At 47.3% G+C, this 60,948-nt stretch overlaps 5 protein-coding genes across 11 annotated transcripts; 2 read left to right on the forward strand and 3 right to left on the reverse strand.

The window, feature by feature from the left end:
* Positions 1–5,006: 5,006 nt before the first annotated feature.
* On the forward strand, positions 5,007–7,786 carry TYROBP (transmembrane immune signaling adaptor TYROBP). 2 transcript variants are annotated; one of them, XM_024577678.4, is made up of 5 exons: positions 5,007–5,136; positions 5,568–5,594; positions 5,746–5,880; positions 6,058–6,104; positions 7,556–7,786. In XM_024577678.4, exons 1-5 carry the CDS (start codon positions 5,076–5,078, stop codon positions 7,619–7,621), a joined length of 336 nt encoding a protein of 111 aa, XP_024433446.1. In that variant the 5' UTR covers positions 5,007–5,075; the 3' UTR covers positions 7,622–7,786. The 2 variants fall into 2 exon arrangements, with proteins under 2 accessions (XP_024433446.1, XP_024433447.1); XM_024577679.4 differs by having other exon boundaries at positions 6,061–6,104.
* A 144-nt stretch (positions 7,787–7,930) lies between these two features.
* Positions 7,931–9,496, reverse strand: HCST (hematopoietic cell signal transducer). 2 transcript variants are annotated; one of them, XM_024577746.4, is made up of 4 exons: positions 9,364–9,496; positions 8,914–8,937; positions 8,319–8,450; positions 7,931–8,080 (listed from the first exon to the last, which is right to left on the reverse strand). In XM_024577746.4, the coding sequence occupies exons 1-4, from the start codon at positions 9,404–9,406 to the stop codon at positions 8,043–8,045; spliced, it is 237 nt and encodes a 78-aa protein (XP_024433514.1). In that variant the 5' UTR covers positions 9,407–9,496; the 3' UTR covers positions 7,931–8,042. The 2 variants fall into 2 exon arrangements, with proteins under 2 accessions (XP_024433514.1, XP_024433513.1); XM_024577745.4 differs by having other exon boundaries at positions 7,931–8,083.
* A 3,008-nt stretch (positions 9,497–12,504) lies between these two features.
* On the forward strand, positions 12,505–19,247 carry NFKBID (NFKB inhibitor delta). The gene is made up of 12 exons (XM_024577438.4): positions 12,505–12,797; positions 13,114–13,214; positions 13,409–13,469; positions 13,886–14,103; positions 14,373–14,563; positions 14,672–14,777; positions 14,889–15,035; positions 15,142–15,193; positions 15,287–15,435; positions 17,243–17,359; positions 17,649–17,813; positions 18,472–19,247. Exons 3-12 carry the CDS (start codon positions 13,442–13,444, stop codon positions 18,523–18,525), a joined length of 1,227 nt encoding a protein of 408 aa, XP_024433206.2. The 5' UTR covers positions 12,505–12,797; positions 13,114–13,214; positions 13,409–13,441; the 3' UTR covers positions 18,526–19,247.
* A 22,827-nt stretch (positions 19,248–42,074) lies between these two features.
* APLP1 (amyloid beta precursor like protein 1) lies at positions 42,075–51,057 on the reverse strand. Of its 3 annotated transcripts, none has more exons than XM_024577641.3 (17): positions 50,810–51,057; positions 49,806–49,949; positions 48,813–48,945; positions 48,492–48,601; positions 48,130–48,263; positions 47,835–48,019; positions 47,257–47,387; positions 46,806–46,880; positions 45,766–45,924; positions 45,559–45,687; positions 44,578–44,677; positions 43,717–43,824; positions 43,436–43,462; positions 43,189–43,259; positions 42,890–42,952; positions 42,615–42,758; positions 42,075–42,503 (listed from the first exon to the last, which is right to left on the reverse strand). In XM_024577641.3, the coding sequence occupies exons 1-17, from the start codon at positions 50,954–50,956 to the stop codon at positions 42,405–42,407; spliced, it is 1,959 nt and encodes a 652-aa protein (XP_024433409.1). In that variant the 5' UTR covers positions 50,957–51,057; the 3' UTR covers positions 42,075–42,404. The 3 variants fall into 3 exon arrangements, with proteins under 3 accessions (XP_024433409.1, XP_024433408.1, XP_024433407.1); XM_024577640.3 differs by having other exon boundaries at positions 43,436–43,459; positions 48,492–48,604; positions 50,810–51,056; XM_024577639.3 differs by having other exon boundaries at positions 48,492–48,604; positions 50,810–51,056.
* Positions 51,058–51,643: 586 nt separating this feature from the next.
* On the reverse strand, positions 51,644–60,457 carry KIRREL2 (kirre like nephrin family adhesion molecule 2). Of its 3 annotated transcripts, XM_024577727.4 has the most exons (15): positions 59,837–60,452; positions 59,472–59,621; positions 58,797–58,946; positions 58,473–58,633; positions 57,713–57,863; positions 57,332–57,437; positions 57,079–57,227; positions 56,667–56,794; positions 56,445–56,577; positions 56,104–56,204; positions 55,727–55,946; positions 55,171–55,278; positions 54,697–54,800; positions 54,397–54,462; positions 51,644–53,222 (listed from the first exon to the last, which is right to left on the reverse strand). In XM_024577727.4, exons 1-15 carry the CDS (start codon positions 59,886–59,888, stop codon positions 52,887–52,889), a joined length of 2,115 nt encoding a protein of 704 aa, XP_024433495.1. In that variant the 5' UTR covers positions 59,889–60,452; the 3' UTR covers positions 51,644–52,886. The 3 variants fall into 3 exon arrangements, with proteins under 3 accessions (XP_024433495.1, XP_045041336.1, XP_045041335.1); XM_045185401.3 differs by lacking the exon at positions 59,472–59,621 and having other exon boundaries at positions 59,837–60,457; XM_045185400.3 differs by lacking the exon at positions 54,397–54,462 and having other exon boundaries at positions 59,837–60,456.
* Positions 60,458–60,948: the final 491 nt, after the last annotated feature.

Here is a 60,948-nt window from a genome sequence, read left to right on the forward strand (position 1 = left end):
ATTGGTTAAATCTGTTCGAAAACCAGATGAAAAAATGAAGCCTATGCTAAGAGAAACAAAGGAAAATGTACAGGGAACCAATAGTGAGGCGAAGGAAACTGGGACTCAAATCAACGGTGTGGACCAGAAGGAAGAAAGAAACATCCAACCAGAAAAGAATGAAGAAACAAGAATTCGGAAAAATGAGGAGAGGCTTAGGAACCTCCAGGACATCTTGAAACGTTCCAACATCCGAATTATAGGGGTGCCAGAAGGAGAAGAGGAAGAACAAAAAATTGAAAACTTATTTGAACAAATAATGAAGGAGAACTTCCCCAGTCTGGCAAAGGAAATAGACTTCCAGGAAGTCCAGGAAGCTCAGAGAGTCCCAAGGAAGCTGGACCCAAGGAGGAACACACCAAGGCACATCATAATTACATTACCCAAGATTAAACACAAGGACCTACCTCCAAGATTACTGTATCCAGCAAAGCTAGCATTTAGAATGGAAGGGCAGATAAAGTACTTCTCAGATAAGGTCAAGTTGAAGAAGTTCATCATCACCAAGCCCTTATTATATGAAATGTTAAAGGGAGTTACCTAAGAAAAAGAAGATCAAAAATAGGAACAGTAAAAATGACAGCAAACTCACAGTTATTAATGACCACACCTAAAACAAAAACAAGAGTAAACTAGGCAAACAACTAGAACAGGAACAGAACCATAGAGATGGAGATCACATGGAGGGTTGTCAATAGGGGAGTGGGAGGGGGAGAGGGGGGGAAGATACAGAGAATAAGTAGCATAGATGATAGGTGGAAAATAGACAGGGGGAGGGTAAGAATAGTGTAGGAAATGTAGAAGCCAAAGAACTTATAAGTATGACCTATGGACATGAACTATAGGGGGGGAATGTGGGAGGGAGGGGCTGGGCAGGATGGAGTGGAGTGAGGGGGGGAAATGGGACAACTGTAATAGCATAATCAATAAATATATTTTTTAAAAAAAGAAACAAAAAAAGATTTTATTTATTTAAGGGAAGGGAGGGAGAAAGAGAGGGAAACATCAATGTGTTCTTGCACGCCCCCTACTGGGGACCTGGCCCACAACCCAGGCATGTGCCCTGACTGGGAATTGAGCCAGTGACCCTTTGGTTCACAGGCCGGCACACAATCCACTGAGCCACAACAGCCAGGGCTGCTTTTTTTTTTCAGTCTTTTTAATTTTAGTCTTTCTAGCGGGTGTGTAGTGGTATTTCATTGTGGTTTTAATTTGTATTTCTCTAATGACTGATGACGTTGAGCATTTTTTTTGTGTGCTTATTGGCCATTCATATCTCTTCTTTTGTTATGTGTGCTAAATCTTTTGGCCATTTAAAAAACTGGGTTCTTTGTCTGATTTTTCAGAGAGCTTCCTTTGGTTACCATGGGCAGAATTGGCTGTAGGAGGCAAAAATGAAAGAAGAGAGAGTAAAGATGGCTGTCACTTCCCCAGACATGAGTTTGTCACAGGCTCAACACATTGCTTGCTTTCTGGGAAAGCCAGCTTTGGCCTTCTCCAACTCTTGGGCTGCTGCCAGTAAAGATTGAGACACTTGAAAGATCTCATGGGGAGAGGGGGGATAGACCTGTTCCCTGGAGTCCGGCACTGTGGGGGTGGGGTGACACCCAATCAGCTGAGTGCAATTCCATCTTAGCCTCTTTCTTTACCCAGTGAAATGGAGACCATGGAGATCAGCACAGGCTGACATTCTGTGGTATCCATCAGTACAGTTAAACTGGTTGCTAAAATATTGATATACTTCTCTTTTGGTTGGTAAAAAGTCTCTATCCCTCCTCCCACAGATATCTGTCACCTCCTCAGTTCATTCCCTTGGGACGCCTTGGACTTCCCCCACATCTCAGTAACTAAAGGGGGGTTCAGGATTCTGGTCACACCTGTTCTAACTGGATATGCTGGCTATTAGACTGAATTCTGGGGACAGCCAGACCTGGCTGTGTTACTGTAGGTATTTAGCAAGAAAAGGGAAGCAAAGGGAACTAGACATTGAGCTTAATAAACTGGGAAGCATAGCCTGTTTGCTTCACCAGGAAGCTACAGCTTTTCACACCCCAGGGGAGCACAGCATTTCACCACCATGTAGATTAACACTCCTCCCTTCCCCCCCTCCAGTACCAGATTGTTGGAGGAGTGGAGGGGGAGATGCTGGACCATAGAGGACTGTCAGTCTAACTGGGGGGTATGGACCTATCCAAAACCTGCAAAAGCTTGGGAAATTGATTGGTCATTTTGAAAAGGTACCTGGTCCATCCTAAGCCCTAGCTAATATATTCTCAGGGAAACAAAGAATCTCTCCCTCTCTCTGCCCCTGCCCCATTCAGTATTGCACTTGTTCTCTCCATGGCCACGTGGCCCCAGATGCTGCATGTCCTGTGGCCATGCGGACTCCACACACAGGATCCAGGAGGGAGCCTGAAATGGACTGCAGCTGGAAACACACATTGAGCTATCCGATACTGGACTGGATTGTACTTTGATATGACACAGAATCTCTGGACATTGACTCTGTTTCTGATCCTGATTTTCCATGGAGGGACAGAGGGAGATGGGACATTGGAAACCCAGGGGCAGCTTCTATTTCCACCGAAATAAACCATGCAACACCACAATCTCCTGTGCATCGGACCTTGGAATTCTTTCCTTGTGATCCCATGGAAGAGCCTAGTTTCCAGTGACAACAACAGGAGCTGGGAGGATCAGATCAGGAGGCTGAGGATGAGGATGAGCCTGAGGCTGAGCCTGAGGCTAAGGGATTGAGGGGTGATTTTTATCAAGGTGAGCCCAGAACTGGAGACTTGAAGTACTATAAACAATAACAATAATGATAATAATTAACATTCATTGAGCATATAGAGTGTGCCAGGCAGGCATTATTCTGATAAACACCACAAATCCTCACAATAAACCAGACCATTGCATCACCCTGGCCCCCTGATCTCCTCTCTGCACCCCAAAGCCTGCTCCCCATGCCAAGCCAGAGGAAGCTGATGAACACTGGAGTCAGATCAGGGTCCTTCTAGCTCAGAGCTCCTCTGGTCCCTGATTGTCCCTGGCTGACTCTGCTCTATTCACCTGGAGTGGTCTGAGGGGCCAGTAGAGCCTGAAGGGTCTGTTCTCTTCATGTTCACTCTGGACTTGGTGCTAGTGATGGTGGTGGGAGTGTTGGTTCTTTAGTAAAAGGACTCAGGCAGGCATGGACAATGGCAGCCATTAGCAGTGTTAAACAAAAAAATTTCACAGCCAAAAGCTTTTCTGATAGAAATGGTTTACTGAGCCAAATGCTAGTCAGAAAAGGACCAGGTCCTGGGGCATGCAGTCTAACCCAGAAACAGCAGGCTAGGTAAAGAAGACAACATGTCCACCATCCTAGAATTGGTGGGGCTCTTTTATACAATGAGTCTGGGGAAGAAAGATGTGAGTTGTATTTAGAGAATTTACACTGGGTATAGATAAAGAGGATGGTAGAAGTTGAGGCAGGGCTAGTTCTGGGATAGAATAGGTTCATCGTCTATAAGGAAGAAACATTTGCTCCTTTGGATTGTGGACAACAGTTCGAAAAGTTTGTGTGTAAACAAAAAGCTGAGCCAGGGGGTTGGTGGTGCCTTGGGGTTGGCTATCCACTTGGCTGTTCTCTGGATAATGGAAGAAATTGCCTGCTGGAAGTTAATTCAGTATATTTACATTTAGGAATGTAAGCAGTCTTTTGTTGCTTTTGCCCTTCAATCATTAACCGATTAATCTTTCTTGTCTCTTCCTTCCACCCATGGCCTGCTATAATTTAATTTCAGAGGTCTCAGAATTTTCTCCTTGTCAGCAGCCAATGCTGCCTCAGTCTAGGCCCCAACTCTCTCCTTCAAACTCCAAATCTCCCCCACCCCCACCCCACCCCAGCAGTGAGTGGAAGGACTCAGAGTCTGTCCCATGACCAACACCCAGTTTCCTCTTTTCTCTCCTTAGCCCAGGCCCAGGGAGCTGTGGGGTGTGACGCCTGGATGGGGGAAGGGGGCTTTCTGCTGCTGGCCCATCCCCCCAGTGCCCTAACCTCAGCTTCCTCCTTCCCCAGCCCCAGCCCTCCTGCAGAGGGCTAGAAGTCCCTGTCTCCTCCTGGGTGGCCTCCCTCAGTCCTTACTTCCAGCCATTCCTCATCTGATGAAGCAGCCCAGCCCAGCACAGTTGTCACTGCATTGTCCCCCACCTGCCTCACCCTAACCCCCAATCTTGTGTCTGTGATGTGGGTATCTGTGTCACTGTCTGTTCCTCTCCCTCCTTCTCTGTCTTACCATCATTTTCTCCTTCTCTATCTTTTATCTTGGCTCTTTTTGCTTTCTCTCTAAGGGTCAAGTATCTATCTTTGCGTTCTGGGTTCCATTTCCACATTTATTTGCTGTGTGATCTTGGGCAAGTGTGTTTACTTTTCTGTAAAATGGGTTTAAGAGCATCTATGTCAGAAGGGTGTAGTGGGGTTAAATGAGTCAGCACTTGGGACAGAGTGCCTGCAAATTATTAGTGCCCATATCCTGATGGCTCTCTTTAATATGCTATGAACATCACAAGATTCTGATTATCTAATAATTACCGCCAGCACTTATAAAAGGATGACAGATATCAGCTGCTGTTCTAGAAACATTAATTTATTTGATCCCAGAACTCCCTATAAAGTAGGTACTATTTTATTCCCCATTCTACAGATGAGGAAACTGAGGCCCAGAGAGGTTGAGAGACTTGCTTAAGGTTGCCCAGCCAGGAAGAGCTGGTTTCAATCATAACCAGCCATTGATCTTCCTGTTACCCCTGATTGGCAATGGAGGTCAAGTTCATATATGCACCCTTTGACCTTCATGTGCAACCATTGGGGGCTATAGCATTGCCCCTGGAGTGTCTGGGCTTGATTCTTTCTGGTATTATCTATCTCTGTCCTTCCTCCCTGTTGTCCCCTCCTCCATCCTGCCACCACCCACCTCAGACTTCCTCCTTCGCTTGGTTGGCCACATCCCACTGGCCCTTGGACTATAGTATCCAGCAGTGTTGCCTGCATCATGGGAGGCCTTGGAACCTCCGACAGGCTCCTGCTCTTGCCTCTTCTTCTGACTGTGGGTGGTGAGTTGAGGGTTTCTGCAGCTGCTTCCAGAGTCCCTGGGCTCAGGTTGGGGCAAGGTAGGGAGCAGGGTGGGAGGAGAGAACCAAAGGGGAAGATTGGGGTAGGAGCAGGTCCCCAGCCCCCCAAACCCTATGGGTCTCTCCTAGAACCTGAGACTCCAATATTTGGCCTCTGGTAGAAGCAGAGGGACAAGGGATGGTACCCTAAGGGTGTTGTAATAGGACAAGTCAGTGCAGAAGTTACATAGTCCAGTGACCTTTATGTTGGCCACAGGCCTTACCAGAGGTTGCTCTACACCCTGGCCCCCTAGCAAGATTCAATCTCCCCAGCTTTCCACCCTCCATGCCCCAATTTACCTTCAGGTAAATTACCATGCCCATCCTCCAGTCATAGCCCCATGTCCCAATTTACCTACTTTTTCTCTCCTCAGGTCTCAGCCCTGTCCAGGCCCAGAGCGGTAGGTTTAGACCCTGAAATCTCCCTTCCTACTTCCAAAAAACCTCCCCATTTCTTCCCAAATCTCTCCAACCCTCCTCCTGCTGACACCTCCTCCCAATTTCCCAACTCCTATTGACTTCCCCTGACCCCTGTGCCATATACACTCCCAGAATGCAACTGCTCAGTAGTAAGCCCTGGTGTGCTGGCGGGTATCGTGCTGGGGGACCTGGTGCTCACCCTCCTCATTGCCTTGGCTGTGTACTCTCTGGGCCGGCTGGTCCCTCGAGGGCGAGTAGCTGTGGAGGGTGAGTGGGGCTGGAAGGGGATGGGGCCCTCTGGGGATTGCCTGGAGGGGAGGGGTAAGCTCCCAAGTCACAACCATCCATGGGGGTGGTGATGGAGGGGCTGATTTTACATCAACCAAATAATCCCAGTTTACCACCTTGTCTGTCTCTGTACCCTGTGCCACTCTCCACTCCTAGCAGTGACCCAGAAACAGCACATCACTGAGACAGAGTCGCCTTATCAGGTGAGGAAACTAGCTTCTCTTTCTTCTATCTCACTCCTGCCCTGTGGGTGTCTGTCTTAACCACCTCCCCTACCCCAAGTCCCTCTAGAACCTAGAGTCTAAAGCCACTTTCTTGCAGCTCCTCAAACCCTTGAAGACTAATGGGGCATCTGTCCAAAACTAAGTTTGATGATTAATCATGTCCTTATGCTCAGCTTAAAATGTGTGGAGAGGAAATATAGGGATATTTTACCCTTGCAAAGGCAAACACAGGCCTTAGCCAGAAGGCAGTCTCTGAATTGTTCTGGAAAAGCCCAGCCCAGAACAGGCTAATTTCTGGGAGAAGTTCTCATCAGTGCAGATGATATAATTCAATACTAGTTTGGTAACCCTAAAGAGAGTAGTTCTAGAATTTGGGGGGTGGGGGATTGGGATCCTGCATCCTTTTGAAAAGCTGATGAAAGCTAGAGACTCCTCAGAAAAATCCATGCAAAAAATACAAACTATAATCTAGGAGTAGTGTACTCCTAGATTTTTCAAAGATATCTTTGAAATCCCTAAGAACCACGATGCAAATAGAGGGATATTTCCATCTCTTGCCTCTCTGTCAATGTCATTCTTAATTCTTTAGGGGGTCATGAGCTCTTCTGTGAATCTAATGGAAACCAAATAGACCTCTCCCCAGGGTGCATATATGCACACCCAGTCTGGCTATATGCATATGATTTCAGGAGTTCTGTGTGATACCTGCCTTTTGGGGCCATAGGCCCCATCCCCCTCTAACTATGAGCCCTGCTCTGTGAAATGTTTTACTTGTCCACAACCAGCTTTGCTTTGCCTCACTTGTGATAAAACGTCTCTTCGTAAAGTGTAAGAATCTTGAGTTTGGCTCTGTGAGGTCCAGAGGACTGAAGGGGCTTTCCATTTCCTGTGGGCAGTGAAATATTAGGGCAAAGCATTGCTCCACTTTATTTGTTGAGCTCCTGTGTTTATGAGATACTGAAGACACAGCAGCAGAGCTTATGTCCTAGTTGGGGAGACAGACTTGAAGCAAATGAACAAGTAAGATCATTTGGGAAGACATCATGAAGGAATAAAGTAGGCTGATGTGATAGTGATTGGGGTGTGGGGGAAAGAAACCACAGATGAGGAAATTAAGAAATGCCTTTCTGAGGAAGTGGCATGAGCTAAGACTTGAAGGGGGAGAAGGAACCATTCATGAGAATATTTAGGGAGCCGGTGTTCCAGGCAGAGAGAGTAGTATGTGCAAAGGCCCTGAGGCTGGGGTATAATGATGAGACAGAGGAGAAAAGAGAACTTTGAAGGCACTTGAATCTAGAGGTCGAACACGGCTGCAACATTGAAGAAGCTACCAGGGGACTTGCAGGCCACTGGGAGAAGGTTGGATTGTATTTTATGTTTATTTGGTCGACCCCTTCCACTGATGGTCCCTACTCTGTCCATCCCTTTAGGAACTCCAAGGTCAGAGGTCAGATGTCTACAGTGACCTTAACACACAGAGGCAGTATTACAAATGAGCCCAAACCATGGCAGTTAACAACCTGATGCCTGGATCCAGTCATTCCTGATGCCTACCCAGCACCCTATTCCTACTCCAACCAAGATACGCATCTACAGAGTGCCCTCTCTGAAATATCCCACTTTCCTACACCCCTGCCCCCAAATAAACATGGAGCACAAAACGCTGTTGAGTTATTCCAGATCCCTGGGCTGAGGAGATGGGGGTATGTGGAGTTCTGGGAAGGTAGGTCATGCACCTAGAAACAGCTAAATGGGAGGGAGGCTTTGGGGACCCTGGGTTCTTTGAGGAAAAATTAGAATCCCAATTCTAAGGTATTTCAATTGCTTTATTCCAACCCAAATGGGGGAGTGGGTTTCCTGTGCCACCACACAATCCAGAATGAGAAGGTCAGAAGTCAAAGGTTGAAGTTACAGGGGTCAGCCCCTGCCAGGCATGTTGATGTAGACTTTACCATCTTCTGGGGGTGGGGGAGAGAAAGCATCAGGCCTGACCACCCACCACCCACCTACATTTCCACCTCCCTGGGGACCCCCTTCTTCAGGGGTTTCCTCAGGAGTTCCCCTAGCAGCACCCCCAGGGTTTCCCCAGCAGCACCTCCAGGGCTTCCCCAGGGGGAGGTGGGGCCCTCCAGGGAAACCTCTTCCCTAGGGACACCACCCCCACTCCAGGCCCTGCCCTGTCTCTGCTCTCACCTTGGGTGGGCCTGTCACGTGGGCTGGCACACATAAACACCACCACCACGATTAGCAGAGATACCATGGCATCAGCAGCCACAAGGCCTACCAGGAGTGGCAGGGGGAGGGGCCCACATCCGGAACAGGAACCTGGAGGGTGGGGGCCAAAACAAGAAGGCAGATGAGGGGGTTTCAGGCTTTCAGGACTGTGCTTTGGTGATATGGGTAGAGGAAGTCCCTGAGGGGTGACCCAGGTTCCCTGGGGTTGCACTTGGGGCATGAAAAGGGAGTCAGAGATTCAGAGAGAGTCTGGGGTATCCCAGCATAGTGAGACATATGCTGTGCTTTGGGCATAGTGGGTACTCCTGAAGAGAGGTGGGGCGGGGGTGGGAGGGAGGGTGTTGGCCAAGTCCCTAGGGCTTCAATTTGGTAAAGAGGGCAGTGAGATAGGGATCTGGAGAGGGCTCCAGATCCTCCAGGGGCTCGGATTTGGGGATGAGAGGTGAAATGGTGACCTGGAGAGCTGCTGGGGGTATTTCAGGATCCTCAAGCTCACTTTGGGGATGGAAACTGTACCTGAAGACATGGCAAAGGGGGTGTGTTGATTTCTCACCTGGGATTATCTGAGCTGCAGCCACTGTGGAAAGAGAGGGAAGGTAATCAGTGGGGAACGGTGGTTCCCAAAATAGAGTGCAGGGAAAGGTGATGTCCTGAGAAGTAAGCTCCACTCCAAAAGATCAAATGAGAAAGGGGCCAAATGGGAGGGGAGCTCCTGGAGAAGCAGAGATAGACAGGAAATGAGAAGAAGCAGACAGACCCAGCAGTGAGAAGGGGAGATTAAGGATTAAGAGGCAAGCACTCCAGAACTCAGCTTCCCTCCCCAAAGAACCAGGCCCCAAAGCCAAATGCATCTCAGGGAAGGGAAGGGGGAAGGGAAGAGGAAAGGGAAGGGGCACTGGGAGAAAGATATGCCCTCATTGCCCCTCCCTTCAGATGCCACCGAAGCCACCCCTTTCACAAATACTCCACCGCCACTACCCCTCCCCATAACTGCTGGCTTCACCTGGGAGTAAAAGCAGGAGCAGCATGTTGCTTGGATGGATCATGGTGGGCTGGAGCCTGGAAGGGGTCTGTCAAAGGCTTTACTCCAGAGAGGTTCTGAGGAACAGTGGGGGAGTAGAGTGGTAACAAAAGCGGATGTCACCCTGCTGGTGGTAAAGCCAGCTGCTTCCTGGGGGGGTGGGCAGGGGGAGGAGAAGAGGTGATGGATCCCTGTCATTGCCTATGGGGACAAAGTTACCAGACAGGGCACCTGGCCCTGAGTGGGTCAGCCTCTTGTGTATGGGTTGTTGACTCCATGTAGGAAAGATTTCACAACAGGAGTCCAGGTGACAATAAGGTTACATTTATTAAAGCTGGAGACAATGAAACAAGGAAGGGCCAAGCATAGAAGAAGCAACAGGAGAACCTGGGCTGGGCTGCCTTAGCTCACTGGGAAGTCAGAGACAAGTAGGCTTTGGGACAGGTCCAGGGGGTCAGCCTAGGATGAGCTGCTGCTGCCCATTGCTCCCCTGATTGCAAGTCTCAGGGTTCCTTAGAGTTTAGGAGACTTGTGCCTGTCGGGGAAGAAGAAAGGGAAGAAGAGGGAAATGAAAATGGCATGGGCTGCTCCGCAAAGGGAGAAATCACTCGCTGGGTTCTTTTGATTCAAGGCTTTTATCTCTCTCTTGAAGGCAGGAACCTTAGGGTAGGTCTTAGGGGAGGGTTTCAGCAGAATATTTTTCAGTTTTCCAGGTGTTTTTTCAGGTCTTGGTCTCTACTGATTGGTTAGTGCCAGAGCAGGCGGTCATTGTAGCTGGTCCTAGCATCTGCCCACCTGGTTTTGCTGCTTTTCTGGGGCTGGAGCTGAAATACAATGGAGGCCTAGATGTTATCACAAGGGAGGTGAACTCCTGTATCTGGCTATAAATTGCTTGGCCTTCTTGTTCAGCTATCTGTCTCAATTTCCTTGTTCCACTTGCCAAGGAATTCTCCTAGCTTACTATCTGGTCTCAGTGGCAAAGCCAATTATTTCCTCTGTGTGTGTGTTGGCCAGAGGGGTGGGGGCGGCCAGGGGCACAGCAGGAGGACAGGTGGTGGGTCCTTGTGACTGCCTTTGGGGACAAAGTAGGGGAAGGGTCAGAGGCCAGGAAGGTTGCTATGATTGTCCAGGTGGAAAGTGACAGGTGGACCAGGGTGTGGGCACTGGGGAAATTCTGGAAAGATTTTGGAGATAGAGTCAACAAAAGTTGTTGATGGAGTAGATAGGGTTTTGTATGGATGGGAGAGAGGGATCCAGAATGATCAAAGTTTCTGGCCTAAGCAACTGAAACGACCGAGCATCCTTTGACGGGATGAGGAGGGGAAGTGCTGGAGGCTTGGGTACAATGAGTTGGAAATGCCTGCTAGATCTCCCTGTGGAGAAGTTGAATGACTACAGCTGCCTTTTTGAGTTCAGGGGTTAAAGTCTGGTCTGGAGATGTAAATTTGGGGTTTGATGGCCTATGGATGGTATTTAAAGCCATGAGACTGGATGAGATCACCAAGGAAGTTAGTACAAATGGAGAACCACTCATCTCCCCCCCCACCCTAAGAATGAGTGAAGAGGAGGAAACAGGCAGGGAAACTGCGAGCAGCAGCAAGTGAGGAAGGAGAATCGCCAGGAGAGCATGGATTCTTGGAGGCAGGGGAGAAATATGATTAATGCTCATCGGTGCTGTGGATAGTAACCAAGATGGGAACTGAGAACAACAGCCTCTCTCTGGAATGTCAGTCAGCTCGAGGGTGAGAATTCCTGACTGCTTAGTTCACAGCTATACCACAGCATCCAGCAAAGTGCTTTCCCTGCGGTAATATATTATTTTAAGTGATGAATGAATTAAATGAGAACTGACCTCTGAAAAAGGTGAAGGTGATGCAAGGAAAAGGGAGAAATTTGAGTTCACCTTTATTACTCTTACCTGCAGACTTTTCCTCCCCGGAGACCAGGAGGTCCGGACCCCAGGCCTCTCCCCCCACAACCCTCTAACACTGGCCTCACCCCCAGCACCAGCCCAGTGCCCAGGAATTGAGGTCTCCAGCACCCCCTGGTCAGAGTACCATTAAGTCCAGGCCCCCAGTGCTCTTCTCCTCCTCCAGGAGTCCAGTATCCCAGGCCCTTTTCCCGCAGACCAAAGCTGGGGGAAGCTCTCTCTCCCAACACTCTCAAGTTGGGCGCTCAAAGTCAGCCTAGACCATTCAGAGCCTGGGTTTGCTAGAGCGTGACGCGGGGACTCCCAGACTGTGGGCAGGGCTCTACTCGGGGTGGGCGGTGCCAGACCAAGTTTAAAAACTCGCGGTTGGCCAGGCCCAAAATCGGGGACCCAGCGGCGGCTCCGCGGGTTAACAGCGAGGCTGGCGCAGCGCCGAGGCCGGGGCCCTGGGGGCCCGCAGTCTGCGCAACGGAATCCCCGAGGTAATGGAGGGACTGAAGGAAGCCCCCTTGGCCCCAGAAGAGTGAGGGGCTGGGAGTCGGACTCTTGGAGTTCTGAGGGACAGAGCTGGAGTATCAGATTCCAGGTTCTGAGACTGAGGGTACCGAGTGTTTGGAGGGGAGAAAGGGCCAAGATTCTGGGGTCACGGTGGAGGAGCGGCTGCAATTCTGGGTTCCTTGGTCCTGGGCGTAAGGGGACTGGGACCTGGAATATTGGGTCCTGGGGACGGAAGGGCGCTGAGCCCGGACTCCTAATCCTGTGGGAGGAGGGGTTTGGGAGCTGGGATTCCTTTTCCTAGAAACCCCGGCAGGATTGAGTCCTTGGGGGCACGGTTTAAAATGAGTCACGGGTCTCAGTGGGAAGGTCCCAGCGCCTGGCCGCAGGGCCCACGTTGGCCGTGATTCTGCCCCCCACCCCTGCGGGACTTGCCGACTCGCCACCCGTCCCAGGTTCCGGGACTGAGCAGGAATTCCCCTTGTGCGGGGATTCCACGAGAGCTATGCTTGGCTGCATGCCCCGCCCGTAAACCCGGGCCCTGGGGCGGGACTGAGAGAGGAAGAGGGAAATGGAAGATTCCCTTGCGGGAGCGCCGTGACGTCAAGCGCGTAGCTTCCGGGCTGTTTCCGTGTCTCCCGCCTACCCTTAACCCTTCCTCCACCGGAACTCCGAGGGTTGAGGGTACGGACCTATTGGGTTGTGTGAACGAGGCGTCTGGGAACTGGGACTCTCAGGTCGTAGGGAGGGGGATGCTGAAGGATCCTACGGGATAGGGCTTGGACTCCTAGGTCTGAAGGTGGGGATGGGGTCTGAACCTCTGGATCTCTGAGGAGCTCCAGGGAGTTATTGACTCTCGGTTCCCCCAAGAGAGGGGCTGGGGATGCTTCGGGGCAGCTTCTTGGGCAGAAAAATGTTGGGAGCCTGGATATGCGTGTCCAGGATCTGGTGCTAGACAAACCCTGAGGCCTCAGGACTTGGAGATCTGGAGGTGGGATTTTTCACGGAAGGCGGGGGTGGGGTGGGGGCGCGCAGAGGGGCACCCTCCTCCCCAGTCCTCAGTTTCCATGATGCTGATGGAAAGTTGGGTCAGAGGGGAAAGTGCGGAGCAAAAGGAAGGAAATGGCAGAGGCGGGCACCACCACACCTGAAAACCTTAGATTGGTTTTGGAGTTCTCAGGCTGTATCAGTGTGCTAATTTTTCCGCGAGGGAGGGTGAGGAGCGCAGGAGGGCGCCCAAATCCTCTCCCCATGACTTGGGTCCTGATTACTTCTGTCCCCCTTCTTCCCCTACTTCCGCCTCACAGTGAGCCGGAATGAGCGCAGCCACTGCCCATCACAGACAGTGAAAAAGCTCCTGGAAGAACAGAGGCGCCGTCAGCAGCAGCCAGACGCTGGTGGGGCACCGGTGAGGCCCATGAAGCCCTGTCCACTACCATTCTCAAGAGGCTATGTCTTGTTGGGATGGACTTGCTGGCTTGCTGGGTCCTGAGGGCTGATGAGAGATACAGTCCCGACTTAGACGCCCTATAGATGGGGAATGGATGCTGAGGAATCTCCAGATAAATTCAGCCATGTTCCTTTTTGCTTATGTCTCTACAGGGACAATTCCTACCTCCTCTGACCCAGCCCCTGATGCCATCTGTGAACAAGGGTGAGGTTGGTAAGTCTGGAAACTCATTTTGGTTTCTTCAGCTCCCAGCCCAGCTTCTCTCAGGGACTCACAACCCAACTCTTAGAACTTTGGGAAAGTTGGGAGTCAGGCCCTGATTCTTACTGGGACCCTGTGGAAGTCTGATCTCCCAGAGGTTCTCTGCAGTGCAGTAGTCTATGCACATAGTCCTTTGGTGTCCCAGACGCCCTGGCTCCCAGCCTTTTGGTGCTCTGGGAGTCTAGGTCCTCAACCCCTCAGCATCCTAGGACTTCTATTCTCTTGATGTCCCAGGATTCTAGGTCCCAGAAGTACTAGCTTTCAGTACCTTGGGAGACTGCAGGTCCTCACACAGGTCCTCCAGCCTTGGCTGTGACTTACCCAACTCTGGTAACCAGGCTTGCCCCTGCTCCTCCTCTCACATGCAGGCCATACTCACTTCCTGGCACACCAGGAAGCTGTGGGTTCTGGACTTGGCAGCCTGACCCCGGCGACAGGCTTTCCAGATTGGAGCCCCAATACACATGCTGCCTACACAGACAGCCCCTACTCTTACCCTGCTTCTGCTGCTGAAGGTTTCCTGACTTCTGATTTTTGCCCACCATTGGACCCAGGACAGCCATATTCATTTCCCTTGGGAATGGAGGTAATATACAGAGTATGAACGGAATGCTGGAGTGCTCCCCAAATTCCCAGTTGCTTTCATGTGACATTCTGAGTGGTCTGGGACTGGGTTAAGGTCTCCTTCCTCATGGGCAAATTTAAGGCCCAAAGGTCCAAGTTTACTTGGCACAGATGGGACAGGCAGCCACTCTACCTGGCGCTCTATATGTGTAACTTGTATGTGTGGTAGGGTTGGGTTGGGAAGAGGGAATCCTCAGCTGACTGACTCTCCCCACCACCTGTACCCTTCAGGAACCCCTGGATTCCCAGCTTTATGCAGAACCTTCCCTGCCACAGGTGGGATCCTGGAAAAGTTCTGGGCTCCCCTCAGGACCCCCACAGTTGCCTGCTGTGGTCACTGGACCATCCTTAGACACAGCCCGTGCTCATATGCTGGCCTTGGGGCCACAACAACTGCTGGCCCAGGATGAGGAGGGAGACACGTGAGTATAGAGGAATGGAGTCTGGGTTCCTGGCCTAGTTGTGGGGGGGGGTGGGGCTGGGGGACTAGCGGGGGAGCTGTACTCACTGCTGCTCCCACCTGTCCTCAGGCTCCTGCACCTGTTGGCGGCTCGGGGGCTGCGCTGGGCAGCATATGCTGCAGCTGAGGTGCTCCAGATGTACAGACGTCTGGACATTCGTGAGCATAAGGGCAAGGTGAGGGCCAGGGGCCTGGAGTCTGAAGGCAGAGGATTTGGGGGCCTGAGTTCTTGATTTTCAGAGGGGAGTGGGCTGGGGGCTCAGACTGACTTTTCTTGTCATCTGCAGACTCCTCTCCTAGTGGCTGCCGCTGCCAACCAGCCTCTGATTGTGGAGGATCTACTGAACCTGGGAGCAGAGCCCAATGCTACTGACCATCAGGGACGTTCTGTCTTGCACGTGGCTGCTGCCTATGGGCTTCCAGGAGTCCTCTCGGTATGGCTGTGGCAGGTGGGGTACACTGATTGCCCAGATCCTGGTTTCTAGGACTGGGAGGCCTGGGAAGACCCTAATTGACCACTCTGCCTTCTCTTCCTCCCAGGCTGTGATTAACTCAGGGGTCCAAGTTGACCTAGAAGCCAGAGACTTTGAGGGTAAGTTGGATTATGGACACGGCCAGCATGGCAGGTGGGATAGGGCAGGGTAAGTGCTCCAGATGCAGAATGCTCACTGTCTCCATTCTGCAGGCCTCACCCCTCTCCACACAGCCATCCTGGCCCTCAATGTTGCTATGCTCCCACCCGACCTGTGTCCCCGGGTGCTAAATACTCAGGCCCGAGACAGGCTGTCTTGCGTCCAAATGTTGCTGCACATGGGTGCTGATCACACCAGTCAGGTGAGGTGGGCTATGGACAGCCAGACCCAAGGAGGGCTTGTGGGATGGGGGCACCTCACAAATACTGACTTTGCATCTTCCCAGCTATGTATCCTGGAGCACATTATATCACTTCTCTGTGCCCCAGTTGTCAACTGGAAATAATATTACTGATCTTAGTTTATGTTTATCAAGCACTTATTATACATCAAGAGCTAAGTTTCATAGATTAACTTATTGAATTCTCACAAACACCCTATGATGCCTGTGCTATTATTTTTCTAGTTTACTGATAAGGAAACAGAAGCATGGGGTGTCAAAAATCTTACAGCTTATGAGTGTCAGGATTAGAAACCAGTTAGTCTGATCCCAGAACTGAGCTTTTAACAATTATTCGATATTATCCTCTTTTTCACAAGCTAGCTGAGGGAGTTAAAAATCCAGAGGTTTTTTTTTTTTTTTTTTTTTTGGCTAAAGAATTTTGATACAGATAAAGTACAGAAAATACTGTAATGGCCCTGGCTGGGTAGCTCAGTTGGTTGGAACGTTGTCCTGATAAACCATGGTTATGGGTTTGATCCCCAGTCAGAGCACATACAAGAATCAGAATCAGATACCAATGACTGCATAAATAAAGTAGAACAACAAATGAATGTTTCTCTCTCTCTCAAATCAATAAATAAAAATTAAAAAGAAAAAATAAAATAGTGTAATAAACTCCACATACCAAACAAACATCAATAGCCAGCAACTCATAGCCAGTCCTGTCTCATCTATTCCTCCACCTAGCTATATTATTTTTAAGCAAATCTAAGCATATAATTTTATCCAAAAATATTTGTGTGTCTTAAAAGGTAAGAACTCTTAACCCCAATATCCACCTTAAAAATAATTAACAATTTCATAATGTTAAATATCCTGGCTGTGTTCAAATTTTGTTTGGCTCTCAAGTGACATACATTTATTTTTTCATTAAAAAATACAACAACCCTGGAGGATCAAAATAAAGCCCACATATTGCAATGATATGTCTTAAGTCACTCTTAATTTAGAGCTTTGCCCTCTAGCTCTGTTTTCATAGTTTATTTGGTGAGCCAACTAGGTTATTTTGCCCTGTATAAACACATAACATCTTTTTAAATATTTATTTATTTTGAGAGAGAGAGAGGGAGAGAAACATCAATGTGTGGTTGCCTCTTACACGCCCCCAACCAGGGACCTGGCTTGCAACCCAGGCATATGCTCCGTCCGGGAATCAGGCTTTGCAGGCCAGCATTCAATCTGCTGAACCATACCAGCCAGGGCCACATAACATTTTTAATGTTTGTTATCATTACAAACTCTTCAAAGTCTCATACTAAAGTTTCATTGTGGAAAATGGCTTTATTTGCTCCAAAATATGAAGAGAACAGCTTAATATGGAAATGGATATAGGTTTAGTTTAGTCTATTGGTTAATGTTGCTCAGTTCTTATCTTTGTAAATAAAGTACAGTCCATGTGGGATATAAGTACATTTGTGCTTAATAGAATGTGGGGTGGCCAGGCCATCTGCTAGTACAGAGAGCACCTTTGGAAGATTAGGAAAAGAGCCTTTTTCTCAGACACTTGGGCTGGAAAATTATCTTAATAAGTGTAAAGTTCTGTGATTTGTATGATTCGAATGGCACCCCCTTAAACTTTTTTATGTAGTGCACAACGCATACAACTGTATAAGGAACCCCTGGGTGCTTACAGAGGAGAGGCAGGGTTTCTAAAGGCTCCTGGGCTCTGTGGGAGGGGGCCTGAGTGTGAGGACTGGCCTGACCTCTGCTATTCCTCTCCCCACAGGAGATTAAGAGCAACAAGACAGTTCTGCATTTGGCTGTGCAGGCCGCCAACCCCACCCTAGTTCAGCTGCTGCTGGAGCTGCCACAGGGAGACCTGCGAGCCTTTGTCAACATGAAGGTGGGGACTTAGGCTGGAATATGCAGATTGTGAGAGATCTGGCATAGAGGGCAGTGGGATGTTGAGAGTGCTGTGGGCTGTGACTATGAGGGGATCATTGGATGGGACCTGGATGGAGGCTGCACAGGATGTGGACATAGATGGATGGGATGTGTATGACGTAGACAAGGGTATGTAGAGTGTTGTTGTGGAGGGAGAAATATGTGCCATGGATGTGGCAAACCATGAAGTGTAATGTTGTGGCCCAGGCCAGCTGAATCTAAATCAATCCTCCCCTTACTGTTTTCAGGCCCATGGGAACACAGCGCTCCACATGGCAGCTGCCCTGCCCCCTGGCCCACCTCAGGAGGCCATAGTGCGGAGCCTGCTGGCAGCTGGGGCAGATCCAACACTTCGAAACCTGGAGAATGAGCAGCCTGTCCACCTGCTGCGGCCTGGGCCGGGTCCTGAGGGGGTGAGCACTGAGCCCACCCTGACTGCATTGTGGCCCCTGACCTAACAGGCTGAACTGCTGACCCTAACACATTTCTGACCTTAGAGGGTTACTTGTAACCTCAGAAGGTGACCTTGACCCCTATCCAACCCTGACTTAAAAATGTGACCTCTTACCTCAGTATTTGATCCCTTACCCTGTAATGGTAACTCCTCCTGACCTGTACTTCAACCCTGGCATCCAAGTATGACCTCTACTTCCAATCCTGAATTCTGACTTCAAGGTATGACCTTTAATCCCCAAATATGACCTCCAGTCCATTGCCCCTAACCCTGAGTCCTGATCTCAAAGTGGGCCTCCTGACCCCCAAATGGGATGGACCTATGACCCTGTATCTCTACCCTTTAACTCCCAGGGAGTTCTCAATGGGAAACCAAAGATGGGAGCATCCAACCAGTAACAGCTTTCTCTTCATCCCCAGTTCTGGCTTCTGAGCCTTTTTTCAATGTGTGAACCCAGACCTTCACCCCCAACTCCAAATCTTACTCTGAATCTCTGATCTTCAAACCCAACTGACCCTACTCCACTTTTGTTCTTTAACCCCTAACTTCACCAGCTGTGCCCCCACCACCTCTTCTTGCAACCTCCAAAACATCTCCTTGCCTTGTCTTGTTCACAGCTCCGGCAGCTATTGAAGAGGAGCCGCATGGCACCCCCAGGCCTGTCCTCTTAGGACTCAAACCCAGAACCTGGACTGATTTTCCAGTCCCCACCGTCCTGTGGGACAGCCAGCGTATGCTAATGTTGCAAATCCATGATAATGTATATGGAATGTCCTGCCATTGGAGGTCTTACATTAAAACCCCAAAGTGGCTGCTGGGGCCGGGTGGTAAACAGTCCCCAACATTTGGGGTAGTGTGCTATCCCTCCCCCCACCCACAAGGAGCCCCCTTGATGATTTCTGTGAAATCGAGGCCCCTTGATTGTTTCTATGAAACATCCTGGACCCTAACCCTTTCCCCACTGGGATCTTTTAGAATCCCCCTTCCCTAACTTAGCTCTTCATACCTGGAACCTGAGATGTAATTCTCCCACATGGTATTTGAGGCATCTCAAAACAGCTCCCAGTAACATCCTAGTAGAGCTGTTAAGATGAACCCCCAACCTCTTCAGGTCCTTAACCCTGAGATTTCAGAAGGACTCTCCTAAATGAGAGTCCCCTAGGACCCACTGCTTTCTAATTCAAAAGTCGACCAGGCCCCAGTCCCAGACTTCTATTTCCAGTGACTCCCTCCCTGAAACTCCCTATTAAACTCAATTTGGACTAGAACTGTTACTGTCTAATCTCTGGAGGCATTGGTTTGGGGAGTGGCTGTGGTGCCTTGTTGGGGGGTAGTGATCAGGGGTGTCCAACCTTTTGGCATCTCTGGGCCACACTGGAAGAAGAGTTGTCTTGGGCCACACATTAAATACAATGTAACATGTAATCACAAAAAAATCTTGTAATGTTTTAAGTAAATTTATGGTTTCGTATTGGGCCACATTCACAGCCATCCTGGGCTGCATGCGGGCATGGGCTGCAGGTTGGACACCCCTGGTAGAAGAATGTGGTTGGGTGGGAGCGTCTAGCAGATGCTGTGGGTGCTAAGTCCGTATCTTGTCATGCACCCCCTATCAACACATGGTGGTTTGATTGCCAGTGCCAGCACATGAAGCTTTGCCTGTGGGCAATATCAGGGCATTGGTGCCTGTCTGCCAGTGATATGAACATGGCAAACCTTAAATGCCAGGGAGTTCATGAAACTTCCCACTCTTAACAGCCTTCAACCAGTGACCAATAGGAGATGGTATATGTTGTAAATATTCAAGGTCCCTCGCCTCTGTGCTTGTTGTACCTGATCTCTCAAAATTTCCCAACAGAAATAAGCTCCAGTTTCCCCACAGAGGTTCCGGCTTAATAATGCACCCTTTCTTGACTGCTTCCCCTTTTCTGTGTTACTTCCTGCCTCTCCTGCCTACTTCTTCCAAATCTCAAATCCTTGCCTCAGCATCTGCTTCTGGAGAAACTCATACTAAGAAGAGCTCCGCAATGTCCTCTTATACTTGCCTCACAGTCTCTGCTCTAGCCTCTATCTGCGTCTTATCACCCAAAGAGGCCCCACCCCAGAAAACCTTTTAAAAAAAAGTATGGGGGTGATATTGGTTAATAACAATATAAGTTTCAAGTATACAATCCTATAATTATCTGTAAATTGCATTGTGTTCTCACCACCCAAAGTATAGCCTTCTGTCATCACCATACATATATTTGGACCCCTTTACTCACTTCGTCCCTCAACCTTCCCCTCTGGTAACTTTCATATTGTTGTCTGTGTCCATGAGTTTGTTTTATTTGTTTGTTGGTTGCTTTCTGATTTATATCCCACGTGAATGAAATCCTACAGTTCTTGTTTTCATCTGACTTATTTCACTTAGCATGATATTCAAGATCTATCCATGTTGTCACAAATGGCAGTATTTCATCTTTTCTTATGGTTGAGTAGTATTCCATTGTATATGTGTACCATATCTTTATCCATTCATTTATCAAAGGACACTTCTTAGGTTGTTTCCATGTCTTAGCTACTGTGAATAATACTGCAATGAACATAGGGGTACATATATCTTAATGAATAAATGTTTTCAATTTTTTGATAAGATAGCCAGAAGAGGGATTGCTGGGTCATACAGTAACTATATTTTTAATTTTTTGAGGAACATCCATATAGTTTTCCATTGTGGCTGTATCAGTTTACATTCCCACCAGCAATGTCTGAGGGTTGTTATTTCTTCACATCCTTTCCAGCACTTATTTCTAGTGTTATTAGTAATAGTTATTCAAACAGATGTGAGGTGATACCTCATTGTGGTTTCGATTTGCATTTCCCTTATAGCTAGTGAAGTTGAGCATGTTTTCATATATCTGTTGACCATTTGTCTTCCTGAGAAAAGTGTCTGTTCAGGTCCTCTGCCTACTTTTAAATAAGATTGTCCTTTGCTGTGTTTAAGTTGCATGAGTTCTTTATATATTTTGGATATTAGCTCCTTATTGGATATATTATTTGCAAATGTCTTCTCTCATTTAGTCAGTTGACTTTTTGTTTTGTTGTTGCTTTATTTTTAAAATTTTTTAAAATTTTATTTTTCAACTATAGTTGACATTTAATATTATTTTATATTAGTTTCAGGTGTGCAGGATGGTGGTTAAATAACCATATAATTTCCAAGGTGATGATGCCCTCAATACTTCAAGTAGCCACCTGGCACCATACAAAGTTATTACAATATTATTGACGATTTCCTGTTTTGTATTGGTTAGTTGCCTTTTTTTGATGGTTTTGTTGATGGTTTCTTTTGCTGTGCAGAAGCTTTTTGGTTTGATGTATTCTCATTCATTTATATTTGCTTTTATTTCCCTTGCTTTTGGGGTCAAGTTCATAAAATCCTCTTTGAGATCAAGGTTCATAAGTTTAGTACCTATGTTTTCTTCTGTGTATTTTGTTGTATCAGGTCTTATATTTAGGTCTTCAATCCATTTTGGGTTAATTTCTTTGTATGGTGTCAAATAGTCTAGTTTCATCCTTCTGCGTGTGGCTTTCTGATTTTCCCAACACTTTATTGAAGAGGCTTTCTTTTCTCCATTGTACATTTTTTGTTCCTTTGTCAAAAATTAGTTGCCCATATACACATAGGTCTATTTCTGGCTCTCAATTCTGTTCCACTGCTCTGTGTGTCTGTTTTTCTGCCAATACTGTACTGTTTTGATTATTGTAGTTTTGTGGTATAATTTGAAGTCAGGGAATGTGATACCTCTGGCTTTGTCCTTTTTTCTCAGGATTATTTTGTTTATTTGGGGTCTTTTGCAGTTCCATACAAGTTTGATCATTTCTTGTTCTATTTCCTTGAAAAATGCCATTGAGATTTTATTTTTTATTTGTATTTATTTATTTTTATCCTCACCCGAAGACATGCCTTTTGATTTCAGAGAGAGGGGAAGGGAGGGAGAGAGAGAGGGAGAGAAACATGGATGTGAGAGAAAATGTCTCCTGCTCGTGCTCTAAAGGGGACTAGGAGACTGACCCCAGAATCAAGGCATGACCTGACCAGGAATGGAACTGGTGACTTTTTGGTTTACAGGATGACACTCCAATCAATTAAGCCACACTGGCCATGGCTGCCATTGGGATTTTAATGGAGATAACATTAAAGCCATTTTTTAAAAGAGTTTGAGAAGGTTAGGTATTAAATCTTCTTTGAATGTTTGGTAGGTTCAGTAGTGAAGCCATCTGGTCCTGGACTTCTACTTTTTGGGAGGTTTTTGATGGCTGTTTTAATGTCCTTACTGTTGATTGATCTATTTAGATTTTCCAGTTCTTCATGATTCAATCTAGGAAAGTTATACATTTCTAAGCACTTGTCCATTTCCTCTAAGTGATCTAATTTAGTGGAGTACAATATTCTTACATGGTCCTTTGTATTTCTGTGTTGTTCTTTGTAACTTCTCTTTCATTTCTAATTTTGAGTCTTTTCTCTTTTTTCCTTAGTCTAGCCAGACAAATGTCAATTTTATTAATCTTTTCAAAGAACCATGTCTTTGTTACATTAATTTTTTGTATTTTCTCTTTGTTCTTTATTTTAATTCTCTGATTTTTATTATTTTCTTCCTTATACTGACTTTGGGCTTTGTTTGTTCTTCTTTTTCTAATTCTTTAAGGTGAAATGTTAGGTTATTTACTAAAATTTTTCTAGTTCATTGAGGTAGACCTATAATGCTGCTGTTGCATCCCAAAGACTTTGATACATCATTATGTCATTCCCTTTTGTCTTTATGTATCTTTTGATCTTTTATTTCTTCTTTGACTCAGTGTGGTTCAGTAGCATGTTCTTTAATCTTTACATATTTATGGTTTTTCCAGTGTTCCTTTTGCAGTTGACTTTCAGTTTCAAAGTATGTGGTCAGAGAATATGATTTCAATTTCTTGAATTAGTTGAGACTAATTCTGTACCCCAAAATATGGTTTATCCTTGAGAATGTTTCATGTGTACTAGAGAAAAATGTATGATCTGATGTTCTGGGATGAAAAAAAACCCTATAAATATCGATTATGTCCATTTGGTCTATATTTCATTTAAGGCTGATATTTCTTTATTGATTTTCTGTGTGGATGATGTATTTATTGCAGTCAGTGGGGGTTATTTAGCTTTCCTATTATAATTATATTTTTGTCAGTTTCTCCCTTTAGTTCTGTTAATAATTACTTTATATATTTTGGTGCTTCCAAGTTCAGTGCATATATATCAATAAGGGTTATGTCTTCTTAGTATATTGTCCCCTTTATCATTATAAACTGTCCATCTTTATCCCATGTTACCTTTTGTATTTGAAGTCTATTTTGTCTGATATAAGTATGACTATATCTGCTTTTCTCTGGATGCCATTGGGAGTTACTTGGGAGTATCATTTACAAACCTTCACTTTGAGTCTACATTAGTCTTTGCAGCTGAGATGTGTTTCCTGAAGGCAGCATATAGTTGTATTTTTTTTTAATCCATTCCACTACTCTGTGCCTTTTAATGGTGAGCTCAGCCCATTTACATTTAGGGGATTATTAATATGTGAGAACTTCCATAGCCATTTTATCTTGTTTTGGAGTGGCTCTATGTCTCTGTTGTTTCTTTTCCCTTGTGTTTCTGTCTATAATTTTAGTATGGTAGTATTCTATGACTTTTCCCTTCATTTCCTTTTTTTTAATGTTATGTGTCTCAGTCCTAGATTCTAATTTTGTGGTTACCATGAGGTTTATTTATTTAAAAGTTTCATATGTACATTAGTCCTTTTTATTCAGATTGCATCTTATCTTCATTTACCTGTGCAAGTTAAGTCTTTTTCCCCTCCCCTTTTATGTTTTTTGTTGTCAAAAATTATCCCCTTTTAGGTTGTGCATTTATTTCCAAATTACAGTAGCCTTTGTCTTCTGTTTTTTAATGCTTTTACCTCCTTTAACCTTATGTTATATTTAAGTGTTTAATACTCTATTCTGAACAAGAGTTGCAATTTCCTGCTTCTGTCTATCTTTTAGTCATCTTACTCACACTTTTGTGTCCTTTTGTCTTTTTGTTTCAGGAAGAAGAGCATCTTTCAGCATTATTTGTGATGTGGGTCTTGTTGTAAATTCCCTCAGTTTCTGTTTGTCTGGAAAATATTTCTTCATATCTAAAGGATAAATTTACTGGATATATTATTCTTGGCTGGTAATTTTTCTTCCAATATTGTGAATATTTGATTCCACTCTCTCTTAGCTCATAGGATTTCTGCTGAAAAAATCTGTTGATAATCTAATGTGGTTTCCTTTATGGGTTACTGAGACAGGAGAGTAATAAACTAGGAAAATTCTTCCCTAACCAAGGACACTTGAGAGCAAATGCTTTATACTTCTCCTTCCTAACCAGAGAATAGGTAGCTTCACTGACCATAAACCACAGATGTCCAGGGAAGAGAAGAATGCTAATACAAATGGAGAGATAACAGGAGAACAAATGGAGGGAGCTTGGGAAGAAGCTGCATGACTCCCTTTCAGCTCCCCCTCTCCTTACTCCCAAGGGAAAGGGTATATCTACACTCTCCCTAGCAATTTCCTCCTCCCAAATTCCCATGGTTCCCCTATATAAACTTGCTTCTGAAAGTTCAAGAAGAAGGTGGATGTTAGGGTTTGTTTTTTTTTTTTTTTTTTGGATGTTAGGGTTTTTACCCACCACTTTTTCAGACTGTGGCCTCTGATATTAATAAAAGCACAATTATAACCCAATCCCTGTTTCCGCTTTTTGGTTGAGCGGTGACAGGAAGCACAAGCCCAGACTCGCTTGCCCTCTGGTTTCATTACCATCTTCTTTTCCCTGGCTGCCTTGGGACTTCTTTCTTTGTCATTAACTTTTGACACTATAATGCCTTGCACAAGACCTTTTTGGATTGAGATAATTAGTTGTTCTGTTAGCTTCTTGGATTTGAGGGTTTAGTGCTTTCCATAGGTTTGGGGAGTTCTTGTCGATTATTTGTTTGAATAGGCTCTCTGTTTCTCTCCCTCCATTTGTTATACCCATTATTTTTAAATTTTATGTTAAAATTACAGCTTATGTTTAATATTTTGTATTAGTTCCAGGTGTATAGCATAGTGGTTAGAAAAATCTCATACTTTACAAAATGTTTCCCCCCAATATTTCTAGTACCCATCTAGCACCATACATAGTTATTACAATATTATTATTTTCCCTGTGCTATACTTTATATCCCTGTGACTGTTTTGTAACTACCAATTTATACTTCTTAATCCCCTCACCTTTTTCACCCAGTCCCCCAACTCCCCTCCCCTCTGATAACAATCACTTTGTTCTCTACGTCTATGAATTTGTTTCTGTTTTATTTGTTTATTTATTTTGTTCTTTAGATTCCACATGTAAGTGAAATTATATGGTATATCCATGCTATCACAAATGATGTCATTCTTTTTTATGGCCAAGTTAATATTCCACTGTGGAAATGTACCACAACTTTTTAATCCACTTGTATATAATGGGCACTTGGTTGTCTTCCATATTTTGGCTATTGTGAATAACACTGCAATGAACATAGGAGTACATATAGTCTTTTGAATTGGTGTTTCTGGTTTCTTCAGATATATACCCAAAAGTGGAATTGCTGGATCATACGTAGTTCTATTTTTAATTTTTTGAGGACCCTTCATACTGTTTTCTATAATGGGTGCATAAATCTGCATTCCCAACAACATTGCACATCCCACCAACCCTTTTTGTTGATTTATTGATGATGGCCATTCTGACAGGTGTGAGGTTGTATCTCATTGTGGTTTAATTTACATCTCTCTGATGTTTAGTGACATTGAGCATCTTTGGCCATCTGTATGTCCTCTTTGGAGAAGGGTCTATTTACATCTCTATTCATTTTTTAATTGAATTGTTTGTTTTTTGGTATTGAGTTGTATGAGTTCTTTATAAATTTTTGGATATTAACCCTTGGATATCAGTGTATCATTGGTGAATATGCTCTCCCATTCTGTAGGTTGTCTTTTTATTTTGTTGATAGTTTCCTTTGCTATCACAAGCTAAAAAGTGCAAAAACTTTTTAGTTTGATATAGTCCCATTTGTTTATCTTTCTTTTGTTTTCCTTACTGGAGAAGATACATCAGAAAAAGATATTGCTAAGAGAAATGTCAAAGAGTTTACAGTTTATGTCTTCTTCCAGGAGTTTTATGTTTTTGAGTCTTACATTCAAGTCTCTGATCCATTTTGACTTTATTCTTGTTTATGGTGCAAGAAGGTGGTCTTTTATTTTTTTGAATGTATCTTTCCACTTTTCTCAACACCATTTATTGAATAGTTTGTCTTTATCCCATTGTATGTTCTTGTCTCCTTTGTCAAGTATTAATTGACCATATAGGTGAGGGTTTATTTCTGGGCTCTCTGTTCTGTTCCATTGATTTGTATGCCTGTTTTTATGCCAGTACCATGCTGTTTTGATTATTATAGCCTTGTAGTATACTTTGATAGTGAGGCATGGATAATTAGGAAGAAGGAAATTGGGGAGGTGCCCCAGGGCTAAGATAAAGGACATGGATACAGGTCAGACACCCTGTTCTAAGACCAGTTGTTCCTACTTTCTGGAAGAGTGCTGAATCATGGTGAATCATGAATGCACCTGCACAGAAGATGCTGCATGACCCCTGCTTCATTATAATATCATTTTAATAACTTAGCATTATAGGACCCCTTTCCCCGGTGGCCATTCAAGGAAAATCATGGGAGACCACATGCGCAGTAGCTTTAAAGTAATATAACTACTTGTACATGCATATTAAAACCCTGCCGAAACTAGCCAGGAAATATCTGCCCTATAAGAATAGAAGCCCTCCAGCCCCAGAGGTCAGTCTCTGCTCAGAGCTGGCCTGCTCCCATGTTCTGTGGAGTGTACTATCGCTTAATAAATCTGTTCTCTCTCTTTCTGCTATAAACTCTCTGTGGGTTTAGTTTAATTCTTTGTCTATGATCACCAAGAACCTGGTTACCTGTGCCCACCTTTGACAATAGCAGGTAGCATGAGCCCTCCAATTTTGTTCTTCTTTCTCAAGATTGCTGTGGCTATTCAGCACTTTTTGTGGTACATATAAATTTGGGGGCTATTTGTTCTAGTTCTGTAAAATATGCCATTGGTATTTTGATAGGAATTGGCATTGAATCTATAGATTACTTTGGGTAGTATGGACATTTTAATGAGCAAGGTATTTGTTTCCATTTATTTGTATCTTTTTCAATTTCTTTCTTCAGTATCTTATAATTTTCTCAATACAGGTCTTTTACCTCCTTGTAATGCCATTTGATTCAGGATTTTTGTCTGTTGGGAGTTTTTTGATTACTGTTTCAATTTCGTTAGTTATAATCAGTCTGTTCTAATTTTCTGTTTCTTCTTGATTCAGTTTTGGAATATTGTATGTTGCTAGAAATGTATCCATTCCCTCAGATAGTCCAATTCATAGGCCTATAGTTGTTCATAATATTTTATTATAATGTTTTGTATTTCTGTGGTATCAGTTGTTACTTCTTTTATTTCTGATTTTATTTATTTGTTCCTCTTTTTTCTTAATGAGTCTGGTTAATGGTTTATCAATCTTTATATCTTTTCAAAGAACCAGCTCTTGGTTTCATTGATTGTATTTTTTTGGACTCTATTTCATTTACTTCTGTTATTATCTTTTTTAAACAAGATTTTATTTATTTATTTTTAGAGAGAGGAGAAAGGAAGAGAAACATCAATGTGTGGTTGCTTCTCACACACCCTTATTGGGTATCTGGCCCACAACCCAGGCATGTCCCCTGACTGGGGATCTTCTTGTTAACCCATTCATTGTTTAGTAACATGTTATTTAGCCTCCATGTTTTTGTGTGGTTTTTAGTTTTTTTTCTTGTAATTGTTTTCTAGTCTCATACCATTGCGGTTGGAGAAGATGCTTGATATGATTTCAATCTTCTGAAACTTATTCAGATATTTTTGTCTTTTTTAGAAAATGAATTAGTTTATTTTTTATTTATTTAGAGAGAGGGGAAGAGAGGGTGAGAAACATTGATGTGAGAAAGAAACATCTATTGGTTGTCTCTCATACTCCCCTGACTGGGGTCTGAACCTGCAATCCAGACATGTGCCCTGACCAGGAATCAAGCTGATGACACTTCACTTTACTGGATGACACACAACCAACTGAGCCAGGACTTGTTTTGTCTTTCAATATGTGCTCTATCCTAGAAAATGTTCTGTATATACTTAAAAAATTGTATACTGGAAAAAGTATATTCTGCTGCTTTGGAATGACATGCTCTGAAAATATCAATTAAATACATAAGGCTTAGTGTGTCATTTAAGGCTGCTGTTTCCTGTTGATTTTTTTATTTGGAAGATCTAGCCATTGATGCCAATGGGGTATTAAAATCCCTTACTATGACTGTATTACCATCAGTCTTCCCCTTTATGTTTCTCAAGATTTGCTTTGTACTTTCAGGTGCTTCTATGTTGGGTACATAAATGTTTACAAGGGTTTATCCTCTTGTTAGATTGATCCTTTTTTATTATGTAATGTCCCTCTTTGTCTTGTATTGTAGCCTTTGTTTTAAAGTCTATGTTGTCTAATATAACTATCACTTATATCACACCAGTTTTTTTCCCTTTCCGTTTGTATAAAATATCTTTTTCCATCCCATCACTTTCAATCTGTGTTTATCTTTCATTCTGAGGTGGATCTCTTGTAGACAGCATATATATGGGTCTTGTTTTCTTATCCATTCAGCTACCCTGTGTCTTTTAATCGGAGCATTTAATCCATTTATATTTAAAGGGATTATTGATAGATATGTATCTATTGTTTTATTCTTTATAACTGTTCCTCTCCTCTTCCTTCTCCTTCTTCTGGAAGTCCCTTTAGTATTTCTTATAATACTGGTTTGAATGTAATGAACTCCTTTAATTTTTTCTTGTCTAGGAAACTATTTCTCTTTCAACTTTAAATGATAGCCTTGCTGGGTAAAGTAGTTTTGTTTGTAGGTCCTTGTTCCTCATCACTTTGAATATTTTATGCCCATCTATTCTGACCTGAAATGTTTCTGTTGATAAGTCAGCTGACAGTCTTATGGGAGCTCCCTTCTAGGTAACTGTCGTTCTCTTGATGCTTTCAATATTCTCTCTTTCCCTTTAACCTTTGCTGTTTTAATTATGATGTGTCTTGATGTGGGCTTCTTTGGGTTCATCTTGTTTGAGACTCTCTGTGCTTCCTGGACTGATGTGTCTTTTTACTTCTCTACATTAGTGAAGTTTTCAGTCATTGTGTCTTCAAAAAGGTTTTCAATTCCTTGCTCTCTCTCTCTTTTCCTTATGATACTCCTATGGTGTGGATGTTGTTCCACTGGGACTACTGTCCCAGTAGTTCGTTAAACTGCTCTCATTTTTTAAAAATTCTTTTTTCTTTTTGTTGCTATGACTGGGTGTTTCTTGCTACCTTATCTTCCAAGTCATTAATTCAGACCTCTGCTTCATATGACCTGCTGTTAATTCCTTCTAGTGTATTCTTTATTTCAGATATCATGTTCTTTATTTCTGGCTGGTTCTTTTATATGGTTTCTGTGTTCTTTTTCATGCATACTATCTCTTTGACTAAATTCCCTCTGAGTTCACCCATTCTTCTAAGTTCCTTGAGCATCCTTATAACCATTTTTTCTGAACTTTGCTTCTGATAGATTGCTTGCCTCCATCTCATTTAGTTCTTTTTCTGGGGACTTCTCTTGTTCTTTTATTTGGGGCATGTTTCTTTGTCTTTCCATTTTGGCTGCCTCTCTTTGTTTGTTTCTGTGTATTAGGTAGATCTCCTGTGCCTCCCAGTCTTGGTATGATGGCCTTATGCAATAGGTGTCATGTGGGGCTTAATGTCACAGTCTCCCTAGTCACCTGAGCTAGGTGCTCGAGGAATGTCCTTCATGTGGGTTATATAAACCCTATAGTTGTAGTTGAGTCTTGATTGCTGTTGGTCCATTTGTGGTTTGGGTTGAATGTTGGGTTGGCTGACTATAAGGATCGACCCCCAACCACAGTACAGGGACTGTGCAGGGACTTATCCCATGAAGCAGAATTTGACCCAGCAGGGTCTGGTGCCTGCCAAGATCTTCCTTTGGGTGTACCACTTATGAACCTAATTGGATTGTGCTCTGATGTAGTCTGAATCCCACCACCAGGTATGTTGGTTTTAGGGCTTCTTGGAATGGTCTTGGTTGCAGGTGACCAGATATGGGCTACTTGTTTGGAGCTACAAAGTGATTCACAGTTTGTGGCTGCCTCTGATGTGTCAATCACAGGTGTATATGGTAGGGACCAAGATGTGCACCAAGACCAGCTTCTGCCCTGGATGGTGTGGCTCAGTGGATTGAGTGCCAGCCTGTGAACCAAAAGGTCATCAGTTCGATTCCTAGTCAGGGCCCATGCCTGGGTTGCTGGCCAGGTCCCCAGTTGGGGTCGCACAAGAGGCAACACACATTGATGTTTCTCTCTGTCTTTCTCCTTCCCTTCCCCTCTCTCTAAAAATAATAAAATCTTTTAAAAATATAATAAATAAAATCTTTAAAAAAAAAAGACCAGCTTCCACCCACACCGAGTCCAAGCCAAGCCTAGGTCAGCAAAAGGTCCAAGGCACCCTGAAATCTGCCTCTGCCTGCTGTTTCCCTATTAGGCTCAGTCACTAAAAAAGCCTCTGGCAGTATTCAAGTTACATGAGATAGGTTCTCAGTGGGTCACCAGGTAGAGGGTAATTGTGTTCGTTAGACCGATACAAATTCAATCTTGGGGCCAGTGCTGGGTCTGAGGCCACTCAACAAAAGTTTCAGAATATACTGAGGTCAGCTGCCACCTGCTGGGTGTCCATGAACTTTTGGGATAGGGTGAGATGTCAGCGAGTAATCAGGGTAAGACCAGCAGAGTTCATCAGGTCCAAACAGACCAAGATTTGGCCATGTGAAGGGAGGACTTAGCAAAAAAAAACAAAAACAAAACCTAAAACGGTGGGACAGGTTGGGCGGGTGAGTGAATGATAGTCCTTACACTAGAGCCACAAAACTCAGTCTCTTCCTGAATCTGCCTGGACCTGCTGAAGACTCTCCAAAGAGTCCGCAGTGTGAGCCCAGGCTAGCCACAGCAAGCTGACAATTCTGCTGGGCAGGAGCTTGGCTGGGCAGCACCACCTGGCATCAAGGTTGGGGCTAGTGGATCTCCCATGGGAATCTAGGCACGCAAGAGAGGAAAATGGCCCCCATTCAAGAGCCAGAAAACTAAGTCTCTGACCCCCCTGAGTCAGCCTGGACCTCTACACCGTGGGCCTAGGTCACTGACTCCTTCACAGAATGTGAGCTCAGGAGGGTGAGGAAACAGAATCAGGACAATGGGACTACTACATTCCCCCAGGCTTATACACTATGGAGGGGAATGCTTGGCCCAGAAAAAATGGCATCTGTGTGCAGTGTGGGAGAAGGACTCAGCCTTGGAGACTATTCTTTTAGCTCTCTTTCCAAAGCCATACAGCCCAGTATATCTTTGCATGACTACAGTTCCCTTCGAGCCACCCTCCCTCTGCTGGAGTGCTGGTCACATGGCTGCAAACAAGATGTTGTGTGCTGACTTTAGGAAGGTGCCCAGCGTTTCTAGCTGATTCTCATCTTTCCCTGGCAGACAGAATCCCCAATGATTTTCACAGCCAGATGTTGTGTGAGCTCCTGCTTCCAACTCCTCAGGGGTGTCCTTTGCAGTTGAGATATCTCTGCAGATTCTCAACTGCTGCGTGTGGGTGCAGGGCCAGCTTTTTTTGCATCTCTGTCCTTCCTACCAGTCTCGATTTTTACTCTGTAAATTTTTTAAAGTATATTTTATTGATTATGCTATTACAGTTGCCCCAGTTTTCCCCCTTTGTTCCACTCTGCCCAGTACCCCCATTCCCTCCAGCAATGCCTGCCCCCACTTAGTTAGTCCATATGTTGTGCATATAAATTCTTTGGCTTCTCCATTTCCTATACTTTTCTTAGCATCCCCCTGTCTCTTTTTGTACTTACCAATTATGCTTCTTTAAAAAAAATTATTTTATTGTCGTTCAGTTACAGTTGTCTGCATTTACCCCTCACTACTTCCTCCCACCCCAGCCAAATCCACCTCCCTCCCTTGCTTCCACTCCCCTCCTTGGTTTTGTCCATGTGTCCTATATAGATGTTCCTGAAAACCCTTCCCTCCATTGTCCCCTCCCACCTCCCCTCTGGTTACTGTCAGATTGTTCTTAATTTTAATGTCTCTGGTTATATTTTGCTTGCTTTTTTTCTTTTGTTGATTAGGTTCCAGTTAAAGGTAAGATCATATGGTATTTTTCCCTCACCACCTGGCTTATTTCACTTAGCATAATGATCTCCAGTTCCACCCAAGCTGTCACAAAGGGTAGGAGCTCCTTCTTTCTCTCTGCTGTGTAGTATTCCATTGTGTAAATGTACTATAGTTTTTTGATCCACTCATTTGCTGATGGGCACTTAGGTTGCTTCCAGTACTTGGCTATTGTAAATTGTGCTGCTATGAACATTGGGGTGCATAGGTTCTTTTGGATGAGTGTTTCAGGGTTCTTAGGGTATAATCCTAGCAGTGGAATTGCCGAGTCAAAAGGCAGTTCCATTTTTAGTTTTCTGAGGAAATTCCATACTGTTTTCCACAGTGGCTGCATCAGTCTGCATTCCCACCAACAGTGCACTAGGGTTCCCTTTTCTCCACATCCTCTCCAACACTTTTTCGTTGATTTGTTTATGATGGCCATTCTCACTAGTGTGCGGTGGATCTCATTGTGGTTTTAATTTGCATCTCTCTGATGGCTAGTGATGCTGAGCATCTTTTCATATGTCTCTGGGCCCTCTGTATGGCCTCCTTGGCGAAGTGTCTGTTCAAGTCTTTTGACCATTTTGTAATTGGGTTGTTTGTCTTCCTGGAGTAGAGTCATGTGAGTTCTTTATATATTTCAGAGATCAAACCCTTGACCAAGGTATCATTGGCACCAGTTATGCTTCTTAATCCCTGTGCCTTTCCCCCATTCTCCTCCTCCCCTCTCCCACCTGATAACCCTCCAAATGATCTCTATATCTGTGAATCTGTTCCTGTTCTAGCTGTCTGCTTAGTTTTTTTTTTTTTTTTAAGATTCAGTTGTTGATAGTTGTGAGTATGTTGTCTTTTTTTTAAAGATTTTATTTATTTATTTTTAGAGAGAGGGTAAGGGAGGGAGGAAGAGAGGGAGAGAAACATTACTGTGTGGTTACCTTTTGCGTGTTACCCTACTGGTGACCTGGCCCACAACCCAGGCATGTTCCCTGACTGGGAATAGAACAGGCGACCCTTTGGTCTGCAGGCTGGCACTCAATCCACTGAGCCACACCAACTGGAGCTGTTGTCATTTTAATGTTCATAGTTTTGGTCTTCTTTTTCTTAAATAAGTCCCTTTAACATTGCATATAATAAGGGCTTGGGGTAATGAACTCCTTTAGCTTTGCCTTGTTTGGGAAGAACTTTATTTGCCCATCAATTCTAAATGATAGCTTTGCTGGATAGAGTACTCTTGGTTGTAGGTCCTTGCTATTCATCACTTGAATACTTCTTGCCAGTCCCTTCTAGCCTGCAAAATTTCTTTTGAGAAATCAGCTGAAAGTCTTTTGGGAACTCCTTTGTAGGTTACTCTCTGCTTTTCTCTTGCTGCTTTTAAGATTTTCTTTTTCTCTTTAGACTCTGGCATTTTAATTATGATGTATCTTGATGTAGTCCTCTTTGGATGCAACTTGTTTGGGACTCTCTGTGCTTCCTGGACTTGTGTGACTATTTCATTCACCAAATTAGGGAAGTTTTCTTTCATTATTTTTAAAATAAGTTTTCAATTTCTTGCTCTTCCTCTTCTCCTTCTGGCATCCCTATGATTCAGATGTTGGAACTTTTGGAGATGTCCTAGTGTCTTCTTATTCTTTCCTCATTTTTTTGAATTTTTTTAAATTCTGTTCTGGTTGATTGTTTATTTCTTCCTTATGTTCCAAATTGTTGATTTGAACCCTGGGTTCCTTGCCTTCACTGTTGGTTATACTGTGAATTTTTTTCTTTTATTTCACTTAGTGTAGCCTTCATTTCTTCCCTTATGCTTTTCCTGTATTCAATGAGTTCTCTGAGCATCCTTATCACCAGTGTTTTGACCTCTGCATCTGATAGGTTTGCTATCTCCATTTCACTTAGTTCTTTTCTGAGGGTTTTGTACTGTTCTTTCCTTTGCACCATATTTCTGTGTCTCCTCAATTTGGCAACCTCCCTGTGTTTGTTTCTGTTTATTAGTGGAGCTGCTTTGACTCCCTGGCTTAGCACACCTGTTAAGTTGTTTTTATTGGAGCCTTAGGTATTTGCCAGGGCGGGGCAACCTGTTTCACCACTTTGTGGCTCTGTATGTGAGGCAGGGGTCAGAGAGGAGACAATGCCACTGAGGCTTGCTCAGCACTCACCCCATTTCCAGTCACTTCACCCCCTTCTCGTACGTGACTGGTGCCCTTCTAGCTGCTGTCCTGGTGGTGGTTCCCAGAGTGGATGGGTTTGCATTCATTCTAGACCATGTAAGCCCTTTAAACAGCCTCTCCCTAGAGACCAGCACTTTCTCCCACTACCCCAACCCTCACTGGTTTTTACAGGGAGAAATTATGAGGCTTCATTTTCCTGGCTAAGGAATCCTGGGCTGCACAGTCAGGCCTAAAGCTGGGATCACTTATTCCAAAAGTATCCCTCCTGATTTTATCCACCATGCATGAGTGTGAGACCACCTGTTCTGCTGGCTGCCTTGCCACCGCCACCTCACCACATGCACCCTCTCCACCCCAGCTCCCTGTCTTCACCCCTCCTACTCATCTAGATGAATATGACTTCTTTAAATCCTTGGTGTTGGACTTCTATACAGTTTGATTTTCTGCCAGTTCTGGGTGTTTTTTGTCTCGGGGTTAGCTGTGATCCTTCTTATGGTTGTGTGAGGAGACAAAATGTGTCTACCTATGCCTCTATCTTGACCAGAAGTCAGCTTGATTTTAAGACTTCTGTTCAACTAGTCTTCAGTTGGTTATTCAGTTTGATTACTTTACAATTTAGTTGTAATTCTAGTTTGGACTTGGGAGGAAGTGAGTATAACTTCCATCTACTCTAATACTATTTTGGATCACCCCTCATTATTCTTATATTGCTATTTCCAATGGAGTCAGATAGCTCTTATAGTTCTTTTATTTCTTTTTACGCTCAATTCTTTCTCTCTCACCTGAGTCATTTCTGGACTTCTATCTTTAATATCACTAATTCTTGCCTCCATCTGTTCTACTCTATTTCCTAAGCTTACTAGTTTACTTTTCCTCTCATTCATTGAATTCTTCATCTTCAGAATTTCTGTCTGGTTCTTTTTTACAGTTTCAATCTCTTTGGTTAAGTACTCTTTTTGTTCATTGATTTCTGAGCTCATTGAGTTGCTTTTCTGAGTTTTCTTGTATCTCATTGAGTTTTTTTCAGAACTGCAGTCTTGAATTCTCTGTCATTTAAATCACAGTCTTCCATGTCTTTAAGTTTATATTTGGAGATTTTCTTTTTCTTTTAATTTTTTTATTTATTGAATTTATTGTGGTGACATTGGTCAATAAAGTTGTATAGGCTTCAGGTGTACAATTCTATAATTTTCATAAATCATCTATATATTGTATTGTGTGTTCACCACCCCAAGTCAAGTCTCCTAACGTCACCATTTATACCTCCTTTGCCCTCTTCTACCTCTGCCCACCCCTTTTCTCTCTGATAACCACCATACTGTTTTCTGTGTCTGTGTTTTCTGGGTCACTTGGATTCACTTGCTCTGAGCTCCAGCATTGGGACAGCAGCTGGAAAGGATCCAGGGATGTACAGGGAAGATCTAAATCACCTGGCATCAGGGTGAGAGCTGGAGGGGAAGCTTTCTCCCAGACAGAAGTGCTGGCAAAGGCCATTTTCCCTTTTCTGAACCCTCCCCCAACAGAGCCCACAAATATCTGAGTCTCCATCAATCTGGCTATAACTGTTTGCCCCATCCTGGTGATTTCCTGAGATTCTAACCCACCCAAATTTCAGGCCTATAGAAGCTGTTTCCAGTGGCTTTTCCATACAAATGGCCTGTCTTGGTCAAACTTTAAACATTCCTAAAATATGTCAAACAAGCAGCTCCTAGTCTTAGCATGCCCTGTACCTCTCGCTGAGTGGCCCCAGGCCTGGTACAAGTGGCAGTGAGACTTGGTTCGCAGGTTGGCCTCTCCGGGCAACCTCTAAGCCCAGCACAAATAGCAATAATTTGAAGATTGCTTTGTAGCTTATGCTGGGGGGCCCTAGGCAGAACACAGGCAGTGGTTGTTCTTGGCCTGCAACTCCCTGGAGCACACTCAGTGGACATCTTCAGACCATAGTGAAGTACTACCCAACTACTTCCACAAGCAATACACTCAAGAGGTAGACTAAGTCCTGCTCCATGGGGTGGGCCATGCACAACTGATCCTCCACAGTGATTGCAGCCAGTCCTTCCAGCCAATTGGCCTGGAGTAAATCCCTCCTATTGACGTGCCAAGAGCAATCAAGGCTCATCTACAATAGGAGCGTGAACACAACCCACATAGGGACATACCTGGAATGCCCAACTCAGGTGAACAGGACCCAACAGGACACCTACTACATAAGGCCACTCTACCAAGCCTGAGAGATGTAGCAGCTCTACCTAATTCATAGAAACAAACACAGGGAGGCTGCCAAATTGAGGAGACAAGTGTGTCACAAATGAAAGAACAACAAAACTCCAGAAAAGAACTGAACAAAATAGGGACAAGCAATCTATCAGATGCAGAGTTCAAAACACTGTATATAAAGATACTCAATGAACTTAGGGGAAGAGCAGATGAGCTTCATGAGAACTTCAACAAAGAGATATGAAACATAAAAATGGAACTAGAAAACATAAAAAAAAAGTCAGTCAGAAATGAAGAACACATTAACTGAAATGAAGAATATGTTACAGGGAATCAGCAATGGAGTAGATGAAGCAGAAGATCAAATCAGAGACTTGGAATATAAGAAAACAGAAAACACCCAATCAGAACAGCAAAAGGAAAAAAGAACCCCCAAAATAAGGATAGTATAAGAAGCCTCTGGGGCAAGTTCAAGAGTACCAACATTCACATCATGGGGGTGTCAGAAGGAGAAAAGAGAGAGCAAGGAATTGAGAACCTGTGTAAAAAAATAATGACAGACCCTGGCTAGTGTGGCTTAGTTGGTTGTAGCATCATATCATGGACCAAAAGGGTGTGGATTTGATCTCTGGTCAGGGTACATACTTAGGCTGCAGTTTCAATCCCCCTGATTGGAGTCTGTGTGACAGACAACCAATCATTATTTTTCTCTCACATTGATGTTTCTTCCCTCCTTCCTTTTTCTCTAAAATCAATGGGAAAAAACATGTCCTGCAGCGAGTATAAAATAATAATAATAATATTTAATTAGGATGATGATGATGGATAACTTCCCTAACCATGAAGGAAATAAACATACAAGTCCAGGAAGCACAGAGAATCCCAAACAATACCAAAGAGGACCACACCAAGACACATCATAATTAAAATGGCAAAGGTCAAAGACAAAGAGAGAATCTTGAAAGTAGCAAGAGAAAGTTACCTACAAGGGAGCGCTCATAAGACTGCCAGCTGATTTCACAAAAGAAGCTTTGCAGGCTAGAAAGGGATTGGCAAGAAATATTCAAAGTGATGAAAATAAAGGACCTACAACCAAGGTTGTTCTACCTATCAAAGTTATCATTTAGAATTGAAGGACAGATAAAGAGCTTCCCAAACAAGAAAAAGCTAAAGGAGTTTACCACCACCAACCAGTATTACATGAAATGTTAAAGGGCTTTCTTTAAGAAGAAGAAAAAAAGATAAAAATATAAACAATAATATGACAATAAAAACATCAATCAATGATTAATCTAAAAATAAAAAGGAAAAAATAGACTCATAAATACACAAAACATTTTGATGGTTTCCAGATGGGAGGGAGTTTTGGGGCAGAGTGAAAAAGATGAAGGGATTAAGAAGTACAAATTGGTAGTTACCAAACAGTCATGAGGATGTAAAGTATAGGACAGGGAACAGTCAATAATATTATAATAATGATGTATGGTGTCAGGTGGGTATGAAACTTATTGGGATGATCACTTAGTAAGTTATATAATGTCTTATCACTGGGTTGTACACATGAAACTAATATAATACTGTATGTCAGCCCACTGAAAAATAAAAATTTATAAAAAATTATAATAAAAAAAACAAGAACAAAAAGGACCTTGAATTCAAAGACACCATAGCAGCCCTGCCCTGCCAACCTCTGGACTTCTTTTATGTAAAAAAATAAATCAATAACTCTCAAAAAAAAAAAAAAGAAAAAATCTTTGAGTGTTTCCCTCAACTATTTAGGTTCATAAGTAAAAGTCTTTCTTTTGTTTTCCAGTAGGTGGTGCTAAAGCACAAGTTTTTATTTTCTCTTACCTGCACTACTGGGGTTTCTAGTATATCTGTGGGGTGACATGGCTTCCGCCATGGCAAACGTTCATATTCCCCAAGAGGGTGGGCATCCCCTTCACAACCGTATCACCTATGTCTCAGTTCACCACACCTGTGGTAGGATGTGACAGGCTATGGATCCCCTGGCCTGTGTGTTCCTGGAGCTGCATTCCTGTAGTTAGGAGCCTCTGGCAGAGCCACTCTGACTGAGGTGGCCCAGCTGTTTTTACCAGGTTCCATTGTGATGGGTAGGGGAGAGTAAGCAGGGGGAAGCGGTTCACATGTCTGAAGCTCTGAGTTTTCCAGTGAGTTTAACCACAAATAGTACAGACTACTTAGGCTGGAAATTTGTCTCTGTCTTTTCACCTTCTGCTGTGTGAGAATTTTACTGCCAGGTGGGCCACAAGAGGATGGATGTGTTCCCAAGTCTGTAGCGTCCTTTGTCCAGTGATGGCAGGTTATGGAACACTGCCACCCTTTGCACCACTTCTCTGCCTCTGACCCTGAGCCCAGCCTCAATGTATGCTGGCCACCCAGGCCTGATTGCTCTCTGCCCCTTCAGTTTTCCCAGTGGGGGTTGCACCCCAATCCTTCACTGCTATCTCATCTGCTGGGGCTGCAGACAGTGCCAGACTGTGTTTTCAACTTCCATCTCTGTCCTCCCTCCATCTTGTCTCCCCTGTGTACTCCCATATGCCCGCCTTCAGATGCCTCAATGTATGTATCCCTCAGACGTGTTTGTGTGTTCAGCAGGGAATCCTTTGTTGAATTATAGCCATCCAACTTGTAACTTCAAGGGGAGAGACCTGGAGTGCTGCCATGCTGCTGACAATCACTCCCCAGAAAGCCTTTGGACACACCATAGCCCCCCACTGCTTGGAGCTGGAGCCTCTTGTGGACAACAAATCGAGCACGTATGTGTCAGTGTTTCTACCCCAAAACATGAGGCTTAAAATGAACACCACTTACTTGTCCATGATTCTGCAATCTTGGCTGGGCTCAGCTGGGCAGTTCTGTTATCTTGCTTTGATCATTCATGTGGCTGCAGTCAAGTGGAGGCCTGATTGTGCTGGACAACTTCCCATGTATGTCTGGTAGCTCAGCTGAGATGGCTGGAACCCCTGGGAATGGGCCAGATATCTCTCTCTCCGTATGTTTTCTCCAGGAGGGTAGGTGGATCTTTTTATATGGCGGCTCCACAAGGGAGTGTTCCAAGAGAACAAGCCCCTGCTTGCATCACGTATGCTATGGGTCAAAGCCAGTCACGTAAGCAAGCCCAGAATTAGAGGGATGAGGGGCACTACACAAGGGCATGAACATTGGGAGGTGGGGTTATCAGGGACTGTCCTGTACCAGTGTACATGTGCTCTTCTGAGTACTTACAAAGTGGCAGCTGACCCATGAAGAATTCCTAAGAATATATTGTATTTCATTGATTCTAAGAAGAACTCAATTGGAATTTATCTTATAATCAATCATGTGGCATATTTTAATTTCTGCATTTTTTCCCATTGTGGTACATAAAATAATGGTATTTCCTATTGCTGATGGCATCTCAGATTCTGTTGATATATAAGATGTATGTCCTGACATGTATGAACACACATATCACTAAAATGATAAAATGTCTCTGAGAAATTTTGCATTATTAAAAAGAATTATCAAATCATTTTCAATAGGAAAAGAAGGATAGCTTAGGGACACAAGAGCATCAAATGAACAATAGCAAAATTATTTTTCCTGCTGCTATTTCAATAATAACAGTATTTTTAAATTCATTATTCTAAGAATTGCCATTAAAATGTAAATACAACGAGGGATTCAGGCACTGAGCATAATGAGCAAAATGGGCTTTCATTTCCTATCCCACCTAATTGGAGCTCCTTACCTGCTCTTTGCCAGTTGCTCACCTTTAACTGTCAATCCACAAAAGCAGTTTTTTCTCCTGCTTGTGTGCTAGTCATAGATTTCTGTTAGAGTTGTCTAAGGATAACTGAAGGTATAACCAGTGTATCAGAATGATATTGCAAACTGGGTTCTTTGATGAAGCTGGGCATTGTATCCAATTTGCATCATGTAGTTATCTTTCTTCCAATACCTACCAGGTCTATATTTAATATTCTGGACTGGCATTTACACACACACACACACACACACACAATGTATGCAATGCTATATAGCATACGTTATATATATGTAATGTATAATAATGAAGAGCTGCTGTGAATTCATAGGTCCTTTGGGATAATTAGAAATAGGTGCCCTCTCCCTAAGACATCTGTCAGAAGGGTTATGCTGCATTGGAACATGGCACATTACTGCCATCTGCTGGTAAGTTGTGGTAAAAATGCAAGTCTATAGTATCTAAGAGGTGAATGGTATCAATTGGAGTTTTGCAGTGCACATATCGAATACCCTATGGGACAGCCACAGACTATTAGACAGTAGATTAGCAAATTGCCAAAAGTATGGGTGCTGGAGCCAGGTTTTTCCAACCTTTCCTAAGTGGTGATCTTAGAAAAGTGATATAACTTCTCCTTGCCTCCATTTTCTCATCTATGAATGAGGATAGTCATAGTAGCTACTGCATGGGTATAAGTAATGATGAGTGTGCCAATACAGATAAAGCCCTTAGGGCAATTCCTGGCACAGGGTGGATGTCATATGAGTGTTTGTTTGTTGCCATACCATTTTAAAATTTATTCAACAAATACTTGCAAAGTGGCAGGCACAGTTCTAATGTCTCCACAGATACAAACTCTTTTAATCCTCTTACCAACCCTCTTGTGACAGGAAACAACATATGTAGAGGGATAGCTACAACATGTCACAAAATGGGACATGTGAGCGTATAAATTCCAATAGACACTTGCAGATATCACATAACCCTCTCCAGGACATGTGACTGGAATTCCCACACCGTAAGGGGATTCCCTATAGTCTCCCCAAGAAGTTATGAAGACTTGGAAAGGGGAAGAGCAGTTCAAGATTCCTAAGCCCTCAGTTGGAGTGTCATCCTGTGTACTGAAAGGTCGTGGATTCAATTCACAGTCAGGGCACATACTTAGGTTCTGGATTCCCCTGGCACGTGTGGGAGGCAACCAGTCGATGCTACTCTTTCACGTCAATGTTTCTCTCTTGCTCTCTCTCTCTCCCTCTCTCTCCCCCTTCCTTTCCCTCTAAAACCAATAAATGCATCCTTGGGGAAGATTTAAAATTAAATTAAATTTAAATTAATAAAATAAAATAGTTAAAAAAAAAAAAAGACCCACACCCTCACCGGGCTCATAGGTTGGAGGTGGATGCTGTGTGTATGACTATGTATCAGAAACTAGGAGGCAGGGGAAACTTGCCAGAGCCCAGCCTCCTGGGTTTACCCTGGGACCCAGTATTCTATTGAGCATCAAGGGAAGCTCCGGAGTGGGCACAAAGAGCCTATCCTAGGACTCTGAGCCCCCCTCCCCAGCCCCAGATTTAATGATCCCTGGTCAGGGATGCACAACAGCGGAGCTACAATTACTCACTGATTCCCCAAGAAATATGCGGATGGCTTGGTGGGAAAGAGGACTTTATTGGGATGTTAGTGGGCAACGTGTGGGAGGGTGAATTCCCGGGACCAAGCTGGTGGTCACATTAAAGAACAATAAATTAACTTACAAAATAAATTAAGGTGAGGAGGTCCCAAGCAGGGAGGCAGCTGGGAATACCTGGGGATATCTTAGGGATGGGATTTGGAATTGGAAAGGGGAAATAAGAATTTCTAACCCCCTCATAAGGGTGTGAAATGAACTTTTTCAAGACCCCTTTCCCAGTCTGGGAGTTGGGGCTCTGGGGTTCCAGGAAGGGGAAAGGTCTGGATTCAGCCAAAGGGGTGAAGGGGGGCTGGTTCAGGGTCGTTCCTCCAGGAAGCGGTAAGTGGGGTTCTCATAGCCATGATGCTGCAGTTCACGCAGCTGCTGCTCCTCTAGGGTCAGCATGGGGTCTACCTGCAGCAGGAACAGGGGAGGGATAGTGGGGCACAGGGACCTGACCACAGATATTACAGTCCCTCCATGCCCAGGCTCTGGAACCCCTCCCCATATCTTTATGTCTCTCACCTCCACCACTCCATGGCTGATAGCCCCGTAGGGTTTCTTCCTGCGCAAGAGCAGCACTGAGAGAATGATGAGGGAGCCCCCACCTGCTCCCAAGATCAGCAAACCAGACACGGCCTCTCGGGACACCCCTGTCCCGGCTGGTGCCTGCAGAGAGAGAAGATGAGGCAGGGGTCATCTTTGAGGCTTACCAGGGCCTAGTGTGGCTTTGGAAGTCACAGCCTAGGCTCTGACCTCTGACCTCTCCCTCTAGGTACCCAAAACATTCCTCCTCTTACCAGCTCATCTCTCTGAATCTCCGATGAATGGGAAGGAAAACCCCTTGGAACAGACGCATTCACCTGGGGGAGCAGGAGGTATCAAGAGAGCCAGACCTCTGGGACCCAGCCACCTCCTCCCCTAGTGTCAGAGAGGGTAATTCCCAGCCCTCATCTCCCCTAGGATCCTGAAGCCCATGTTCTCAGTACCTCTTCCCTTAGCCAAGGAATCCAAATCCCAGCACCCTCCTCCTTCAGACCTTCGAGTCAAGCCCCATCCCCAGGGCTTCCTCAGGAGCCCACAGGGCTGACTAACTTACCTTCTGCTCATACTGTTCCAGGGGGGACAGCTTCTCTTTCCCAGGGGGTGCAGCATCTTGTTCTGTGGACCCTACCCCCCAAGTCCTAGCTCATTCCTGAGAGTCCAGAGTGGTGCTGCCCCCGCCTGAGGAGGGGGTCAGAGGGGCACCAGACTCCACCCCAGGAGGCTTGGGGTTCCCAATTCCATTTTGGGCTCGGAGACTCATTGAGATTTCGTGGTGGGTGTCTACTCTGTGAGATACTTACCTTTTGGAAGGGCCATGGGGGTGTCTGCTGGCAGCCAGAGAAGGCATGGGGAACAGTGAAGAGAGGAGAGCTTCATTGAAGGAAATATGGAGAAATTCCCTCCCAGGGTCCAAGGCAGGAGGACCAAGGATCCTACAGAGGACTCGTAACCTTAGACATTCCTCCCCATCCTCTCCCACTTGCTGTGGTAGCTGAGACACCCCTAGACTTTGTGGCATTAGAAATTAGGTTGGGGGCCTGTCTCCCAAAATCTGAGATTAACTATATTTGGGTTAACTCACCATCCTTGGAATCCAGAGGCTGCAGCTCTCTGTTGTCTTCACTGCTGCTCCCAGGAGCAGGGAATTCCAATTCATTGGGACTCAGGTGTTCAGAGTGGAGGAGTTCCTCTGAGGGGAACATGCAGAAAGGTAGTTGAGGTCCTGAGCATAGGGACTCCACAAAAAAAAACCAAACTGGATGAATGGATGACATCTTAACAGTAAAGTGATTGGGGGTAGTCATAAGCATGATCTGGGAAAGGGGAGCTGGCTGGAGGCACCCCTGGCAGAGAGGATAGAGGTTGAAGTTGCAAGAGAATGGCCTCTTTGAAGAGCAGGTGAATCAGGATTCGGTGTGGGAGACGCAGATGAAGTCACAATAGATCTGGGGTCACACCTTCTGGTATTCGTGCTCTTGTGTAGGCTCCTCCCTTTGGATTTGAACTGGGTTTGTGACTTGCTTTAATCAATAGAATGTGGGCCCATGTCTTAAGACTTGGCAGCTTCCACTTTCATTTTTGGGGAGGCTAAACCACAATGTAGGAAGTCCAGGCACCCTGCTGGAGAAACAACACGGAGGGACTCCCTGGAGAAGAGAGGCCTGAGTCTACATGGAGAGGTAGTGAGGCCCAGTTGTGCCAAAGTCCCAGCCCCTCTCTAATCTGCTAGCTGCATGTGTGACTACTGGCAAGACCAGCAGAAGAAGCACCCAGCAGAATCCAGGCCAGGATCATGAGCAAAGAAGATGCTTGATTTAAGCCAGTAAGTTCCGGTGTTTGTTCCACAGGAATAGGTAACTAAAGTGGGGGGGGCAGTCAAAGATTGGGAGTTAGGATCTGCCCTTAGAGACGTGGAACGGGAAGCAAGGACATATGTACTCACGGATCTGGGGCCGTAGCTCCTGAGCCAGGTGGGGGTTCTGGTCAAGCAGCCCCAGGCTCTGATTCATCCTTTCCTCAATTACTTGAAGATGGGTTTGTACCTGTGGGGGAGTGAGTATGAAGAATGAACTGGGTGATGTAGGCTAGAGATAGGGAGACTGAGGCAGGGTGAAGGATGGTGAAGGATGGTGAAGGAAGGGCAATAGGGCTCAATGAAAAGTAGCACATACAATTGATAGGAAGGAAGGTACAAGGGCCAGGAATTGGGCTACAGGAAGAAGGAAATTGGAGGAGGAGAAGCAGAATACAAAGAAAAGGAAAAGGTGTACAGAAGATAGGAAGTGAGAGGCTTAGGAAAGAAAGTAAGGCATAAGGAAATGGGTAGTTACTAGGAAAAGTACAGCACAGGAGACATGGTAAATATAGTGTACAAGGAATATGGTATAGATGATAGGAAATGGAGGCAAGTGGTAGGAGAGGCAGAAAATAGGATCTGAGGAACAGAAAGTGAGGTTTGAAGGGGTTCCAGAAAAGGAAGTAGGATTGGAGTGTCATGTAGAGATGATATGGTTCAAGGGCAAGACTTGGAGTTCAGGAAGAGAACATCCAAGAAATAGGGATTAGGATCTGAAGGCACAGCACAAGGATTCCAGGGAAAACAAATGGGGTTAGGGAGAAAGAAGAATTAAAGGACAGGAACAGGGTTCAAGGCACAGGAGGGGGGTTCTGAGAAACAAGAAAGATGTCAAAGACACAGGAGGTGGGGGTGGGGGGTGGGGGCAGTGTTCCAGGGTCAGGAAGTAGGAATCCAAGGGAGTGAAAAGTGTCCAAGGCACAAAAGAGGGGTACCAAAGAGAGGAAGGAGGTTCAAGAGACAGAAAGAGGGTATGAGAGACATGAAAAGAGTCTGAGGTATGGGGTCCAAGAGACTGGAGTCTGAGAGATAGCAAAGTGTATTTGAGAACTGGAAGTATCTGAACACCTGGAAGCTCATCTGCTGGGCCTTCTCAGGCTCCACGGCAGCCACATGCTGGTAATGTCGCAGAGTGTGCCTTTGCTCCTTCTGCTCTGCACGCAGGTAGCGCCTCAGGGCCAGCAGGACACGCTCTGGCTGTGGAAGGAATGAAGACTGCCCAGGCCTGCCGCAGCCCTTTTCACCCTCTGCCCTCTGCCCCCACAGCTCCCACACCTGAGGCGGATCTCCCTGAAGTGCTGCCAGGAAACCTTCCAAGGCAGCCCGGCGCTGGTCGTTGATAAGGGCAATGACTCGGGTGGCATGGGTCTCCACCAGGCGCTGTCGCTCACCAGACACCTGTTCCTCCAGCGTCTGCAGAATGGACTGGAAGTGCTATCAGGGGGGTGGACACAAGATCAGGAGAGGTGAAGATGGGTGAAAGCCTGGGTCAATGGCATTCTGGAAGGGCAGGGCAGTAGGGCCAAACAGGGTGCAGTGGGTCTAGGTCTGGGCAGAGTCAACTTGGGGGTTTGACTACATCACAGGACACTGACTGGAAGGGGTAGGGATATAGGGCAGAACCAGACCTACTAGGAGCTAAGCTGGCAGTATACACTGTATTCTGTAGGAACAATCTAGGAACAGAGCTGGCCTGTGTTAAGGTGAAAGGAAGCGAGTATTGTAGTAAAGGTAGAGCTCTAGGCCTGGGAAGGGCAAACTGGAGACAGACTTGTGCCCAAATGAGGCTACTAAGGTGGGGTGGGGATGAGGGGTAAGTCAGGGAATGCGCTAACTGGAGTGGGGATTATAGGGGGTAGGGCTGCACTAAAATGAGGTTGAGAGAGGTGGGATGGAGAAACATGAGGCTGGGCCTACTGAGGAGGGATTGAGTAAAAGTGAGATTAGAGGGGAAGGACCAAAGTCAGGTGCATGGCCTAACAGGGACAGGAATGCATCAAAGAGAGGCTGAGAGGACCTCACTGTATCTGCAGGGGGCCCAGCTTGGGAGAGGACTCCAGAGCCAGTTCTTAGAGGTAAGAATCAAGTTAAGACAGGGCAAAACATGGCCAATCTGAGGAGGACAACAATGTCAGGTCTGATTTAGGCCAAGAGGAGAGGAGCTAAATGGTGGGGTGGGGCCAAGAGAGGCTGATATAAGCAGGAACGGGTGGTACTGGATGAGACTGGGACAAGGCCTGAGCCCAGCTAAGACTGGATGTGCCCCAGATAGTGGACAGGCACGAGTGAGCAGGGCCAGCTGCAGGTTGTCCTACCTCATTCAGGGCCTGTCTGTCAGCTTTAGGCAAATTCTTGGACTGGTTGTCTGCCATGGCCCATTCACGCATCACCTGGGGGCAGAGGAGATTTCAGGATTCTAGAATCCACCCTGTTCCACCCAGTGAGGTCCCAAATCCTTCTTCAAGACTTTGGAGGCTCCAGATCCCTTAAGTCCCACTGGTTTTTGGGTTCCCAAGAGAGAATACTCAGAAGAAATTTAAGATGGAAGAGTACCATGCACTGGAATTTCCTTAGAATCTGGTGGCATCTCAACAGGATTCTATGGGTGAGAAATCCCTGGTCATTGTAGGGGTGGTGCAGTTGAGGGCTAAGGGTTGATAGAGGTTTGGGGAGCATTTGGAAATAGTCCCGCTTGTCCCTGTGAAATTTCCTGGTAGTTAGAGAGCTCTACATTGTGGGGGATCCTAGGACCCTCAGTATCATCACCTCGTTAATCTGGCGCATCCTTCGCTCCTCCAGGTCCATCTTGGCCCGCAGGAAACCCTCGTGCTCACTGATCTCGCCAGGCGCACCAAAGTACACATCCACGCCATCTGTGGGCCTCGGGGTGGGAGTCACTGCCGTGCCAGGAATCAGGGGATCAGCCTGAAGCCCATCTCCAGGTCACCTTTTCTACCCAGAGAACTACATTTTCTAGAGTGCACTGGGAACCACCATGTGTGGTTTAGCCATAACTGCCTGCCTAACATTATGGGAAATGTAGTTCTGGACTGGGCCTATTCTTGAAAAGCTTAGAAATCCATTATGCCATCCTTCAATGCAAAATAATCCTTAGGACCTACCAAATGGCTCCTCCACTTCCAGGTACCCCCAAACCACCCTTTTCATTCTTCACAGGCCAGACCTTCCACCTCTACTTTATCCAAAACTGCTCTCATCCCTTCCATTCCCCCTAGTCAGATCTCTCCCCCATAGGTCCCTCTCAAAGATGTTCCTACCCCAAGGCTCCCCAAATCATCCTCTCTCCAGGGTGGAGGAAACTAGGGATTCAGAAATGGCCTCACCTTTGCTGACCACTGCAGGGGGATGGGAACTTGAAGGTGGAACTCTTTCCTCCTCGCCTTCCTCTTCAGCCTGTAGGGGCTCCACAAAGTAATCGTCTACCGGCTGTAGGAAGGATTCCTCCTCTTTCTCGTCCTCATCCCCCTCTACTCTGCCCCCGAGGGGCCAGGACCGGGTGGAGGGGTCACTGAGGAATTAGAAGACCCAAGGCAATGAGAACACGGGCCCAGGCCCCTAGGCTTCCACTTCCTGCCTCAGAAGCCTTGGGATGGGCATGGAAGATTCCCTCCCACTCACCCAATTTCTGTCCCAGACGGGTCAGGGGTCACTGGAGGGGGGCAGCACACATACTCCACACCTCGGAACCGATCCATGCCACAGGGCAAAAGCATGCCCGAGCCATGCAGGATGAGGCCCTGGGAGCTGCAGGCCTGTGGGAAGAGTGAGTGGGTCCAGAATTGTGGGGTAAGAGAGGATAAAGGAGGGGCCTGGATGCCTGAATCTTGAAGGCTGATGGGGCTGGGAGCCTGGATTCCTGGTTCTGTCCTGATTGGAAGAGGGGGCTGAGGTCCAGACTCTTGGGTTCTGAAGGAAGGGGGTATTGGGAGACTGGAATCCTGGGTCCTGGGGGTTGAGAATGGATGGGCCAGGGTCCTGACCTCCTGTGCTTCCTCATGCCTCTGGGTTGAACTCTCACACTGGTCCATGCGCTCCTGGTGCAAGAACCGGCAGCCTTCAGGTACCAACAGGGCCTCACTCACAAATTCACCTGCTGGGGAATGGGGGCACCAGAGTGAGACCCTTCCACAGCCACTAGCCTCACCCTCCTCAGAATCCAGACTTCTTAACTTCAGAGGATTCTCTGCACCAGTCAGGACCCAGGCATCTAACTCCCTAATGTGAGCCTTAAGACCTGGGCCCAGAATCTCTCCCCTCAGGAAACTCCACCCTCATTTCCCTCCCCCACGCCTGTGACTCACGCAGGCAGAGGAAAGGCACAACCTGGTGGTGAGAGTGGGCACAGCGGCCACCCCGGGCACCCCCGCACCAGCGCTCCATGGGGATGGCCTGTGTTGCCTGTTCCACACGTGCAATCTGCAGCTCCGGGTACATCTGGGGACACCAGGTGGAGCGATCAACCCACTGCCCCGCCCCTACCAGCCACACTTCTCTATTGGCCATGTCCCTTTTCAAGGCTCCGGTGTTCCTAAGGAATTCTCCTCTTCAGGCCCTGCTTCTCCACAGAACCGGTCTTAGATATCTAAGACCAGGATGACCACTGGCCACACCCCCTAGCAACTCTCCCCTAAAAGCCCTGCCATCCTTAGGCCCCTCCCCTTTGGCCAGTTTCTTTACAAAGGTCCCTCCATTATGCCCATAAACTCAATTCTGCCAAGCCCACCTCTTTTCTAGTTACCTTTTCCCCCTTCCCCAATCAGGTTCATTTCTCCACAGGTTCTACCAACATTTAAGCCTCGCCTCTTACCCTGTTTTGCCTCTCAGTAAGTGTCCCTTCCCTTCCTTTTCATAGGCACACCTCCTAGCTTTCCACTCTCATTGGGCTCCACCGCTTTTCCTATCTTACTGGCCCCTTAGGAATTTTTGTCAAAGACCCCCCCCCCCTTTGGCCACGCAACACCTATACACCTACTGTTTAGGGATCCCACACTTTCACCGGGTGGATACGTTCCTTAGAAGGTTTTTGTGCAAAGTTCTCCTCTTTCCTAACCTAGTTTCTCTGTTTTTTCTTTTCTTTTCTTTCTTTCTTTTTTTTTTTTTTTTTTGTTTCGTGACCTAGTTTGTCAGTAACAGGTCCTGCCCTATTCTAACTTCCCCTCCGGCCACGTCCCCCAGCTTCCCAGCCCTCTTAGATCCCTCTTGGTCTCCCGACCTTTTGAAAGTCTAGCTTCCCTAGGGCAATTCCCCAGCATCTGGGACTAGCTTTCACGACCCTCTCAGTAGGTCCCGCCCACCTGTCTGCAGTACTCTAGCACGCGTTGCTGGTCCCGGAGACAGCGTCGCGAGCGCTGCGCGTCTGGTTCCCAGCGGCCAGTGCGCAGGTCCAGATGAAGGGTTAGGCGCCCGCATAGTCCAGCCACCTGTGCCGACCCGGAGGCCTGCGTGTGTGGGCGAAAGGGTCAGTGAGGGCCCGAGGAACCTTGGCAGGCTGATTCCTCGGTGCTTTGCTCCCTGGGACCCAGATGTTTAAACCCCAGAACCAGCCCCCTCCACCAAGCACAGCGCACCCGCCTCGGTATAGGTACGGTTTCCTGGGATACAGCTCCTACTAAGCCAGGAGCCCCAGCTCCCCTGTTGCTATGGCGACTCGAGTCCCCCAGGAGTCTCGCGGCCTTTTTGTGGTGGAGACAAGCTCCACCTGCACCCTGGCGCAGCCGCACTTGAGCTGGAAGGGGTTAAACCTGAATCTCTGGGGAGGTGGGCCAGAACCTTAGCGTTCTGGCCCTTCTCCCTCCATCTCTAGCTTTGGCTCTCATTCTTGGGGGCAAAGATGACAGACATGTCCTGGCTTCAGGGCCCTGCAGGCCTGGACACCAAGGCCCTTGAGGGCTGGAGAGCTACCTCCTGAGTCAGGGGAGTGGTGGCTGGAAGCCTAGACTCCTGGGTCATAGGAGGCTGCGGGGCCCTCATATGGGTCCAGAGGATGCAAAGGGACCCCGGTTCGTGGATCTAAATGTCTTACTGCTTGGTGGGTCCTATGTTCAGGTGGGAAGGGGCTGGGGCTGAGTCACTTAGGTCAAGAGGGTCTGAGGGAGGCAGGAGGAGGCTGGGACGACACATGATGGGAAGCTGGGGCCTAGACTCCTGGGTTCGTGAATGCCTCGTTCTGTTAGGGGCGCCTGGGAGCCGGCCACCTGGCTGGAAAGACTGCACTTTCAGCTCTAGACATGTCCGCATCAGGGTCCGGAGGCCGGGTCCCGCCCTTTCCCCCATCCCCAAGGACCCGGCCGGACCTCACCTCGGCCGCGCCTTGGCTCCCACCGGCCAGGCTCCCGACGGCGAGCTGCGCGCGCAGAAGCAGCAGCAATAGTGGCAGCAACAGCAGCAGCGGCGGCAGGCCCCGGCGGCAGCGCAGACCTCGAGTGGCGGGGCTGAGGTGCCCCATGTCTGGGTTCTCGCGCCCTCACGTCCCCAACACTCCCGCCCTGCCCTGCCCGGCCCCAGCGGTGACAGAAGCTCCCAGCGCCACCACCGCCGCCTCCTCCTCCCACCGCCCCCCCGGCTGCGCCGGCGCCGCCAGCCCCGCCCCACGCCAGCCCCGCCTTCCCAGCCGGGACAATAGCTTGGCAGCTCTGCGCACTGTGTAGCAGCTCCGGAACTCCCTTGTGGGAGCTAAGCCCCCGCCCCCCTAAGATTCCAGGTGTCCCACCCCATGCAAGGACCTACCCAGGAGTGTAGATGACGGGCTCCAAGGTTATGGATTTTGTGTCCTCCCTCGGACCCAGACAACTCACAGATCGGCTTCCTTCTCTTCCAGGGATTGTCAGGATTGGAGAACCAACCCCCCACTCCCCTGCCCAAACAAATTCTTCTCTTGAGTTGCCAAGAATACAGGCCTCCAAAATTTCCCCAATCAAGAACACAGCAATTGTGACTCAGTCCTCATCTTCCTCAGATCCAGGAGTCTGGCTGGGTCCAGACTCTCAAGACCCGAGACAAAGCTCCCAGCCCTTTCCCCCTAAGACCCAAGAGTCCCAGGCCTCCTGCTCTGCTTCCCAAAGGTCTCAGGTGCCTAGAATTTTAATTCCTAGCTCAAGGATCCATGATACAAAGTACCCAGCCCCTCTCCCCCTTTTCTTTTAAAATTTTTTTATTTATTGACTTTAGAGAGAGAGGAGGAGGAAAGAGAGAGAAACATCGATTTGTTGTTCCACTTATGAGTGCATCCATTGGTTGATTCCTGTATGTGCCCTGACTGGGGATCACACCCACAACCTTGGAGTTTCCAGACAACACTCTAACCACAGAACTATCCATCAGGGATCCCAGGCCCTCCCCTCTTTTTTTAACATTTCATTTTTATTGTATTTTCCATTACCATTTATCCCCCTTATACCCTCTTCCACCTCCACCCACCCCCTCCCTCCCAGACCCCTTTTAAACGATGACCCAGGTCAGGTACCCAGAGCCTCAGGACAACAGTCTAGACCTCCATCTTTGCTCTAAGGACCAGGACACTTTTATTTCCCCACCCTTAGGCTCTCTCTGTCATGTCTGTGCATCTATACATGTATGTTTGTGTAGCTATATATCAAAATAGCCTGGACTGCTAAATGGATAACTAGGGGCTTGGGGGTACCCCTGGTTTTACTCCTACAGCCACTTCATAGCCTAGGGTAGAGGAAGGGCCTTGGGGGAGGCTTGATGGATCCCTTTCTTGACAGAGGGTGATAATGCCAAGAGAATCCTGAACACAACTTTTAATTTTTTAAACTAAATATATCTTCTTATCCCCAGATTCCATCCCCACCCCATCCAGTGACAGATCTCACCCTGTCCTTACTCCTTGGACCCAATTCTTCCAAGGCCTTTAAGGATGGTGGAAGGAATCAAGATGGTGGCTATCTTGGGTTCCCAAGGAGTGAACTGCTATCTTGGCTTCACTTCCATTGGCTAAGCAAAGTGCACCTCAGGGAAAGCCAGGACAGGGCCTGGTCTGGCCTCCATCTTAATCTGTCCTATGGTACCTTTTTTCTTATGCAAATATCTTCTTTCAGTGTCTGCCTGACAACTTCCATATCTGCCTCCAACTCCCATCATACCCTGTCTCCATTCCTCTTTAAAGGGGCCATTTGGCATCTTGAATCTCTTTTACACAGGGGAATAGGTAGGCATAGTGGCCATCTTGCCCCGGTTGGGGCATCCTCTTTGGCTGAGCAAACTGTCATCAATGACCCAGGCAACAGTAATGATCTATCCCTCCCCTCAATGTTTAGTTCTGTAGGAGTAAGGTCACTAACTTGTTCTGGTTCTTCAGAAATCAGGACAATCCATTATGGCAAGTTGAATATCCCAACACTTCAGTTGGAGAGATGTCACACATGAGTCTGGAGACGCAAGTGGCTAGGTGTGGGGAAGGCAGCATATGGGAAAGGAGGAGTCCCGGGGGCCAGATCTGGGGGCCCAAAGGATGTGGGTTTGATATAGCTGGTAAAAGCTTGAGAATGGGGTGTGGTGAGATAACCTGCCTGGGCTCTATACAGTTTGCAGGGGGGAGGCATATCCAGGTGTGAATTGAAGTCGTAGAAAGGAGGTGTACCCAGAGGTCCAAGGGGAGAGGGTGGTGGCAGGAAGAGGCCTCCTCCAGGGGCTTTACCAAGGCTCAGGCTCACACTGACTCCTTGGACCTTGTAGTAACTGTTGGTTGGGTCCTGAGGGGACAAATGGGGTCTGTGAGTATGTGAGGGTATAAAGGGGTGAAGGCCCCTGATGGAGATCAAGCCAGACCTAGGGAGAAGCAAAAGACAGAAATAGGAGCAGGCAGAGACAAAGAGACAGATACGTAGACTGGTAGGAAGACAAAGGCAGAAAAACAGTGACAAAAGACAAAGGGACAGAAGGAGATGGTCAGAAAAAGGCAGAGACAGGGATATAGCCCTCCTAAGAGGTGGTAGTATGGAAGGAGATGCAGAAGGAGCAAGAGAGAGAGAGATTAAGACCAAGATATTTACTCATACATCTGCCCAAGAGCCCAGTGGCTTTGGTTTTGTGACATGTCCTATGCTGCTGCTGGACAGACCTGGGCTTGTCCTCATGGAGATACCAGGCCAACAGGGAAATGATCACCAGACAGAGCCCAGAGGGGTCAGGGCTATATTGGGGGAAGTACATGCAGAGTGGCCGGGACTGTGATGATGGGGCTTTATGGGGAAGCACAGGCAAGATTATCATGGCTTTGATGGGGGAACTTTCAGCATAGTGATCGGGCTGTGATGGAGAAGCCCAGGTTAGAGTGTTCCAGGCTGTGACAGGTGAAACATGGACAGAATGATCAGGGATATGAGGAGGGAAGCATAGGTTCTCTAGAACAAGAATTATCTGAGCTAAGACAAGAGGAATTGAAGGAGAGAATTAGGTAGGCATGGGAAGGAAGGTAGGAGTGTTTCAAGTCAAGAAAATAGAATAGCATGTTCTAGGTACAGAAGAGAGAGAGAGAGAAGGGACCCTAAAGGTGGGGCAGGTCTGGAGAGATGTAAGGCAAATGTGGGACCTAAGTGGAAGGGTCCTGGGGGAGGCAACCAGGGGGAGGCAACCAGAAGGAGGCATCCAGGAGGCCTGAAACATGACTGTGATGGGGAAAGCACAGGAAAAGTGAACCCTGATCTGGGGCTCAAGATGGAGGCCAAGGCTAGAACAGATATGTGGACAGTTAGCAAATATGCAAACTAAGGCTGTGAAGGAGGGTGAAATAATGCTGGAGGCAGGAGGAAGAAGGCAGAGGGGGCTCTGTCCCTGCTCTTCAGGCAAAAGAGTAAAAAAGGAGGGAACAGAAGCACGGAGAGAATTGTAGACACAGAAGGGAGCCCCTCCCCTTTCAATACTCACCTTGGTCTCCAAAGCCCCCTCTTCATCCAGAACCAGGTCAGTGTGGTCTGTGTGCATGATGGGGCCCTGGGGTAGGGTGCTTAGTGAGATGGGGGTGCTCACTAAGGCTAGACTCAGGGAAACAAAGGGCCCTGGGGACATATTAGGTCTAGGGAATAACTTGGTCAGGGCATATTTGGATTTGAGGGACTTTGGGGTCTGGGAATAGGGAATAGGGCCCATCTTGAGTTAGGCGCCTGATTGGGACTGGGTTACTATTTGAGTCTAGAGGCACGGTTCGGTCTGGGGACCCCATCTTACCTGGTCCTCACTGCTGCCTGTCCCCTCTTCCTCAGGGCCCTGAGAACTAGAACCATGGCTGCTGCCTGGGATTCGCACCAGATTCTTTTGCTTGGAGAAAGAGGCTGAGGCCAAGGACAGTGAGTGGGAGTGGAGGGAAGGAGGCAGAGGTAAGCAAAGAGGCAGGGTCACAGTTTGTGGGGACCAATGAGCAGGAAAAGAGAGGACTGGAGGGATCAGGTTAGGAGACCAGGAACCAATGAGAGCCCTGGTCTAGGAGGACAAGAAGTGTGACCTTGAGGAAGTGGAGTTAGGGCTTCAGGGAGGAACCAGGGCCTGAACATGAGCCAAGCCCCTACAGGGGCTAGAGAGGCAGTACTGGGGCCAGGTCCCAAGGCCAGGCCTGTCAGTGAGCAGGGCGAGGGTGTGTGTTTGTGTGTCGGCGGGTGAGGGTTGGGGGTGCGGTCGGTGCTGGGGTAGGGCTTGGGTACTGACCCTTGCCTTGGCACCAGCAGCAGAGGGCCACCCCAGTGATGACCATAAGGAAAATCATGGCTGAGGAGGCCACTCCAGTCACAATCTGCACAGTAGGCAGCGGCAAGTCTGCAAGGAGAAGAGGGGATGGTCTGACGGGGCTGAGCAGAAGACTAGGGAGGAACTGGGGAATAGGGGACTCCGGACATGGGTTAGGGTCTCTTCTTCAAGTTTGGGGGCACCCAAGGTTTGTAGTACCCAAGCTTGGGGTCTCTGGGCTTAAGGGCTCATGAAATTGGGGTTCCACAGTCAACTTTTTGGGTTTAGGGAGTCTTAGAATTGGAAGGGTTTTAACATTCCCTTCTTTGGGGCACTTGAATGTGAGAGGTGTCTCAGTTTAGCATTCTGCATTTGAGGGAACTGTTTTGGGGGGATCTCAGGATTCAAGGGACTCATAGTTTTGAGGCTCCTAAGGTTGGGGGGGTCTCTGCATTTGGAGGGCCTTTTTTGCAGACTGTGGCATTTTAGGGGTTTGAGGTCCTCAAATTTTGGGAGGTCTTCAGGCTCTGGGTCTCACCTCTACGGCTCAGGCTGACCAGGGCACTTCCCTCACCCAACCGGTTATGGGCACTGCAGTTGAAGCCCCTGCTAAAGTCAGACTCCTGAGTTCCCGAAATGTGTAGCACAGAGATCAGGCCTGGACCCTGTCCAACTCGGCCCTCCGGGGCTGGAAACGTCTCCACCAGGAACCGACCCTGTGACCCCTTCTCCAGGAAGCCCTCATCCCAAGACCAGACCTTGGGGTACAAAAGAAGGAGGTGAGGGTAAACTGGGGAGGGAGAGAGGGGAACAGAATTTCTGGAAAGTCAGAGGTAGTCACACAGTTATGGGAGTCTGGCTGGGAGATCAGGTACCACAGCTGGGTGGGTCACCAGAGCAGGGACATTTTCTTACCACAGCTTCTGGGGCGGGGGAAGCGAAGACTAGACACTGGAGGCGGGCAGAACCCCTCAGGAAGGCAGGCGCTGAGTGCAAGGAGGTCACTACAGGGGGAGCTGGTTTGGAGATTGTGGACCAATCAGAAGAGAGGGCCGCCCCCCACCCAAAAGCGACTCCTCGCTAACCCGAACCAACCAGGCCAGGCCCCTCAACAAACTCCAACCCCCAGAGGCTCGCTTCACTAGGTCCCACTAGTACCCCCAGGCCCAACCTCTACCTACTCTATTAGACTTAGCCCCCTTGCCCATCCTTGTCCCGGGACCTGCCCAGTCCTCAAGGAAGCACTGGTTTCTCACCGTTCACAGTCAGCCTAGCCTCTGCAACGCCGCCCCCTAGACCGGAGAGCCCTGGCTCAGCCCTGCACACATAGTCGCCTGCATCCTCCAGCCCCACCGAAGGAATATGCAGTGTGGGCCCGGAGCCCAGTACCTGGGATATGAAGGGGTGTCAGGGGCAGAAACTTGGGAGAAAGCCCCGTCCACTACCTGCCACCATAACTAGCTCCCATACGATCTTACCTGTTTGCCCCCACGGCGGGTCCAGGTTACCCGTGGGAGTGGGTTCCCACGCCAAGAACAGCTAAACAAAGCGTCTTCCCCCAGGTCTACAGACGTGGGCTCTGGCTTTACCAGCAGAATTGGTCCAACTGGAGGAAAGGAAGGGTCACATGCCCAGGTGGGGCTGCAACTTCTGACCTGGGATCAGCCATTCAGAAATGGCACCCTCAAGGACCCAATTATAGCCCCCATTCCACAACGCCCTTGCCCCACCCCTGCTCCACTTTGGCATTGACCCAACACAGCTAAACTCTGCCTACACCCTATGCCCTCCCCACCTCCTTCCTCAGCCCATGGCAGCCACTCCCCGGTCTAGCCCTCAGCCCATTTCAGCAGGTCCTACTGCCCACATCCATGGTACACCCAGGCTCACACTGTACATCCAGTGCGGTGCTGCGGTTGGCGCTACCCACGATGTTGCTGACTTCGCATGACACTGGCGCAGTGAGGAAAGAGGCATCTGCCACCACCTCCAACATTGGCCCTCGGGCCCCCAGCACTGGGGAACCCCCCTTTGCCCACCTGTGGAGGTGGTGGGGCTGTTAGTGCCGTCTCTGCTCCCCAAGCACACCTACTAATATCCCAGCCCCAGCTCCTCCCCAGCACAAAGTGATCTTCATCCTCACCGATAGCCGGTGACAGGAGGCTGGGCCCTGGCCTGGCATAGGAAAGTAACCTTCTCTCCCTCCTGCACAGTCTGTGGTTCTGCAGACAGAGTCACCACTGGGGGATCTGTGGAGGTGGGTCAATAATCAGCTGTGGTCCAGGACCTGGAACACCTCCATTGATGACCTGAGAGTCAAATTCCCAGCCTCTCCACCCCAGGAGTGTCCATCCCCAGTTCCCTCTTCCCCTTGAGCTGGGAGTCCAGGCAGGTTTCCAGTTCCATATTCGCCCAGAAACCACAGGTCCACATCTCCTTCCTTCCTCAACCCTGAAGTTGAGATCCCAGCCACCTATTTCATTAAGGACCTCAGGCTCAGGGCCCAGTGTCCAACTACACTTACATTGCAGGCTCAGTGTGATAGCTGTGTCCTTTCCTGCAGGCAGGGCCTGGCTCTGGGCCCGGCAGACCAAGGTGGCTCCATCATCATGGCTGGAAGGGGTCAAGGATAAGATGCTCTCCACTGACCCAGTTGTCCCTTCCTTCAGTAGGGTCTACAGGTTATGAATAATAACAATGATTTCATCTACCCCTTATATAGTGCTTACTATATGTCATGCTCTCTTCTAGGTAATTAGAAGCATTGCTTTATCCAATGCAATTACCCTATAAGGTGCATACTGCTATTTTTGTTTTTGTGTTTTATTTTATTTATTTATTTTTAGAGAGAGGGGAAGAGAGGGAGACAAACATCAACGTGTGTTTGCCTCTCATGCGCCCTCTACTGGGGACCTGGCCCGCAACCCAGGCTTGTGCCCTGACTGGGAATCGAAAAGGCGACCCTTTTGCTTCGCAGTCCAGCACTCAATCCACTGAGCCATACCAGCCAGGGCTAAGGTGCATACTACTATTATCCTCATTGTACAGATAAGAAAACTGAGGGACAGAAGAGGTTAAGTTACCTCCCCAAGATCAATCAACTAATGAATGACTGAGCCAGGTAATCCGGAGCTAGAGTCGTCACCCTTAATTATACACCAAGGGTCCCAGCTTTGGACCCCTGCCCTCCCATGCCCTTTTCTCCTCTGGATGAGCCAGTGGTCTGAGTGAGTCCCCACATTACCCTGAATGGGCAAGGGCTGGCACAGGGACTTGCATCTGACCTGTTTGAAGGTAGCCCCATCCAGCTGGACCCCATCTCGAAACCACAGCAGCTCAGGGGTGGGGTGGGCATCCCCATGGCTCCGACAGGTCAGATTTGCAGGAACTCCAGCAACCAGAGACACAGAGGGGCCGCCCAACACATGAGGGGCTTCTGGGGGCACTGTGGGTAGATCTGGGGTCAGAGCTGAATCCTGGGCTCAGAGACCCTGATCTTCCCAGCTCTAACCAACCACTCCTCTGTGTTCCCTGGACTGTGATAATCCCAGCTAGGACTGGCTGTCCCTCTGGGCACCCCTAGGGAGATCAATGGGCTGGATCCTCACCCAGCACATGCAATTGGGCAGGTCGAGAGCGGAGGCCTGCCTGTGTCGCCTGACATTCATATGATGCTTGATCCTCTAGCTCCACAGGCCTAATGTGGAGGTCGTGCCGGCCACTGGCTGCATTCCCTGATATCCAGTACCTGGACCACCCTGGCATTAAGGAAGAGGCAGTCACACCATGGTTCTGAATCACATCAAAAGTGGGTGCTGGGACAGGGAGATACTAACCCTCTCCCAATCCAGAGTCAGTTAAATTCAGGGATAATAAATTCAGAAAAAAGCCAGAAAACAATCACCATAAGAGTCAGATTAGATGCTACCCCTGGGGAAAAGAGGGAATGGGAATAATAGGGGAAAGGAATAAGAAGGGCTTCTGAACCTGGGTAGTGGTTACTTGGGTGTCAACTTTATGCTTATTGGGCAAACCTTCCATTTATGTTTTATGTGCTTTTCTGTATTTTTGTAATATTTTACAATAAAAATAAAAATCTCCAAACCCCATGGGTCACCCTCAAAGTATAAACTAAAAATTGAGGACACCCAAATGTTTACCTGAGACCATTACTTTCCCAAACCTGAAAATGTCAAAACAGATGCTTCGGTTATAGCCTAAACCCAGCAACTCCACCCTGGAGCCAGAGCCAGCCCCTTACTGAATGGAGAGAACAGTCTCACCTGGCAGGTCCCTTTCACCCCCTAGAGCCAGCCCATCCTTAGTCCACTGAACCAGCCCTGAGTATGTGCCCAGGGCACAGGGCAGCCGGGCCTCATCCCCTAGCAGTACCACCAGGTCCTCCGGCTGTTGCAGGAAGTGGGGCGACAGGCCTAGGAGAATGAGGGAGGCGGGGAGCAGAGCTGAGTTTAACATATTCAAGAGTTCCCTCATTCAGGACGGGGGACTTCAGTCCCAAAATCCTCCTTCCCTCAGACCCAGAAGTCCAGGCTCCCAGACTTCTCCCTCAGACCCGTTCACCCCAGTAAAGCAGCAACTGGCAAACAATCCTCTCCCGTGTTTACCGCTCCCCCGCCCCTCGCGGTACCTGCACGCCCTCTGAAGCAGAAGAAGAGGACGAGGAGGGCGGGAACCAGCATCGTGAGTGTCTGTCCCTCAAGATCCAGTTGACTTGCTGTCGCAATGGCTCCCCCGCCAACTGCTTCCTCGAACCACACCTCCCTCCACCCCGGCCTGGAGCCCCCTTTGCGCCCGACTCTTCACCCCAGGCTAGGACCTCCCCTCTGTCCCTGGCCTGGAGTTCCTAAGTCTGCTTGACAGCTGGATCGGACTCTGAAGCGCCGGCGAGGTCCGCGCGCCGAGTCTCTGAGAGAATCGGAGAGGGTCCGATCCCATTCGCCCCGCCCCGGCGCGCCCAGTGCCCCCGGGGGCCCGCCCCTTTTCCGGGAAGAAAGTCCCACGGTCGAGACCCCAACAAATCCGAGAAAGTAGGGCGCGGTTCTCTCCTTGGGCGGGAGCTCCAGCCCAACTGGGATCTGGGAGCCGAAACACCTGGATCGAAGGAAGGGGTCTAGGCTGGGCTGGACACCTGCACCCTTCTGGGGTTGCGGGGCTACGGGGTTGAAAAGGAGGGAGTGGAAGAAACTTGCTCAGCCCAAGTCCTGGAGGGACCGCGCTGAGTGGAAACCTAGCTATAAATGGGAACCCCTGGGGCCTCGCTAGTTTCCGCGCCTGGGGGAGGCGGGGCCCGGGGCTCCTCAGAGTCTGGGGGTCAGGAAGAGGGCGCCGGGGTGACTGGGGTGGGGGCAGCTGGGACCCCCGAGAAGAGGAGAGTTCTGCTGTCCCCTCTCAAAACACCTCCTCAAAATATCGTCCGGCATGCCTAGTTACCACTGCAAACCATAGCAAGTCCTAAGATCCAGGAATCCAGGCCCCCCAGCCCCTCCTTTCCCTAGACCCCGCAGTAAGGGCTCAGTCCCTCGCCCCACTTGGCTGTGGTTGCCGAGCGACAGCTGGGAGGCGGCGGTGCCAGGGCTGGTCAGGCTGGGAGGCTGGGAACCTCGCAGCTTGTCCTGACTGCTGCCTGCGGCCCAGCTGGGGCGTTCCCACGCTACATGCCCGCGGGTACGCTGCGCAGCTGGTGGGCGGGACCTCGAGAAGGCTGAGGGGTGACTGTGGGTCTAACATACCTGAGCCCGC

The sequence above is a fragment of the Desmodus rotundus genome, chromosome 12 (assembly GCF_022682495.2).
Source record: "Desmodus rotundus isolate HL8 chromosome 12, HLdesRot8A.1, whole genome shotgun sequence".
NCBI classification, from domain to species: domain Eukaryota; kingdom Metazoa; phylum Chordata; class Mammalia; order Chiroptera; family Phyllostomidae; genus Desmodus; species Desmodus rotundus.

Coding starts and splice junctions, on each gene's coding strand:
- HCST (XM_024577745.4), bottom strand. CDS start 9,406: ATGATCCATCCAAGCAACATGCTGCTCCTGCTTTTACTCCCAG. Junction 8,938..9,363: donor GCTCCTGCTTTTACTCCCAG/GTGAAGCCAGCA, acceptor CTCTTTCCACAG/TGGCTGCAGCTCAGATAATC. Junction 8,084..8,318: donor ACGTGACAGGCCCACCCAAG/GTGAGAGCAGAG, acceptor CCCCACCCCCAG/AAGATGGTAAAGTCTACATC.
- KIRREL2 (XM_024577727.4), bottom strand. CDS start 59,888: ATGCTGGTTCCCGCCCTCCTCGTCCTCTTCTTCTGCTTCAGAGGGCGT. Junction 58,947..59,471: donor GGGTGAAAGGGACCTGCCAG/GTGAGACTGTTC, acceptor CCTTAATGCCAG/GGTGGTCCAGGTACTGGATA. Junction 55,279..55,726: donor GGTCAGCCTGAGCCGTAGAG/GTGAGACCCAGA, acceptor TTCTCCTTGCAG/ACTTGCCGCTGCCTACTGTG.
- APLP1 (XM_024577639.3), bottom strand. CDS start 50,956: ATGGGGCACCTCAGCCCCGCCACTCGAGGTCTGCGCTGCCGCCGGGGC. Junction 49,950..50,809: donor GGAGCCAAGGCGCGGCCGAG/GTGAGGTCCGGC, acceptor CCACACACGCAG/GCCTCCGGGTCGGCACAGGT. Junction 47,388..47,834: donor CCCTGCAGTGGTCAGCAAAG/GTGAGGCCATTT, acceptor CTGGCACGGCAG/TGACTCCCACCCCGAGGCCC.
- TYROBP (XM_024577678.4), top strand. CDS start 5,076: ATGGGAGGCCTTGGAACCTCCGACAGGCTCCTGCTCTTGCCTCTTCTT. Junction 5,137..5,567: donor TCTTCTTCTGACTGTGGGTG/GTGAGTTGAGGG, acceptor TTCTCTCCTCAG/GTCTCAGCCCTGTCCAGGCC. Junction 5,881..6,057: donor AGGGCGAGTAGCTGTGGAGG/GTGAGTGGGGCT, acceptor CTCCACTCCTAG/CAGTGACCCAGAAACAGCAC.
- NFKBID (XM_024577438.4), top strand. CDS start 13,442: ATGCCATCTGTGAACAAGGGTGAGGTTG. Junction 15,436..17,242: donor GTGCTGATCACACCAGTCAG/GTGAGGTGGGCT, acceptor CTCTCCCCACAG/GAGATTAAGAGCAACAAGAC. Junction 17,360..17,648: donor GAGCCTTTGTCAACATGAAG/GTGGGGACTTAG, acceptor TACTGTTTTCAG/GCCCATGGGAACACAGCGCT.